Source organism: Chenopodium quinoa, unplaced genomic scaffold, assembly GCF_001683475.1.
Source record: "Chenopodium quinoa cultivar QQ74 unplaced genomic scaffold, ASM168347v1, whole genome shotgun sequence".
NCBI classification, from domain to species: domain Eukaryota; kingdom Viridiplantae; phylum Streptophyta; class Magnoliopsida; order Caryophyllales; family Amaranthaceae; genus Chenopodium; species Chenopodium quinoa.
This window is the reverse complement of record NW_018744878.1, coordinates 164,891-236,979: the sequence shown is the minus strand read 5'-3', so window position 1 is coordinate 236,979 and position 72,089 is coordinate 164,891. Positions and strand designations below refer to the sequence as shown.

Below are 72,089 nucleotides of genomic sequence, written 5' to 3'. Positions count from 1 at the left end.
ATAATCACACCCTTTTATTAAAAATCACAATTATACTACTTTAAATAGAATTCCAACATTTTAAACTAATCAAAAATCCTTTAAAACTTCATCAAAATACATCTTTATACTTAAATTATCCATAGAAACATTAAATTATCTCTTACCCCTTTTAAACTCAAGGATAAAATTTAAAGCATAAAAAAAACTTCGTTAAAAATCAAAAACTGTCCGAAAATCATATTTAGAGGCTGAATTTGGCCACGAGAGGGGTGCTCGCTACCAAAGGTAGTGAATCTTTCTTAAAACGTTGTTTCCACACGAAAAACACTACTTTTTTTTTTATCAAAATCGGAGGAGTTCTGAACATGATCGGGATTAAAACGAGATTAATATTAACGAACGGAAATCTAATAATTAAAACATGAATTTACGTGTTCAAAATAATCTGGAATTAAGTTAAACTAATAAGTAGTTATAATCACCAAAATTTCAAAACATCATTACTATAAAAGCCCTAAATCAATTATTCATAAAAATCCTAAAATCATGATTTTCAATAATTAAAAACCCTAGGTTATAAAAATTTACAAAATCTGAAAATTATAAAGTTTTTGATACTAATTAAATTAATTTCAAACAATAAAATCAAAACCCATAAATCAATAATTATAATTACACAAATTTATAAAACAAAGGAGAGAGAAAATAAAACTAACCTTTTTGTGTGGGAAATTTTTGGGGATTTATGGGGTATTTATAGAGTAGAGAGTGTAGGGTTTATTTTGGGCTTATAAAAATGTGGGCTTGAGTTATGGGATAGGGCTTAAGTTATGGGTTTTGGAATGGGTTATTCCAATAAGAGTATGTAGGAATAATTTACATTGCCTAATAATTAATAAACGTTTGACCCAAAACATATTTTACTTTTATAAAACTTTATATTTAAAATACTTTAACCTTTTAAAATATTTAATTAAAATACTTGAGCCCTTGACAATACATTTTATTAATACTTAAATACTTTATAAAATACATAAAAATACGGGGTATTACAGCGGCTCCCCCAAAACAACACGTGGCGTTCTCCGATTGCGCAGCCAATCACGTCACGCAATTTTAGGGTACATACCCTAAAAAGGACACAAGCTCCACCCCTATAAATACCCCAATCATTTATGATGAGAGGGGTGGATTAAGACATTACAAGAAAAAGAGCATTAATAGCTCCAACTTCTCTCTACTTTCTCTCTCTAGCCTTTTCCATCACTGACTTGAACGTCGGAGGCGAATATTCCGACAACGGAATATTCGTTGTTTTGTAGGTGTTTCAATCTCGTTGCCAGAAGAGCGTGACAAGTATTCGAGGAAATCCAAAAAAAACACCCGAAACACTCGTGACCTGTGGAACATGCCTAACATTGTTCAACATATAGAATTTATCATCATGTGTCCGAATTCTGATGGATCATATACCAACTGTTTTGCAGACTTCGTTGTTGGCCATAGTTTCACCTCCATCAACCTGTTTGTAGTTCGTATACCACTCCATACGTGAACACATATGATAAGACGCCCCTGAATCTAGAACCCATACATCAGACTGATATGCACATTCATCAGCAATCAAGACATAATCCTCTTCTGAACGGGTGTCTCCATCTGCAATATCTGTAGACTCATAATTTTCCTGTTGTCTCATCTTCTTGGGATATACAAATTTCCAACGCCCCTTCTCCTTACAGTAATTACAGATATCACTAGGTTTAGGACCCCTAGACTACGATTTCTTATATTTTCTCTTCAAATTCCCCTGTCCACTACTTTCAGTGGCTACTAATCCAGTAGCCTGATCACCTATACCGTACCAGACGCCTTATGGTGCAACTCTCTAGTATGGAGAGCAAATCTAAACTCCTCTAGAGACATAGTCTCTTTACCAATAATGCAAGCTAGACTGCACAAAATTCTCATGACACTGGCAAAGACACTAACATAATTAAGGCAGCATCCTCATCCTCAACTTAACATCAATGTTACGCAATTCTAACAAAATTGTATTCAATTGATCTAAGTGTTCTCTAAGGGATGTACCTTCAAACATTCGCAGTCCGAATAGACATTGCTTCAATAACAATTTGTTGGTTAAAGACTACATCATGTATAGACTCTCTAGTTTCAACCACAGACCCGATGCAGTTTCCTCCTCCGCGACCTCGATGATAACATCGTCTGCCAGACACAACATGATTGTTGAGTGTGCCTTCTCCTCCAATACTTCCATCTCAGCGGTTACCAGATCCGATGACTTCTTCTTCAACGGCACCCATAGCCCTTATTGCTTCAACAAAGCCCGCATCTTGATCTGCCACAAAATAAAACTATTCCTCCCCGTGAATTTATCAATTGTCACATTCATCCCAGACATCTCTCCCACTCAAATCGAACCTTGGCTCTTGATACCACTTATTATAACGGATGTGAGAAAGAACAAATTAATGAATGAAAAAAATAAATAACACACAAATTTACGTGGTTCACCAACAGTATGTTGGCTATGTCCACATGCAGGCGAGAGTAATAATTTTATTGATCTTGGGGAATACAGATTACAGATTCAGAATAAATTTGAGACCAATCACAGAAAGAGATTGATTGTTTATCTCTCTTAGATCTCACATATGAGAAATACATAAAAGACTCTCAAATTTTTAAATAATCACCCAACTTATGATTGTCACGACTAGGAAATAACCCTAAGGGGTATATACAGAACTCTCCAAAACAGAAACTAATTTGGGCCAAAGCCCAATTAATAACCACACGACTAGGGGTGTTCAAATGCGGGTACCCGAAAATGCGGGTACCCGAATTATCGGGTAGTTTCACAGCCGACCCATGTCCCAACCCGAGAAACTCGGGTACCCGGGTGTCGGGTACCCGAATTTCTCGGGTCGGGTCATAGGGTACCTGCTTTCTTAAATTCTTGATTAAGCGAAATCAGAACAAATTACTCCATCTTTGAAGATGAAGATTAAGCTGTAAAACAATTAAAGTAATAAAAAAAAAAAAAATTGCTATAAAATTCTAATTATTATATCTATTACTCAATCATCAAACAAAAATTGAGTTTGACTACTACTTGTAAAATCAAAAATTCATAACACATTCAATCAAGTAATTAACAACAATATTCACCCCCCAAAAAAAAATCAAATAAATTCTACTACGTAAAATTTAGGAACCAAAAATCCCAAAGTTGCTTTACACATTGAACTACAAACCCACAAATCCACAATTATAATTATACACATATTAAATTAAAAAAAAAGCTAATTTAATAAACCAAAGATCTAAAAACACCGTTGAACTCGAAAGCACGTCCACCACACGCCGCACTCGGAAGCACCACATGTCGATTCTGATAACAATGTTGTTACTGGAGATTTATGTTGATGCCTTGATGGACATGGGCCTCAATCACTTTAAAAAAATGGAGTATATTTGGGAGATAAAAGGAGAAATTAGAGAGTTATAAGATAATAACTCTTCAATCTAGAAATAAGATGGAGGAAAGATTGTAAAGTTGTAAGAACTGAGAAACTGAGAATTGAAGAGCATGGAGAAGAGGAGATGGCGGCTGTAGCAGGAGAGAGAATAGAAGTGAAAATTGAAAAACATCTTACCCTAGCTCTTTAAAAGAGCTGCTAAAAAAACTCTAACCGGGTAATCGGGTACCCGCCTCCTTTACAAAGCGGCCCATGACCCGTCCCGAGGACTGCTGAATTTCCCGGGTCGGGTACCCGTCCCGTTAAATTAAAAAAAAAATACCCGGTTAAATCAAGTCGGGTCAGTGGGACAACAGGTCGGGTTTTTTTTTTAACACCCCTACACACGACCGTGTACCTTGACCCACACGGCTGTGTGACAAGTCTTGTAGTAGTGGAACTACAAGACCATGTACCATGAACCACATGAACGTGTATATTGAAGAGTACATAATAACACTGACTACACGATCGTGTACAATGGACTACATGATCATGTACCTGCTCTGTAATACCCCGTATTTTTATACGTATTTTCTAATTAATTAATTAAGAAGTATTTTATATAAAGGGTATTTTAGTAAATTTATTATTTGGAGCCAAAATAATATTTGAATTTTGGCACCAAAAGCATTTTGAAAACTAATCATTATTTTGGATAAGATTTATTATCCATTTATCCTATTTAAAAACCGGATTATTTATATATTTCGGATATTTTATTTAAGGCAAAAACTATATTTTATTAGTTAATTAATATGTTCGAAAATTCTCATCAATTAGCTAGGAATTTTGGATTTCCTATGTGTAGGATATATGATTTTTCTTAGTTATATTTGTTGGTGAATAATTGATATTTAGTTAATTAATTATTCTATATTATTTACACAATTATTTTATTCCTTAAAAACCGAGCAAAATCTTCCTAAATATATTTATAGGAGTCCGAAAATTTGAGCTATATATGGTAAGCTCAATATTTTCGGCCCTATTGAATTGTTTTGGGGGAATTTTATTGGTAAAATTATATTTTTAATCATCTCCCAAAATCTCTTCTTTTCCTTAATTCTAATTCTCCATCTTTTTAATATCTAATCATCATATTTTCTTGCCATTCATTCTTCTTAATTATCCCCCAAGTAATTCTAATTTCATTATTATTTTTCATGACATACATACTTTCCATATTCAAATATACACAATCACCTTAATATCCAAACTTTCCTTAATTCTTTTACTCACTTCTCCAAGCAATCCCATAAACTCTACTTGCCATATTTCTTCCCAAATTCTCTTGCCATAATTCTTTCATGAGCTATCCTATAAGTACCCCTCCATACCTCTCACATTCTTCACACAAATTCTCTTCTTTTCTTCTCCTCAATTTTACACAAATCATCCCGTTTATCTTTGAAGCCAATTTTCGGGCCATTCTAGTCAGTTTTTTGGGTATTGATGTGTTCACATAAGATTGTTCCTCTCAAAAAATCCTTGAGTTTAAACTCAAGAATCACCCAATTCGAAGTTATATAAAAGGAGTTATAGCCTCTGCAAGTTCTGCCTATTGTTTCCAACGCAAATCCAATTCTTCTCTTTTCCTTGGTTTCTTATCTTTTCTTATTCTCTTCTCTTATTCAATTATTATTATTATTATTATTATTATTATTATTATTATTATTATTATTATTATTATTATTATTATTATTATTATTATTATTATTATTATTATTATTATTATTATTATCATGGGGGATTTGTAAATAATTATTATCAATAGTTTTAATTATATAAAATCAGATTTTTAATGATGTTTATGAGAAATTAATTTAAAAGGTCCATGTACATATAGTTGGGGGTTTTTAATTATTTGTTAACCTTATATTGATTAAGGTTATATTTATTTGTAAGGTGTGTTCTGTTGGGGATTTTACGTTTACAAGGGTCACAAAGAAAGAAAACAAAATAAACCGGTAAAATCTTCGAGGCGTGAACGGGATCACTTTCCCAAAAGTATAATTCCGACCCTATACTACAACCGGGTATCACGGAAATTTACTCAGGAGATACAACGAAGAACAATTGCAATCACAAGTAGGATGATTACTGATAGGCCGTCGTCGAGCCTACCAAAGATAAAGTCCTATCTTGGTCTCACTAGCTAATAGCAAGGGTAAGAAAGGATCAAACCCAAGAGAGGCGTTGAATCAACCACTGAGATACTACCATTTAAACAAGCTAAATGAAGTCGAAATTGGTTTGGTTTTATGTAGCATGTACTAATTCAAAACAACTAATACTAAGGGGTGATTAACAATAATTAGAGAGTTCTAGGGCTCGGGATATACCACTCAATTTCGTCACAAATAGCATGTAGCAAACAATGATAAATTAAGGGGATAAAATAGGGGAAGTCATCTAAAGCACCCAACTACTCTCTCAAGCTAGAGGGATTACTTGAATCATGAATACAACCTACTCTCGTGGTTACAAAGCATAAAACAAGTGTTAAAGCATAATCACGATGACAAAAACATTCCCTTAATTGGAAATTCCTATTCTCATGGCATTTCAAGTCAATTAAGCATAAGGGAGCTAACTCAAGTTCATCTCTCGATCCTTCGTTGAGAAAGCTTAGATAATAGTTCTAGCAATGGCCATATACAAGAACTAAGCAATTAAACCACTTAAGCTCAACTAATTAACACCCAACAATTACCAAATTAACACATGCAACAAGTAATTAGTGACTACATTGAGGGTTTTACCCAAACCCTAGAAAATTAGACTACTCACAATCCATGGAGATTAAGGCAATTAAGGGTTTCAAGTAACTCATGAACAAGAATTAACTAAAGATTAAGCTAAATAACAATATAAGCACACAAGAATTAAGCAAGAAATTAACAATCAAAGTAATTAAAATGGAAGAGAAGAGTGAGAAAAATATTACTAGAGGCTTGAACTTGAATAACAATGGTGGAACTTGTCTTCTACAATGATTGAGAATGAAATTTCCAAGCTAATAATTATAATCTAACTAATGATTTGAGAATATTTGTGTTTCTATAGTTACAAACTAAGAGGAAGAACTAAAAACTTTGATGCCGTACAAATGAGCTCAAGGGGTTATTTATAAAGACCCACAAATAAAAAGACAGAGAAAACAAGAGTCGGGCACGGCTATAGGTCAGCACGGACGTGCAGCCATACCTGCACGAACGTGCCGAGGTAGGCACGGGCGTGCACCTCCGAAAAAAGAGAGGCAGAACCTACTGCCTTGGCCTGGGGATCCTGCACGGACGTGCCAAATGTGGCACGGACGTGCAGGCCTTGTTCTGTACAATCAGTCTTAAACTGATTTAGGCTGGGCAAACTACACGGACGTGCTGAATATCCTTCACGGACGTGCTGAACTCTGCACGGACGTGCAGGTCTTGAAAGCAGTAGGCAGTAGCTTCTGGTCGTGCTGGGACACTCCTGCTCGGACGTGACATACTTTGCACGTCCGTGCAGACTCTCTAGGACCTTTATCTTCACTTTCCTTCGGTTTTGCTCCATTGTCTCGGCTTCTAACCTTGGTTTATCGTCCATATGCCTCAAGTGGTCTTCTTTGTACCTAAAAACTCAACAAAAACACTAACAACCCGTGAAGCAAGGGATACACAAAAGTTGAACAAAAATAGAGTAAAAGTGAACCAAAATGCCAACATACCAAGTAAACAAGGTTCGAAATCACTCTAAAATCATATCAAATAACAAGTTATCAATTACAATACAATGTAAATAAGTGTATGTGATTTGTGATGATGATAAATATAGAGTTTGCAAAATATTTCAAAGAAAATAACGTGCATATTTTCTTCAAGTTCTTTTCATCATGTCTTAAAGACATATATATAGTAGTAATAATTTTCCACCCAATAGTCACAAAGTAACTGACAAAATTCTCAAACAAGTTTCTAAATAAATTGTTACTTATCCTTGAATCCCTTTCATCATATGTTTTTATAAACATATATAATAGCAACCAATGTTCACCAAAAGCCACGAAGAGAAAACTGCCAAACCGAGCAAATAACTGATGAAATCCGCCAGCTTCAAAACTGAACATCCCGCGGCCAATCGGGCCGGCCACCTCCCGAGAGGGCGGTTATGGATGTCAATTTTTTTCACCTCTCGCGCCCGGTCGGGCGAGCACCACCCTGACCGGGCAGAAGACCGGGCCATAGAGAGGTTGTTTGCTTTATTCTCTTTACCGTGCTGCACTTTCTCCCTTTAAACCAAGGTTTTCTACTTTAATTTCTTATTTAATTAAATACAACACCTTATCCTAAGTATATAATTAAATAATCATGAAATTAGTCTACATTCTCTGAATTATTCAACATGTTCGATCAAGGTTCTTGAGCGAGGTTCTTTTTGTGTGGTTTTTCTAGCAAGGATCAAGATACGTTTAGGTGGCTAGATATCTTTGAAAGTGAGTGGTTTGAATAACACGTTTTACATAGTACATGATTTGATTGGTGATTGAATTAAATTGATTTGAATTATGATTTTGAAATAAATTATGTTTGAAGGTATTGATTTTAATATATAAAAGTATTTTGAATGATTGATTTTTAAATCATGTTTTGAATGGTTTGGATTACTTATCGTGTTTAAATAAAAGAATTGAATTTAAAAGGTTTGTTGAATTAAATAAAGGTTTTTCAAGGAAGAGTTGTTGATTTTGAAAAGTTATTAATGTGAGATTTTATTCTCAAGCATTTATTTGCAAGACCAGGTTTGATTTGAAGGCATGTGGAATTAATTAAAAAGGATTTTGAATTATATTGGAACTATTGGATATTAAAAGGATTTATTGAACCATTGAATTATTATTATTACTGCTTTATAAGCATGTCAGTAATCCCAGGCCACTATGCGGATTTGGTTTATTGATAAGGCCTTGGACTTTGTATGACCGGGTATTTCCTCAAGAATAGCCTTGTAATATAAGGAGACTAGCTTGGGGGGTGTGCACACTTGGGTGAGGAATTGGATTAAAAAGAATTGGTTTTTAATAAAGGAATTGGTTTTGATTAACTATTATTTTGAATGTGAATCATTGAAATCGGTTTTGGAATAATGAGTTTTGAATTTATTGAATTAATTATTGGAATTGGTTTTAAAAGCATGTTTGCAAATAAATTGAAAGTTTACACTATCTTGCACTTATCGTACTTAGCATAATTTGTTAATTCGTACTTCTTATTTGTTTTGGTTCACCCTGTTTACCGTGATGGTAAGCAGTGTTGACTATTTTAAGGTAGAGTCATGAATGAGCATATGGGAGTCCAGGGATTTGCTTCACCTTGTTTAGGAATGTTGGTCTTGTCTTTATTTTTTAGCACTCATAACAATATTACTATTTTTATAAGTATTAATAAAATAAAGTTGAGTTTCCGCTGCAAGTTTTGTTGTTGAATTAAGTATTTTGAGTAGCCTTGCGTAATCAGTCTAATCACGGGGCGGTAATACGCCCAAGTCTATCTCTACGGTATAATTATACGTATTATACTAGAATTTCCGTAAAGGGAGATTTGGGGGTGTTACATGCTCCGTTACCGATTCAAGGCATATTTCTCAACAATACAAATATCAAAATTAAATAGTAGACTACAGAGGAACAAGCATTGGATACCCCTAGGATTATATTTATTAATTGCAGGGAGAAGAATAATTGTCTTCCTTACAACCAACACAACCAGCTGCTTATAGTTCAACGGTTACTGCAACTGAACTCTATTTCTAGTTTTTTTTCACCATGAATTACCAAATATTACTTTCATACATTTCAGCACGGTTCAAAGTTTTTAAACATTTGGGGAGATATCTAATATGTTGGGATTTATATTATATGGGAAGCCTACAACCATACAGATAAATCAGAAGGACTAGATAGTGAGAAGCTAAAATAAGGCATAATAATGAAGGCCAGAGAGCTGCACAATTAGAGGAAATAGTTTACCTGATACAATGAAGCCAGAGGGTTATAAACATCTGAATACAATGCGAGGGATGTGTTGAATGAGGGACCAATCTTCACAAGTTTGTTGGCATCTTTCCTTGAGGATTTCTGAGCAATACTCGAGTTGAAGTATCCTTAGAGAGGTGAGATTGGACATCCAATTCGACATACATACTAGTCCTTCACAGCCCCTAATACTAGTTCCACCAACTGAGGGAGAATAATCAACCAATTCCAATTAACGAAGGGATTGACAAAAGGAATAATCTCCACCTACTTCAGATAAACTCAATATAAGTCCATGACTAATTCTTAATTCCTCCAAGACGTAGAGATGCTTTAATCCACAAACCACACTCTTCAGATTGGAGAATTGATGAATTGATAAGGATTGTAGGTAAGGGTGCTTATCGAGCGGGTCGATCATGAGCTGAGGGGTGCTTGACTTAACTCGAAACCTTTTTACATGTGCTCAACTTGTGCTCGCTAAAGTTTCGAGACAGTATAACCTATTCGACTCGTGCTCGTTACAGTTTCGAGTCAAGTCGAGTTGAGTAGCTCAAGATGTGCTCGTTTAAGTTTGACCCTTCTATAATTATATGCCTTTTTTTTTGTTAACTTTGTATTGTGTTTTTTTTTTATATATATTTATTATTAATGATTTTTATTTACTCTTTCTCTTTTTTGATAATATAAAGTAATATTTATAAGCATCAAATTTGTTTTACCATAGTAACTTTGTTTGTAAATTCTATATTAATAAAATATATTATCGAGTCGAGTTAGACCTATCTCAACTCATGCTCGTTAATATTTCGAGTCGAGCTAACTCAAGTCGAGTTTTGACCGAGTCAAGTTCGAGTTGCTTGCGAGCTGCGTGCTCAACTCAATTAGTACCCAATTGCAGGGAAGACAAGTCCACACCGATCTCAGAAACTTTTCCAAACTCCCTACTTCCTCGTTCTTCTCTAACACCAGCTTCACAACACACTGTAGGGGCAGGCTAAGAAGATATTTGTTGTTGTCTATTCTAACTTCTCATAATTTGGGAGATAATGAGGCAAATTTTTTTTTTTTGTTATATTGAATCTCATACTAATTTCAATTGTTCTAAAGTTGAACACTCAAGAATAACTTTTAGGTTTGGACATTTCTCCACGTATAATGCTTTAAATCGAGCATATTCCAGAATAGCCAAAGACAACATGTTCAAACAATTCTTAAATTCTACTAGAATAACACTTCTCGTGGTATTTTCAAGCCATGATACCCCAAACCCACAACTTTTAGGTTATATAAGTGTTATAATGTTGTGATATGAATACTGTCTTTTTCAATAAACACCATTAAATATTGTTTAACTGGACTTGCAACTCGTGTATTATACCATATTCAATATGTCAAAAACGTATAGTAACTATTATTTATCCCAACCCCTATTGACAAATCTAAATTTATTTATTTATTTTTTATTTTTATTAGTGGGTTCAATCAATATGAAACAAATTATATTAAAATTATTTAGGTATCAACTATATATACATGAAAATTATATGATAATAAAAATCGATTATTTAACACTGTCGTCAGATAATTTCATTTAGAGTACTTGTATTTTCTACTAATGTTTATTTTTTTTCCCACTTTCACATAAAACTTAGCATTTAAAAAAAATCAGGTAAAATAGGCAGAAAAAAAGAAAGAGAAGATGTGACGCTGCTGCCCCTTACTATCATTTACATTGCCTGTCAGTACATCATTTGCCAAATCGTTGATTTCACTTTCTCCCTGGCTTGTTTTATTATATTAGGAAAATGTTTTAAAATGAAACCTAATTTTTTGCGAGGGATGAAATCAGTATGGTTTTAAAGAGATTTAATGATAAATTATTTTCCACAAATTTATTTTCTTTATGAAAGAGAGCATGAAAATTATAAGAATTTTGATGATAAATTATTTTCCACAAATTTATTTTCTTTATGAAAGAGAGCATGAAAATGATAAGAATTTTGATGATACATAGATTTTAATCGTGAAAATATGATTGACATTATTGATGAATGGATTCAATCTCATAAAAACAAAAATGCCCATATAACTTCCATATAGATACAATCATGATGACATATGTTTGACAATTTTGTAGATACCTTGATTCACATTAACAATAATATATTAAAAGTTTTGTATTAGTTAATTAAAAAACATTGACATCATTAGTCTTGACTCTTAACACATTAATAAACCAATTTTTTTTTTATTTAATAAAAAATAACTTTTAAAAAAGTAATTATTTGAGATCCACAAATTCTTATATGGTGTTCAAGTTGAAAAACTTAATCTTGAAAAAAAAAATTAGTTTTGAATTAATTGAAATTCTTTTTTTTTTATTTTTTTTTATTTTTTTATTTTATTGTTCCAATCCATTAGTTAAAATCATAGTAAAGTTTAGAATAGATCTTGGGCTTATTTTGCACCCAACCATGTAATATATCATACGGAATGTGATTATATTATACGAAAAGTGATTTATCATTACGAAAGTGATTATATCATCAAGAAATTGATTATGTAAATGACTCACAACAAGATGATTATATCATAAAAAAAGTGGTTAGATTATTCAGAATGTGATTATATTATTTAAGAATGTCAAATTTTGGATCTACATTAATTTATTGTAGACGGGTCTAAAATGTAAATTAGTTGTAATTTTGGGTGTACAATAATTTATTGTAGACCGGGTTTATAATATAAATGAGTTATTTCATAAAGCAATGTTAATATGGATAATTACATATTACAAAGTAATAAACATCCTATTCAAACAAACGAGTATGAAATCTATTAAAAGACACGTTCCTAACAAAGTTTATGTACCATGTACGTAGATGATAGACCCTTTCACTTACGCAATGATAAAAGGGAAATTTAACCATATAAACAAATTAAATTAGCAATCATGTTATAAATATGAAAGTAAATATATAATTGCAAATCACAATGCCTAATAAAAAAGGTAAAAAATACACCAAAAATATTAAAAACATATAATACAATGTTTAATTAAAGTGGCAACCCGGTGTAACACCCGTGTCACACACTAGTTAATCATTAATAGGAGAGACATAAATGTAAATCAAAGGAAAAAATATAATATGTGCATATCAATTGATCAAGCAAATTGGAATCAAGCAGTCAAATATGACACCCTTTCTATATGCTCAACGTACGGTTGATTTGGAAAACAAGATATTCGCCATAAAGCCATATAATAGAGCGCATTTGACATTCGACAACATGTTTCCTTATAGGCAAAACTCAATACCTTGATATACTTATGAGATATTAGAAAGAATAGAATAGAAAAGCTTGACTTCTCATTAAACATAGCCCCAAATGTATAGGAAAAATTGTTTGGAATAATCCCATCTTTGGACCGTTCGCTAAAAATAATCACACTTTTTTTTATTAGTGGATTCAATCAACATGAAATAAATTATATTAAAATTATTTATATATTAACATATTATATATATATATATATATATATATATATATATATATGAAAATTAATATGATAATAAAAATCGATTATTTAAAATTGTCGGCGGACAATAATTTCATTCATCTTCATTTATTAAAATATCTCAAACTTATATATTGAGTACTATTATTTTTACAAGATATATGGAGTACTTGTCTTTTCTATTCATGTTTATTCCTTTTATTTTTTTAAAAAATATCTTGTAAAAGAGACAGAAAAGAAAAAAGAGAAGTTTATGACGGTGCTGCCGAATTGGTCTTCATTTACTTGTTTATATTGGTGAAAATTATTTATATATTAACATGAAAATATAGCATGAAAATATAAGAAATTTAACGATGTCGTAAAATTTAATGGTGAAAATATGATTGGGATTATTGATAAATGGTTTCAATCTCATAATAATAGATCGAGATGCCTATATGACTTCCACGTAGATGTAGACATGATGATGTGTTTTACAATATTATAAATAAGTTTGTTTACATTAACAATAATATATTTAAAGTTTTTGTAATAGTTAATTAAAAACATTGACATCATTAGTCTTGACTCTTAACACATTAATAAATCAATTTTTTTTTTTATAAAAAAAACTTTTAAAGAATTACTTATTTGAGATTTTTTTCCCACAAATTCTTAAATGGAGTTCCAAGTTGAAAAAATAAATCTTGAAAAGAAAATTAACTTTGAATTAATTGAAATTGTTTTTTATTGTTCTAATCCATTAGCTAAAATCATGATGAAGTTTAGAATATTTCTGTTGCTTATTTTGCACCCAACCATCTAATATCTCATACAAAATGTGATTATATTATACTATATTTCATAAAGCAATGTTAATATGTGCATGTACCTAGACGATATACCATTTCACTTACGCAAGGATAAAGAGATTCGAACACTCAACCTCTTATAGGAAAGATTAATTTATCCATCTAAGAAAATTAACAACCATGTTATAAATATGAAATATATATAATTTATAACAGCCCCAAATTACTCTCTAATTTTAATAATAATAATCCAATTTTAGGGAGTAACTTGGGAGTATTACCGCCACGTGATTACATAAGGCTTTTCAAAACAGAGACTTGCAGCGGAGAAAATACATACCTAACCTTTATATTTTGATAATAATAGTAATAATAGCTTTCAAAATTGAACCATATGAGAACAGTTCATACATAACGTCAACCATGAAACCTAGACTACATGATTATCGCCCTTCATCCCCATTGCCACATTTAGATTACGTCGAGTCATCATCACTGTAGACACCCATTTGTGTCTCCCCAAAACCAAATTCGGTGATGAGTACCTTTCACGTCGAATCATAATCGAATAAAACAAAAGTGTGGAAAGGTCTAGTGTTGCGGAAAGTTTTCTTTTCTTTTCTTTTCTCTTCTCTCTGTTTTTGAAAACTTTATTTTAGGAAAAAAGCCAATCCAGTTTGTTTGGTCCATGATATGGGTCCAATAGTGGTGTAGTTGGATGGAGCTTGCAAAGACCTTTCCAACGATATATTATAAGCCCAATTCCGATGAATATTGAGGAATTTATGGCCAATTTACTAAACTGGGCCCGGTTTGAGTTTTAAGTACGGCCCAATGATCTAGGGGAGGGCCTAATATGATTTATCATTCCTAATGTAATTAGGAATGGTTTTGGTCTTCTAGAACATTCTAGAAGGTCTTATCATTCTTAATTCAATTAGGATTCTTTAGAGTTTTAATTGAATCAAATAGCATTTTCGACTGAAATTATATTATTTTATCTTCCAGTACGGTAAAATTATCAGATTTTCGAAAACGCATTGAAATCCAGTTTGGCGTCCAACCCCAGGCCTTGGCGCCTGGAACCAGGATTGGCGCCAGACGCCAGCCATTGGCGTCTGGCGCTAGCCACTGGTCCTGGCGCCAATGAGCCAGGGCTGGCGCCAAGGTGGTTTTGCGATCTTCAGACTCTGTTTTGATAAATTATCTTTTTTGGATGTTTTTCTCTATAAATATCGTATCAAAAACTCCGGTTTCAATCATCAACAATCACCAACATTCACCAATTCTCCTTATTCTTAAGTCTTCACCAACTCTCATCAAGATTTTCTTGATTATTCTCCTTCTTTTTCTAAACTTTACTTTTTCATACAAAATTCTGCATTCACAAGATCTTGATACACCTAGCCATATTCGAAGTTGCCTTCGCCCTAGACGTGAAAGGTTTTAATTTCTGAGGGTTTGGTCCCAAATCTCTCTTTCAATTATTTAATTTAATTGCTTTGTTTATTGTTTTCCTTGAAGTTACTAACGTGTGTATTTTGTTATTAGAAAGAGGTACGAGGCATCCAAGTAAGTACTTTAAGGGATTTTATTGATTAATTGATATTATGATGTAGAAATCATGTTTACATTGTTATTATGATATTCCTAGTATCATGTCTAGGGTGTTTTTAATATTAAGCATGATTAAAAATATGATGCTTCCTATGTTCTTTCTAACATTTATGATTATGATTGATGATGATTATTTATTATGTTGCTTGATATGCATATTATTATATATTGTTATTGTTTGATCACCTTTTATTGCAGGTTAAAGGGAATTGGTATTTGCAATCACGCTTAATAAGATTATTAATAATCTTGTTTAGGGTTAATTGTGATTATAATTCAAGTGATCGCCAATAATAAATTTGTATGTGCATTAATATTCAACCAACATAAATTAAACAGGTTTAGGGTTAATCCTATTGATTGCATGTTAATCAGAAAGCGCACATGAATACGAGCAGAATAAAGTAGAGGCCTATTATTAGGGCAGGTTCAATCTCTTTTAGGTTGGATTTGTACCTTCATCCCCGAACCCTTATTTGGTTCATGACCTTATGGAGTTGACGATCTCTTGGATCGTTAAGGGGTGTAACCTTCACCTCGTGAACGGTTTACAAGTTCCTTAAAAACTTGTTGGCGACTCTTTTGCTCTATCTTCTTCCCTTTTGGACGCCACCGTACTTTAGTGTATGATCGCAGTGGGGTTCAAGCTAGTGGGATTTTTAAAGGCTTGAAACTATTCCCTACAGTTTTTGGCGACTCCACTGGGGAGGATTTCTATTTTAATTCCTGAATTTGTTTCGGCAATGATTTAGAATGAGTGGATGAGACTCGAAAAGTTCTAAGTGTTTCATGTGCGTAATTTTGATTAACATTATTGTCATATGCATAAAAAGGTTCTCATTGGAAAGACCATCCGTAATGAGTTAAAAACATAGGATTTTACACGTAGGAAATTTGAGAAATGTCTTTCACAACTAGGACTGAAATAACACCGCGCAAAATTGGATGATTTTATTGAGCACAGAAAGCTGCTGAGGCATGTGGGAAGTAGCGTCAGGGGCCAGAGCTTGGCGCCAAACATTTAGCCGTAGCGCCAGACGCCAATATTGGCGCCAGACGCTACAGTTAAAAGTTGGCGCCAGTCTCTGTTTGCTGGCGCCAATTTCCCCCAATACCGAGCCAGAAATATGCGTTCTAATTTTGACCGGTTTTTCGTATTGTTTGCTCGATCCTACTTCCTGATTGAATTTTTTTCTCATTTTTGTGAAACCCATATGTGTTCTACATATGGACATAACCCTCTGGGAATTCATGCTCTATCTACCTGATTGAACGCTCCTGGCAACAAAGGGTACATCTGAGATGTTGAATTCACCAAATCATGGAAGTGAGTTTTTTCTAAAAAAAACTCGCGGTGTTCTATCCACACGCGTTAACCCTTCACGATTAGTCTTCTACGCGGTGCACCTGAACAATTAACCATGGACCCTATTTGACTAAACCATATCCCGAACTTTAGAGAACTAGCGCCATGGTTAGGTTGCGAACTCATTGCATCATATTGTGCCTACTTGACTAATTGTGCATTATTTGTTGTGCATATATATTCTATGTTCCTCTTAACCGTTTGTTGATTTGTGTTGAGATTATAATTAATGACTTAAAGAACTTTTCCTAATTAATTAATTAATTAATTAATTTGAGTCAATAAAGTTTTTTCTTCTTTTAATCGGAATCGACCTAGTACGACTTTAGGCATACCCCAGTTGACTAATAATATCGAAAACAGTCCCAGACCGAGGCTCCAATATTGGTGCCAAAATCTGAGCTGTAGCGCCACTGTATGGTGTGTAGCGCCAGACATTTACTAAAAAGTCTGGCGCCAATCACCATATTGTGACGCCAGTCCAGTCGCTTGGCCGACAGTTTGGATTATTTGTCGAGTCATCACCTAATGTCTAATTAACCAGTTTGCTAATTAATTCGGTTAATTTTCGCTGTCAATAACACTTTGTCGAGTCATTAATCGAGTCTTGGTCACATAGTCTAGCCATATGGTCATGACACGAGTCTTAACATGTCACCTACACTCACTAGTCTTAGCACACACTTTGAGTACACACCACCTTGGCCATGTCTTAGGTTCATGCATAAGTCGGTCTTTTCCGCCATTTGAGTTGGGGTACATTCTACTCCTAATTCTTCATATCCCTCCATCTAAATCTTTCTTCACATTCTTTTATCTTTCTTCACCTCCTCCATCCATTGCATGTTGAATAAAGTTTGAGTCAGATAATTAACAATAAGTATCCCCAAATTCCTTTCCCACAGTACTTGGTCGAGGAGAGAAGGGCGATTAATCAAGGATAACCTCTTTGTTCAAGTCTCGCTTTTTGATAAACCGATTTGTCAAAAGAGAAAGGCTAAGAAGATAATGGCAACTCAAGAAGAAGTCAATGAGCTTAGGAACCAATTGGTTACCATGACTGGAACACTGAAGCTACTCACCCTCAAGGTTGATGATCCCGTGAAGCTACAACAGATGGACCTCATGCAAGAGAGCCTAAGCAAGTTGTCTAGCGATTACAAGTTTCAAGAGCTTACATCACAAGGGGTCTCGGTGGACAAGGAACTTCTTCCGCATAAGTTCAACGCCAATGACATCCCAAAATTCAAGGCAACAGATAACCCTTACTTCCATCTAAGAGCTTTTGAAACTATAATGACCATTAAGAGTATCGATAAGAAGGTTTTTCCCTCTCTGTTCCCACTATCTCTTGAAACCGTTTGCCAACAATGGTTCTTCTCCCTTGACAAGGAGAAAACCTCTACCTGGGAATCGATAGCAAACGCTTTCGTTGATAACAAGTGCAATATCCAAGTTGAAACCGATCATAGACAACTTGAGATGCTAAGACAAAAAGAAAATGAAGGCTTTACTTCTTTCTTTAATAAGTGGAAGGAAACTTCCACTAAGATGATTGAAGTCTCCACCGAAAAGGAATCTGTGAGGATGTTTATCAAGAATCTCCAAGAAAAGTATTCGAAGCACCTAAAATATCAACACAACTTGAATACTTTCAAGGCCGTTTATGACATCGGAATTGAAATCGAAGATGACCTTGAAAAGCAAAAAGCTACTAACAATAGTAACCACGGTGGCTGGAAAGGAAAGAAGAACAACAATCCTTCTTCTTCCGAAAACGCCCACTCTAGTAACAATGTTAGTACCTTTGATCTTAGTGAAGTTTTAGCCATGGATAACCAAGGATCTAAGAAGCAACTAAGGAAAGAATTCACCCCCATTGGGATGATTTACGATACTGCCTTCGATCGACTCCATGCCAAAGGACTCATTACTCCCATTGGACCTATTCAAGATCCCGCACCTGAAAAGAGATTGCCTAGTTGGAATCCAGACGAACACTGCAAGTATCATCAAGGTAGGGGTCATACTACTGAGAGCTGTTGGAAACTAAAGGAGGCTATCCAACATTTGATTGATAATAACAAGCTTCCCATGCCTCCAGTTAACAGGAAGACTGGGTGACGATGAAGCAAATGACACAAGACAAGAGGCGAGCTTCAACGACAAGATTTCTTGGCCTCTTTTTCTATTTCTTTTTCATCTTTTCTTTCCCCAATAAGTCTAGCATAGGTACCTTTTCCTTTCCCTTAGATTAATTTTGTAGATTTTTCCTTTTTCCCTTTTTAATAAAATGAGCATTTATTTTCTTGCATATGATCATTGCATTAATATTGCATTTCAAAAAAAAAAAAAAAATCCATGTCGAGCTAAGCACAAGGTATACCAATGATTTGAGGCACCCCTTGTAGCCACATCATATCTCCTTTCACCTTTCGAATATGCAATCCTTTCTTCATAAACCACTTTGAGCCTCGTCTAACGATAGACCCTTCTTTTTTCAACCTACATCTATCTAACCTTGGGATGGGATGGCGTGCAACTTATGCAATTCTAAAGAGAGCTTGAGCAAATTCAAAAGAAAGCAATAGCAAAAAATAAGCAATAATAAAAAACGAAAACAAGTGTACAAAAGGGCAAGTGTTCCAATGTCTTTGATATGAAAATATCTTCGATAAGAACACGTCTCAGATTGCGTCTCTTATCGAGTGCTCGGTACCGTGCCTGAGAAACATGAATGCCAAGTGAGTGATAGACCGCATGATCGGGATTGCCCACACTTATAAAAATAAAATAAATGCTAAAGCAAAAAGAGCTAAAAAAGAGTAAAAACTCAAGCATAAAATACAAATATTCAAAAGTAAGCAAGGTTGCACACATTTGGGGCTTATCTAGGGTCTTGAGCCTTTATCCCCTTCTTCTTTAAACCTTTAGCCTAACCACGTTACAACCCTTAAAAAGACCTTTTTGAGGTATACACACTTGTGCGAGGTTCGGCTAGAGCTACGTTTGGCCTGATTCCTAACGGATACGTAGGCAACCTCACATCGAGGTGCGGCCGCAATAAACATGCATTCATATTCACATTCACACACTTACACCATGATCATATCAAGGGATCCCCTGTGCTCATCCCTATTCATTTAGAGCTAGACTTGGGGGCTTGATCCCTACATCATTGGCTTACCTAGCCTAAGAGTCACCATTATTTGGCTCTTCTAACAATAATATCTTTTCACACACTTAGCTCTTGCGGCCTAGCTTTAGTGTCACTTTCACACACTGCACACATACATGACCAAATATATTTCCCTTAGGAACCCTTTGTCATGAAATCTTAACGCTGAAGCATGCTTCGTCAAAATCACTCATAATTGGCATTGCATCACGAAGTATGAAGTGCTTAGCCTCCGTGCCTAAGTTACCCAAATACTTTCATCATGGAGTCAACCATTGAGATAGCCTAAGATGGACTAATCCTTGAACCTTGAGAGATAGTATCGAACAACATTTGACTAAGCTCATTCAACATGCATCTTCAAACTTTTGATTTTCTTTTTCACGTCTTTCTTTTTCGGGAGAAAGTCGGTACCCTCCACAATTGACGAATTTTTTTTGAATTTTTGCTTTTTTGCATTTTCAAGTCATACGATCACATTACAATGCACACATGAGTCATGAGTCGCACGTGTCTTAACACTTTGAGTCGAGTCAACCTCGAGTCAGTCAAACATATCGAGTCAGGCTAATACCTTGAGTCGTGTCAAGTTAATGAGTTAAGCAATGCTAAACCTTAGGTCAACCCTGAGATGATTAAAGAGATTGGCAAAGTTCTATAGTCAAAATAAATACAGGTGCAGCAGAACAGGGAAGACCCTATCGCAGCGTTCGCGACGAACAGAGCAAGAAATAAAACGGAAAATTGAATTTAAAGGAGAATCTGTGCTGGCGCCAGTCCCTAGGCATTGGCGTCACTTTCTATGCTTGGCGCCAGACGCCAATTCCAGCGCCTGGCGCTAATTCCATATGTTTGGCGCTGATTGATTTTCAGCGACGACAAAGCAGCCAGCCACCTGTTGGGGTTGTGCTAGCCTTCTGCAATATATTTTTGGGTTCCTTGGTACGCCAGTTATCCCCTATAAGCAATATTGATATGATTGAGTAGTCGATTTGATTACAACAGCAAATAAGTGATCGACCTGATGAAAGATCGTCTCTCTTAGCTTAAGGCGCCTAAGAATTGGCTCATTAACAAAAAGCACCGACATACTGGTTCATTCGCAAAAGGACACCGACGTATAGGTTCAAAGCAACGAGAGCGCCGACGTACAGGCATAGCGGAAGCAAAGTTCGAGCGAGCTTTAAAGATCGACAAGCGTTGGTCTTCGGTAATTCTCTTTGGAATATTATCGCAACAACTGAGGATGACTTCAAGTAAAGTTATCTTCGACAGCATTCGCTAAGATTGTGGAGGTTGTCACCAAAGATTTGAGAAGATAGCACGAGATGGGCGGTCTTCGACAGCATTCGCTAAGATTGTGGAGGTTGTCACCAAAGATTTGAGAAGATAGCACGAGATGGGCGGTCTTCGACGGCATTCGCTAAGATTGTGGAGGTTGTCACCAAGATTTGAGAAGATAGCACAAGATGGGAGGTCTTCGACGGCATTCGCTAAGATTGTGGAAGTTGTCACCCAAGATTTGAGAAGATAGCACGAGATGGGCAGTCTTCGACGACTTTTGCTATGATTGGAAAAGTTGTCACTATGATTCAAGAAAAGGCTCAAGATGTAGCAACATTGATCGACGGCGTTCCCTAGATTGCGGAAGATCGTCAAAACAAACAGCAAGATGGCGTTCCCTAGATTGTGGAGGGTTGTCACAAAAAAAACTAAGGATTGTTTCAAGGGAAGCAATTTTCGATAGTATTCCCTTGGACGTGGAATATTATCAATGCGGATGAGGATTGTTTCGAGAGAAATAATCTTCGATGGTATTCCCTTGGATGTGGAATATTATCATTGCGGAGGAGGATAGTTTCAGGTAAAGCAATCTTCTATATTGGAAGCAGTTACGGGCGTAGCAGTTTTCAAGCGGGATGACATTCTCTAGCTTGTAGGAGGTCGTCAAAGCAGCAACAATTGGTTACTTTCAGAGACGTGTGCTCGACGGTGCAAGATACGCGTTTCTTAACTCTTTTGTCTGTTTAACTAATGCTAGTTTTGCAGGTATCGGCGTTATAAGATTGATTTAGGATCGCAGAATGTTCTGAATCATTCTCCGTCCCTATCGATACTTTGACTTTCGTTTTTCGAAACTTGCGTTTCTCCAAACTCAGTCAAAGTGGGGGCTTCTGTAGACACCCATTTGTGTCTCCCCAAAACCAAACCCGGTGATGAGTACCTTTCACGTCGAATCATAATCGAATGAAACGAAAGTGTGGAAAGGTCTAGTGTTGCGGAAAGTTTTCTTTTCTTTTCTTTTCTCTTCTCTCTGTTTTTGAAGACTTTATTTTAGGAAAACATCCAATCCAGTTTGTTTGGTCCATGATATGGGTCCAATAGTGGTGTAGTTGGATGGGGCTTGCAAAGACCTTTCCAACGATATATTATAAGCCCAATTCCGATGAATATTGAAGAATTTATGGCCAATTTACCAAACTGGGCCCGGTTTGAGTTTTAAGTACGGCCCAATGATCTAGGGGAGGGCCTAATATGATTTATCATTCCTAATGTAATTAGGAATGATTTTGGTCTTCTAGAACATTCTAGAAGGTCTTATCATTCTTAATTTAATTAGGATTCTTTAAAGTTTTAATTAGATCAAATAACATTTTCGACTGAAATTATATTATTTTATCTTCCAGTACGGTAAAATTATCAGATTTTCGAAAACGCGTTGAAATCCAGTTTGGCGTCCAACCCCAGGCCTTGGCGCCTGGAACCAGGATTGGCGCCAGACGCCAGCCATTGGCGTCTGGCGCTAGCCACTGGTCCTGGCGCCAATGAGCCAGGGCTGGCGCCAAGGTGGTTTTGCGAACTTCAGACTCTGTTTTGATAAATTATCTTTTTTGGATGTTTTTCTCTATAAATATCGTATCAAAAACTCCGGTTTCAATCATCAACAATCACCAACATTCACCAATTCTCCTTATTCTTAAGTCTTCACCAACTCTCATCAAGATTTTCTTGATTATTCTCCTTATTTTTCTAAACTTTACTTTTTCATACAAAATTCTGCATTCACAAGATCTTGATACACCTAGCCATATTCGAAGTTGCCTTCGCCCTAGACGTGAAAGGTTTTAATTTCTGAGGGTTTGGTCCCAAATCTCTCTTTCAATTATTTAATTTAATTGCTTTGTTTATTGTTTTCCTTGAAGTTACTGACGTGTGTATTTTGTTATTAGAAAGAGGTACGAGGCATCCAAGTAAGTACTTTAAGGGATTTTATTGATTAATTGATATTATGATGTAGAAATAATGTTTACATTGTTATTATGATATTCCTAGTATCGTGTCTAGGGTGTTTTTAATATTAAGCATGATTAAAAATATGATGCTTCCTATGTTCTTTCTAACATTTATGATTATGATTGATAATGATTATTTATTATGTTGCTTGATATGCATATTATTATATATTGTTATTGCTTGATCACCTTTTATTGCAGGTTAAAGGGAATTGGTATTTGCAATCACGCTTAATAAGATTATTAATAATCTTGTTTAGGGTTAATTGTGATTATAATTCAAGTGATCGCCAATAATAAATTTGTATGTGCATTAATATTCAACCAACATAGATTAAACAGGTTTAGGGTTAATCCTATTGATTGCATGTTAATCTATGTTGGTTGAATATAAATGCACAAACAAAACTATTATTGGCGATCACTTGAAATTATAATCACATTAACCCTAAACAAGATTATTAATTATCTTATTAAGCGTGATTACAAGTACAAATTCCCTTTAAACATGCATAAAAGGCGTGATCAAGCAATAACAATAAATATCAAGCAACATAATAAGTAAATATCATAAATAAAATAATCAAAATAATAATTATCATAATTATAATAATAATCATGTAATTATAATAACAATTATAGCAATAATAAAATTATAATCACAATCAAAACAATCATAAATCATATTAAAGCATAATAAAAATAGCAAGATCCTAGACATGATACTAACAAGATTAATAACAAACCCTATCATGTCACTAAGCAATACCAATCAAATCTTTAACCATAACATGATACTAACAATCCTAAATATTAGGAAGAGAATAAAAGACATCGCAGGAATCATAATAAGCATATTTGATATTATAACCTTTTCCCTAAACATGATACTAGGAATATCATAATAACAATTTAAACATGATTTCTACATCATAATATCAATTAAAACCATTAAAGCACTTACTTTGATGCCTCGTACCTCTTTCTAATAACAAAATACACATGTTAGTAACTTCAAGGAAAATAATAAACAAATAATTGAATTAAATAATCGAAAGAGAGATTTGGGACCAAACCCTCAGAAATTAAACCTTTCACGTCTAGGGCTAAGGCAACTTCGAATATGGCTAGGTGTTTCTAGATCTAATGAATGCGGAATTTTGTATGTAAAAGACTAGTTAGAAAAGAGAAAGAGAAGGATGAATGATTAAAGAGAAGAGAATGAGAGAGTTGATGAATGAAAACTGGTTGTAGAAAAGCTGGTTATTGATGAATGAAAACGGAGTTTTTACGACGTTATTTATAGAGAAAATCAGCCAAAAAGATAAATATCAAAACAGAGCATCTGGCGCACCAAAAACAGAGTTGTCGCCAACATTAGGCTATTGGCGCCAGGCGCCAATACTGTTTTTGACGCGTTTTCTAAAATCAGATAAATTTTGCCTTACAGGAGAATAAAATCGTATCTTTTCCTCAAAAATGTTCTTTGATTTTAATTAAAACTCTGAAAAGTCAACAAAAGTCAATTTATCAATGCTAATTGAATTAGGAATGAAAAGAACCTTCTAGAAGAATCTAGAAGACTAAAACCATTCCTAATTGCATTAGGTTTGATAAATCATATTAGGCCCTCTCCAAGATCATTGGGCCGCATATAAGGCTCAAACCGGGCCCAGTTTAGTAAATTGGCCATAACTTCCTCATTATTCATCGGAATTGGGTTTATAATATATCGTTGGAAAGCTCTCGTCAAGCCCCATCCAACTACACTACTATTGGACCCATATCATGGATAAACCAAACTGGATTGACTGTTTTCTTAAAATAAGTTTTCAAAAACAGAGAGAAGAGAAAAGAAATTAAAACTATCCGCAACACTAAACTTTCCACACTTTCACTTCATTTGATTATGATTCGACGTGAAAGATACTCATCACTGGGCTTGGTTTTGGAGAGACACAAATGGGTGTCTACAGGAGTATTTTAAATAAGAATCAAATATGAAACCTTACAAAAATCATAAATTGAAAATAGATATTAGTTTTGAAAGACTAACCGCAAAACAATATAAAGTAGCAAAGCTTACGAGGAGGTTCACGTTGAAAAGAAGGAGCCAGATCTTGCAGAAGCCATATCTCATAGTATATAACTCCAAATTGGGTGATTCTTGAGCCTAAACTCAAGAATCACCTGAGAGGAACAACTTTGTCTCAAACAACAAAAGGCTAAAAATGATCAGAAGTGGTTGAAAAATGGCCTGGAACATATACGGGGTGAAGTAGTCCGAAAATGGGAGGAAGAAAGAAGAAAAGAAGGATGAAGCTTTAAGAGCAAGAGACTTTTGGGTTAAATTGGCTGAACTTTGGTTCTATTTATAGAATTTGAGAACTTGGGGATCAAGTATTCAAGCTTGTAGAGGATGTTTATGAGGTCATGCTATTGACATCATGTATGATGTCAACAACTTGGAGGTCAAGTATTCAAGCTTGTAAAGGAAGTTTGTGACTTTGGTCATGCTTTAGGAGTAAGAAATGGACTTAGGTCCTTTGACTTGGAGCAAAGAAATACTCAAAGTAGAAAAATCTTATTTTCGGCTACTAAATTCCCGGCTTGCATATCAAAATCTTTTATAAAACATAATTTTAACAAAGTGATTTTCGTAAATTAAACTAAATAAAATTCTTTTGTATCACTTTAAAATATAAAAATATGTATTATTAATAAAGTATGACGTATTCAAGTCAAAACATAATTAATATTTCATAAAACGGGTTTAAAAATACGGGGTATTACATAATTGCAAATAACAATGACTAATAAAAAAAAGGTAAAAATAGACCAAAAATATTAGGAAATTTTGTGTAGAACTACCCTAAAGATAGGATCATTTGTAAACAACTACCCATTTTTTTATTTGTTTAAAACTATTCACAAGTTACAAAACGTTTGGGTAGTACTATCAATTAACGTTTTCCATCCAATTAAGACGTTATTGGTCTCACTTTTTTCACTTAATTAACTCCCCTAATTACCTTCTCTCTCCTCCCTAATTAACTTCCTCTCCATTCTCACTCAAAAATCCAAAAGATTATACTCAATGAATGGAACACAAATTCTCAATTATTCAAGTAATGTTTCACACTTTTCTTTTAATTCATTGTTTATTGTATTTGTATACAAGTTTAAATTGAATGCAATTAACATAATTAGGGTGTAAATTAGGGATTTGGATTAGGGTATATGGGTTCAAATAAATTTGGGGTATTTGATTTCTAGGGTTTAGAGGTTCAATTGAGTTCTAGATTTCATTTATTTTGACTTTGAGATTGAATTAAATTGCATTATAATTACTAATTGGCCATTGTAGTTGGTAGGATGTCTAATTGGCCATTGTAATTTATAGGATGCCTAAATTTGAGGGTTTTAATTTCTAGGGTTTAGGGAAAGTTAATTAGGGAAGGGAGAAGGTAATTAAGGGGGTTAATTAAGTGGGAAAAGTGAAAAAGTGGACCCCATTAACGTTTTTTTGGACGGAAAATGTTAATGGTAGTGTTACCAAAACTTTTCTTAACTTATAGGTAGTTCTTAACAAATAAAAAAAAAAAAACGGGTAGTTATTCACAAATGACCCTATTTTTAGGGTAGTTCTAGACAAAACTTCCAAAATATTAAAAACATATACTCAAAAGGTTAAATTAAAATGGCAACTTGATGCAATTTTCGGGCCACACACTAGTTAATCATTAACAAGAGGGATATGAAAGTACATCAAAGAAAAAAAAAAAACAATATATGCACATCAAATTGGAATCAATTCAAGCAGTCAAATATATGAAGGTACAATGAAGAAAAAAAAAACTCAATGTACCGTTAATTAGCGTATTTGACCTTCGACATCATGTTTCCTCACTCGATAACTTGTATTTACCAGAAAACACAACCTAGATCAACACATCTACTTAACCAAATATGCTTTCTGAAATGCATCTAGCAACTCGATCGATCTCATTGCATCATCATTCCCCTCAAGACACATTGTAATCGTTTTGACTTTTGCGCCTTCTCTTATTGATCGGTTAGGTACACAATCAACAACAAAACCAAAGGAAAGTTGGCACTTATTGGTCCCTATAATAAAAAGTGACGGAAGGAGTAGACAGTCAAACCTTACGTGTTTGCTCGAATTTTGGACTGGCTTTTGAAAAACCAGAAGTAGCTACAAAAATGTCAATCAACCATGGCCAACTGACATTATGGTTTCCGATTTTGAAAAGATTACTTGATAATGTAATAAACCTACCCGAAAACACAACCTCACACGTCGATGAGCTCCTTGGAAGCTTAAACAAGGAACTACAGAACATACGTTCTACTTGTTCAGACGATCTATCACTCCAGCAAACATTTAAGTTTTGCAGTACTTTTGCACTACCTAGAATGTACCTTACAAACTCGACCCAACCGTCACTCCCACCACGTCCCTTTATCTTCATTGTCTTGAGCTTAGTTATTAAACAACTTGGTACAATGTCCGGTGTGTGCCAAATTCTCTGATCCTCTAGGCGCAAATACACCGTAACGAGGATCACCCAAAGATGCTCTAAGTTGGGGAAGCATTGTATCGAAACCAACAATTCATTGCAACCCCTTAATACCAAACCCATTAAAGGTCACTTTCAGACGGACTATATTAGAATACATGGGCGGATTTAAATTCAACTAAGTGAATATATTCATTTGCCACTTCTTCACCACTAGCTCAAGTTTCCTAATACTAGACATTCCTTTGAAAAATTCGGAGAACCGGTGAAGCTCCAACTCATCACTATTGCCTTCAAATCCCGTATACTTCCTCATCAATAAGTCGATTCTCGCTTTGACTAATTTTGTTGGATTAGTACAAAATCTATAAGGTAAAACGCAACCATATGTTACAAGGTTAGTTAATTGGGGTGCATCGATAGAGAAATCCGGATAGACACCCGGCGTCGAATTTACATGGTAAGGGAACAATCCCAATACCAGTGACTTTAAATTGGGGAAAAATATATTCATCGATGGCATTGCATTTAGAGGCTGTTTAGTAGCCCTTAGAGTTAAATCCTCTAATAATGGAGAAGATTTATGTAACGAATGTAACCAAGGTGGCAGATAATTGAGAAATCGTAGCGAAAGCTTCTTCAAGTTCGGAAGTTGAATATCGACAGCTTCATATACATCCTCCCTTTTAAACGGACCACACAAATCTAAAACCACAATAGATCGACAATTAAGCAAACAATCAGGTATCGGAAATAATACATCGCTAATGACCTGTTGCACGTTTCGACGGCAATTATCACGAATACATGATTGTAATTCCTTACTGTAATCATGCTTATGGTGTAGGACCTCAAGTTTGAATACGTCGAGTTTCGGGGAAGTCAGATGTCGTAGGATGTTACTGAGTCTGTGTGTAGAAGGAGTCGTGCGGAATTGAATGCGAGTGACGCCAGTCCAGAGGTGGCGCCAACGGTGGGATAAGACGGAGGTTGAAATGGCGGATGTGATTGAAAGGCGAGATATGATTTCGGTGAGGATATCGTCTGGAAGTGAGCTCAATCGATCTTGGCCTCGGCCTTCGTGGTTGATATTGCGGTATGTAGACTCCATCTATATGCAATTTTGATCACTCTCTCTAAATATTGAGGGTTTATATTTTATATGGATAAAAAAAAAAATTCTTCTATTAAGAATAAATTTTTTTTTTTGGAAATTTTGTGAAAAACTACCTATTACATTTAAGAATTTGCGAGAAACTACCTATTATAAAAAATGTTGTAATTTACTACCTAAAATTTGAAAAATGTTGTAATTTACTACCTGTTGCCGGATTTTGTAGTTTGACCCGTTTACTCCGGCGTTGACTTTGTCACGTGCTACTCACGTGATACTTAATGAAGCTTTCTTTCCCAAATTTTCCCCAAATTGCTTCCCACTAATCCCTAATTCCACGATTTTTTCCCAGAAATCCCCAATTTGACTTTGAAGGCGATTTTTTTGAGCCAATCTCCTCCTCTATTGTGCGCGATTGAGGTAATTGTTGTTTAATTAAGTTTTTTTTTAATGAATTTCGATTGAAACCCTCTATTAATTGCTGGTTTTGTTCTCAAAGATCCGTTCCCATGAATTTAGGGTTTATTTAAAACGAAAATTGTGAATTACAGGTGCACGAATGTCTTCTTCTTCCAAAGTCAAGTGCAAGTGTGGAATTCCCATTGCTAGGGTGATGTCGTGGACTCATGAAAACCCAGGGAGGAAGTTTGAAGCTTGTAAGTTTTATAATCCTGAAACTAATCAGAGGGGTTGCAAATTCTTTCGTTGGGTAATTGAAGACGATGAACAGTGCCAATTTCGTACTTGAAAATGAAATTACAGTGAGAAAAATTACCAAATTAAGTTACTTGAGGGAACTAATTGAATGCGCTGGTGAATTCGCCATTAATTTTCATCAGAGCTCTGCACATCAATCAAATCAGGTTGGTTGAGGGAGTCGTATTGAAGGAGATGGAGTAATTAGGGCACAGTGATTTTTCAAAAATTTCGTGGGAAGCAATTTGGGGAAAATTTGGGAAAGAAAGCTTAATTAAGTATCACGTGAGTAGCACATGACAAAGTCAACGCCGGAGTAAACGGGTCAAACTACAAAATCCGGCAACAGGTAGTAAATTACAACATTTTTCAAATTTTAGGTAGTAAATTACAACATTTTTTTTAATAGGTAGTTTCTCGCAAATTCTTGACTATAATAGGTGTTTTTTCACAAAATTTCCTTTTTTTTTCGTGATAAACTTTCAATGTTTTCTATATACTACTTGATAAACTTCGTAGTATATACGGATGAAGCCCGTGCGATGCACGCTTGTTTGAATTTTTTAAAATATTTTTTTATATACATATTTATGTGTTAAAATTTGTTATATATTTAGATATAATTCCTGATATCAAAAGATAATATTTTATATGTAATTAATTTAAATCGGGAAATTTCATTCGCCAATTTTGCCTACGTGTCATTTAAATTATTTAATTCTAAAAGAAATTAATAATCTCGTATTTAATTGGTTACCACTTAAATGTATTACTATCCTACCTGGCACGCCGAAGAAATTAAATCCTACGCGACTCTCTAAAAACTCGGGAAAAAAATCCCCTATATATAACTCAAGTAAAATTTGTTTTTATAAGTACATCAAAATAATTCTTTTCCTTTAAAAAAAAATAAAAATTAATAGAAGTATTCTTTTTGTTTTATTATTTTTTTTTATCTAATATCTATATAAAAAAAAAGTGACCCTTTTTTTTTTTACAAAGCGACCCATATTTTCACAAAAGTGACCCTTTTTTCTTACAAAAGTGCTCCATTTTTTTTTAACAAAAGTGACCTATATTTTACCAAAAGTTACTTTTTTTTTTTTTTTTTTTACAAAAGTGACCCCTTTTTTTTTTTCACAAAAACAGAGTATCAAAATAAAACACAAAATGCAAAAGTTTTTGTTCTATAAATATGCTTGATCACTAATCGCCAAAAATACCCACCGCCAAACCACCAACCGGAATCCCACCCACCCACCCACCCACCCAGCCAACCCAAAACCCCATTAACCCAAGCCAACCTCAAGACTATTCGAAAACCCACCAAACCCGACATTGGGTTCGACGCGAAATTGGAGCAGGGATCGGAGTTCGACACGAATCAGGGGATGGAGGAGGTCAGCGATGCCAGAATTGGGGGATGGGGGGAGGTCAACGACGCTGGAATTGGGGGATGGGGGTGGTCAACAAGGTCGAAATCGGGGGAGGGGGGGGGGACGCCGGATCCTTGGGAGAAGCTAAGGGAGTTCGACGGTCGGCAGTTGGGAGTGGCGACAGGGTTGGTGGTTTGGCGGTGGGTGTTTTTCTCGGCGGAGGTGCGACTGATTTCGGCGTTGACTCCATTGCTTAGAGTTGATGAAGTTGCCCAGCCATGTTGGCCATTGGCATTTTCATGGGTAACATTAGTAAGTAGGCTAAGGCATGAAGATCAAAACTTCCTACAACCAATATATATACTTAACACTAAAAATTTTCTCGCCTAAATGCAAGGATGATGTCATCTTTATTTATTATTTTTTTTAATTTTTTTTGTAGAGTTATCATATTTAACAATTTTGAAATTTGAAACATAGAAGCTTTTTAAATTACAACTAAAAACTATGAATTCATCCTACAAAAAATAAAATAATTGTAAATAGCACACTAATAAATGGGCTCCTATATTAAAATATGTATTAGACCATGTTGAGCATGTATTATATCATGATTTTGATGAAAATTTAAAATTTTAAAATTACAAATATATTTGTACAAGATAATTCATATTAATATTATTTATCCATTTATTTAAATGTACAAATTATAAAAATAGATTTTACATATAAACCGTGCATCGCAAACCTAGTTAATACATAAATTAAGAAAGATACGAATGAAAAATCAAAGCATAAAATTTGATATATACTACTTAAAAGTATTTCTCTTGTCTAAGTGACTAAATGTAGCAATTCAATTGGAGTCATTGATTTGCTCGTTCTATTAGTATGTAGTGATAAGGCATTTGGTCTTTAACTAATCATTCTATTGATGAAATCAATTAATCAAAGCAATAAGGGATATGCACACATACATACCAAAGGAATAAAACTATATGTGTTCATCATATTGGAATGGAGACAAATCGGAATCGAATAGTACATAGTCGGCCGTATCTTCTATGTTTGCTTGAGTACTGAATTGTCGTTTGGTTAACCACAAGTAGCACCAAAAAATGTCAATCAACCATGGCCTATAATTGACATTATGGTTTCCGATTTTGAATACATTACTTGATAATCCTTTAACAAACCTACCCGAAAACACAACCTCACAATTCAATGAGCTCCTTGGAAGCTTAAACAAGGATTTACAGAACTTATGTTCGACTCGTTCAGGCAAATTATGAACCAAGCAAACATTTAAGTTTTGCAAAACTGTTGCTTTACCTAGAATGTACCTTAGAAACTCGATCCAACAATTATTCCTACCAAATCCCCTTATCGATATCGATATTATCTTGAGCTTACTTATTAGACAACTTGGTACAACATTTGGTGCACACCAAGTATTCTGCTCTCTTTCGCGACGATTTACTATCACCCAAAGATGCTCTAAGTTGGGGAAGCGTTGCAACGAAACCACAAAACTAGTGCAATCATTAAGACTAAACCCACACAAGGTCACTTCAAGCCGGACTAAATTAAAAAACATGATGGGCGGATTCAGATTCAAGTAAGTGAACATATTCCTTTGCCCCTCCATCATCACCACTAGCTCAAGGTTGCTAACACTAGACATTCCTTTGAAAAATTCGGGAAACCGATGAAGCTCCACCTCAAGGTCTTCATGTCTCAATACATACTTCCTCAAGTTGATACACGCTTTGACTAATGCTGGCGGATTAGTACGAAATCCATAAGGTAAAACGCAACCATATGTTACAAGGTTTGTCAATTTGGGTGCATCGATAGAAAAAATCGAATTGATACCCGGCGTTTGCTCTACATTATAAGGGAACAACCCTAACTCCAATGACTTTAAATTCGGGAAAATTATGTTAATTAAGGGTATTGTACTTATAGACTGCATAAAGTGTACAGAAGATGCGAGAGTTAAATCTTCTAATAATGGAGAAGATTTATGTAAAGACCCTAACCAATGAGGTATAAAAGTAAGAAATCGTAACGAAAGCTTTTTCAAGTTCGGAAGTTGAATATCAGCAGCTTTGTATTCGTACTTCATTTCATACGGACCATACAAATCCAAAATCACAAGAGATCGACAATTAAGCAAGCAATCAGGCATCGGAAAGAATATATTGCTGATAACTTGTTGCACCTTTCGACGGCATATATCATGAATACATGATTCAAATCCATCATCTTCTTCTTTATCATGCCAGTAGATTCTTCGTGAGACCTTAACTTTGAATACGTCGAGTTTCGTTGAAGTCAGATGTCGTAAGATACAACTGAAGTTGGGTATTATTGTAGGTATTTTAGTAGTGTGGAATTCAAAGCGAGTGATGCCAGTCCAGAGGTGGCGCCATCGATGGGATAAGACGGAGGTGGTGACTGCGGAATTGATTGGAAGGCGGGAGAGGATTTCGGTGAGGATATCGTCTGGAAGTGAGCTCAATCGATCTTCGCCTCCGCCCTCGTGGTTGGGGTTGCAGTTTGCCGACTCCATATTTGTGCTATGTGTAATTGCAATTGCAATTGCAATTGTACTTTCATATATATAGAATAAAATCAATCGAGTTTGTATGCAATCTATTTATGTTAAGATATGATTTTTGATTTGATATTATCCAGATATATTAGTTGCCATATAGAGATGTGTTAAGATTTGGATATTTGATCATATATAGCTAGGATTCTCTACTTATTTATTTCTATTATTGTACTCTATATATTTGGCCAAGAGCCTCAATACAAAGCGAGTGTTTTCAGCATAATTATTTTACAATTTAGATGATCAAACGTTTGTTGAATGAGGGCATTATAATCCGTAACAAACAAGATATATTATTGTGTAAGGTTAAAATTTTAAAAGATTAAAAAAAAAAGAGTTTTAATCTATCTAATATATATAAAGGGGACCCGAGTTTTAGGATTTAATTTTCTTATTACGCCATGTAAGATTATAAATTTAAGTTATAACCCATTAAATAAGAAATTATTAATTTCTTTTACAATTAAATAATTCAAATGTCATGTAAGCAAAATTGACGTATGAGATACTAAAGTTTAAATTAATTAAATACAAAATATTATCTTTTGAGATTAAGAATTTTATCTAATATTTTAAATCTAATATAATAACAAAAATCACATAAATATGAAAAATATTTTTTTTTAAAAATACTAACAAACCGTGCATCACACGGACTTCATCCAATTTAATTTATTTTAATAAACTTACAATTTTTACTAAATAAGAAAAATCTGGGACATTGTTGCACACAAATTCAATTGTGCCAAATTTTGTATTTATAAAGGTAAAATCATCAAGAGAATGTTTATGTGTATAAAAAAAAAAGAAGAGTATGTTTATGTGAGAGTTAATAACTAGTGAGTACTAAATAAGTAGCTTAATTACTCGAAAATCAAATACTAGAAACTAAGGGTGTTAAAAGAAGTGATAACTATGATACCTTATACTTCTATGAAAGATACCAGACAGAAGATGCTCCATCCTAACCTTCAGAAATGCTCAAGATTGTACAATTGAAAAATTTTCAAGTCGCTTACTAACTGAGAAGACAACTCGGAAGAAGAAGGAATCCTAAGATCTACCTTCACCTATAAACAAACTGTGTTAACAATAAACACCACATCAGATCAGATCACCAATATATAGTATTCATCAAGTAGCAAGGAACTAAATGAGTTGACAATCTATATTTAAGAAAAGATATGATGTAAGGCAAGGCCTCGTGCAATCCAATTCAGATGCTAATACTCAAAGACAAGATATATTTACAGTGCAGGCTGCATTATTGTGCGGAGTAAATGGGAATTAATCAACATAAACATGTACACACTACCAAACCTTAATATTATGAATCAACTATCCAAGAGTTCAGTGATCATGTTGCCTGCACTACCGAACTTTCTACTTTCAAACATATATAAAGGCAATGAGTAAGCTGAAACATGAAAGAGGCCAAGTTAATAAGTTCAATCTCATTTCATTGAAAGTATAGTTGATCCCCATAATATGAAACATGGATAATGGAAACAAGAGCATAGTTGAATAGATAAAGTAAGTTCAGATTCACAGTATTTATTTGAAATAAAAAAGGATTAATCAGTTAGAATGATTGTATTAATTGGTTAGAATGATTGAACGAAGGATATCTGTGTAAGAGATAATAGGTAAACATTAAGAATATACAAGAAGCAGAGTGTGTTAAAGAAGGGATCACCATGAGTCCATGACAAGCCATCCTCAGATCAAGTACCTCCTTTTCTTCTATAATAGGCTTATAATAAAGGTAAACTCTAGGTTAGAACATTTGGATATGAGTGCCTAGATAACACTTTATAGCAGACTGCATCAAATTTGGCAGAAGTACAGAAGTCTCCAGACCCTTCATAGCAGACTGCATCAGCAAAAAAAAAAAGTCATCAAATTACCAGTATATGAGCTTATCTCAACAATTCCTTAATCTCCCTTGTAGTTGGATATATTAGCAAATACTTTTCATCTCAAAGTCTCAAACTAGGGTTGTGTAAGAATATCTCAACTATGATCTCTTCTGGAAGCATCTTCAACTGTTCTTGATCAAAAATTTTTTGCAGACATTGTATAAAAGGCTTGAATTTGATCTTGGTTCAACTATCATTTTATTAGTTGACGTTTGTTTTAAGTTTTTTTGACAACAATGTATCTATATAAGATTATTTTATTTGGTAGTATATACAAAATCAAATAAAATATGTCCTTTTTTTTAACAATTGAAATGATTTTATTTCTTTTTTTTTTTCTATTGGTTTTTCGGCTGTTATTGATAAGCAACGATTACTTACCTTTGCAAGACTTGATGAGTCAAAAAAAAAATTTCATGAGTTCATGACCTTCAGTCAGGTTAGCCCTACCCCTCAAAGTATTATACTAGAGTAATGACATCAACTAAGAGATAACAGTGACATAATCTCAATCGAACGAAGAAAGCATGCAAGAAAATTTGAATAGTAGTGTCATACAAATTATGCAACTCTGTCTTCAAGAAACTCAGCAACCAGAAAAATCCACAATAATGTAGAAAGGATGCTACTTGAGTAAGAATTACATACTGCTTCACAGAGGAAAGAAGTCATTGTAGAGGTGGTGGGCATTGTACAAGTGGATAAAATAAAGGTAGTAAGAATCACAGGAAACAAAGAATGAGAGTTTCTTCTTCATTTACACAGAGCAATGTATGCAATCCTAAAGACTACAGATACACTAATTATTACGATTTGTTAATCTAATTTCACGACATAGATTAAAAAATTCAATAGGTTACCTAATCACAATGAAACTAGACAAAGAAACTATTATTGAACCCAAATACAATCTTAGGGATGTGTTGAATATGGGGCCAATCTTCTCCAGTGGATTTTTGGCATCTTTCTTTTAGGCGTGCTGAGTAATAATGAAATTGAAGTTCCCATTGATTCCAGTTCTGTGCAATCCCAAATATTAAGGGATTCAAGGGCAGTCAAGTAGCTTATCCAAATGGGCAGTTCTACCATCTCAGAGACACCACTCAATGTCAAGGAGCGGAGGGAGTGACAAAAGGGAAGCTCTCTTGATGGCACTACAGCTAGTACAGATAGACTTGAATTAGAGCATTGTATAATTTTTAACACCTCCAAGGCAGAGAGACAAGCAAAATTCTTGATGGCTTTATTCGCGCCACTCTGAAAATGCAGCGAATCAAGCCATGCCAAGTTGTCTATTTTAACCTTCTTGAAATTGGAACTGATGTCGATTATTTCCAATCTGTCATTGAAATTGGTTAATCCTAGGTGTCCCAATGCAGGACACTCCAGTATACCAGTTAAGTTTGGGCAATTCTCCACATATAACATTTTCAAATGAGGAAACCTTATTTGTCCCAAATTTTGTAGATTCCAACAATCGTAAAACTTTATCTGAACAAGATTGGGGAGAAAAGTTGCTAGGCGATCTTCCCTTGGCCAGCGTGGCATTCTCACGCCATGATATCCATACACATATAACTCCCTGAGATTAGAAGGTGGCTGCAACATTTTCATCACCGCTTCATCATACTCCTCCCTTCCCTCTGACTCCTCATCACTGTCATCGACATCAAAGATTAAATTTACTTTTTTGAGATGTTCCTTGTTAATCAGGCACCCTTCCTCCCTTCTTTCATTTATGTTATAAGTGCTTGCACTTGCTTTCATAAATCGGATACTGATACGAAGAGAACCTCTCAGGTTTCTTAGAGCTTTTAGATCTTCTAGCCCATCAAACACCTCCTTCTTACTTGTTCCCCCTACCACAAACTCATTAAGAGTGTGAAGGCAAGTCAACATACCTATGCCTCTTGGCATATACCTTAGCTTATTACAATCTTGTAAAGCCAAGACCCTCAACTTAACCATCTTCCCCAAACCTTTTGGCAACTCCTTCAAATTAATACAAGATCTAAAGTCTAAAGTCTGGAGATTATATAGTTTTGTAATTGACCCCAGAATAAATTCTAGACCACTATTGCAGTAGAGGTCTAGATACCTCAAATGTATCAAGTCACCTATTGAGCCCGGCAAACTCTTGATCCTTGATCTACTCAAGTCCAAAGCCCTTAAACATTTCCAATTAGCTACTAATAAATCCACACAAAGATGATCCATCGAGAAAAATCCATTCAAAAATTTTGTTTGAATAAATGAGCGTATATGGGTCTTATTAGAAAGATAATTTAAAGATTTACCTTGTACAATAAGATGTCGTACTTTTTTGTCCATGTTCCCATTCATGGCTTTCACCGTGCATATCTCCTTTCCCACGACTTCTTGAGCAACATCATGCATTAAATCATGTACCTTACATGACATAATATTACCATCTTCATCTTTGCTCACGTCTTGGAAAAAACATCTCCGCAACAAAATTGAGAAGTATTCTTCGGCAAGATCTTCCGGACTCTGAGGATCATTAAATGGGATGTAGCCTTGTGCCATCCAAAGCCTAATCAATGTATCCTTCTCCATCACATAATCTTTTGGGAAAATTGCACAGTAGCTAAAACAACTCTTTAATGTAGATTCAAGCTTATAGTAGCTAAGTTTCAATATAGGCATAATACTAACTTGGCTTTCTTTGACTTCTGCTAATCCCAGCTTCTGAATTGAAAGCCACTTGTTTTTTTCTTGCCCGTAGAGAAGACTTCCTACCACTCTAATTGCAAGAGGGACGTTAGCACATTCCTCTACAATACCTTCACCAATATTGACCAAGTCTTCGGGAGGATTGGAGTGTTGTGATCCAAATGCTACTCTTTTAAATAAACATAATGAATCTTCTTTTGACAAGCCTTTTAGCTCGTGCCTTAGACCATCTCCTAAAATTTGTGCAGTTACATGTGAACGTGTTGTAACCACAACCCAACTTCCTTTCCGACCTTCCATCAAATATTGCTTTAATGTATGCCATCGCTCAAAATTTTCAGTCCATACATCATCCAAAACAAGCAAGTACTTTTTCCCAGCAAGTTGTTCTCGGAGTTTCCTTTGCAACCAATCCATGGTACAACCCTCATTCATCTTATTACCCGTAGCTGAAGCTAGAATATTATCAAGAACCCCTTGCACACCAAGCAACTCCTGATTTTCATCAGCAACACAAGTCCACAACTTTAATGAGAATGCATTTGTGACTCTTGCATCATCATACACAAGTTGTGGGCAAGCGCTGTTTTTCCCAATCCACCAATCCCCACAATAGAAAGGAAAGAAACATCTTGTTGAACATTGGAATCAAGCAACACACCAACAATCTTCTCCAAATCAGGTTCTCTTCCAATGATATCAGCTTCATACACATAAGAACAGGTTTCAAGCCTTCGATTCTTAATAGGCTTGGGATCAATGGTCAAGCTGAACCGCTTATCATAAGCAATAGCATCCAGCTTATTCTTGATCCTCTTAACCCCTTGAGCCATATTGTAAGCAGTACCAAACTTGGTGAAAAGAGAAAGCACACGAACCTTGATACCCTTGGTGAGCTGCTTACGCTGAGCAAGAGTGACAAACTCATCGAAGAGATCATCGGCTTCATAAACAGCATCCTTGAGTTCTTCAATATAGAGCTGTTCTTGTTCGGACAGCACTTGCTTGGCCTCAGCATCCTTGAGCACAGCTTTGATTCTTACGACGGTGGCACGCAGTTCATCAAGTTTGGATTTGTAGCCAGCAATGGAACAAATCTCATTGAGCTGCGAACACTGCAATGCTGCAAACAAAGTTTGAGCTACAGACATGGCCGTTCCAATGTCCATTTCTAGTTCCAGAAATTTTCAGCGAGATACAGAGAGAAAATGAGAGTTTGTGAGAGAAGATGAGAGTTAGAAAGAGAGTTTGTGAGAGAAAGAGTGTGTTTTATTCTTAGTAATGGTGTTCATGACCACTGATAACAAGCTACTAATAGACCAAATTAAAAATGAGAGCAAATTACCCACCCAACATGACATCCGCATTTCATGGCAAAGTTCCACTAAATAATCTTGATTTAAGGTAATATAATGGAAGAACAACTCTGCTTTCAAGAAACTTGTGAATAATGACATGTAACTCCAAATAAAGTACTCTGTAGTTTCCCCTCCAAAAAAAAAAAAAAAGTACTCTGTATTTTATTTTTTTTGGGTTTTTCTAAACTATGCCCCTAAGGCAGTCGAGATTCTAAGGTGTACCCATGCTTTTTCAAATTTCTTAGTTGTGCCCCTCAACTCACTACCATTAATGAATGGTACCCTCTTTGGGACTTCCACGTCACCTAAAGTTAACTATAAATTTAATAAAAAGATGATAAAAGGTAAGGAAATGATACGGAAAAGAAATATTAACCACAACAACCCTAATAATGAAAACTAAAGCCACGAAATCACACTCTCAATTAAATTTTAAACAACTAATAAGGGTATATTTTAGTATTGATAAGAAGTTGAAGGGCACGACTTAGAAATTTGAAAAAGCATGGTACACCTTAGAAACTCAACTACCTTAGGGGTTTAACTTAGAAAAACTTTTTTTTTTTTAAACTAAATTATCTTTATTTTAACTTTGGCGAGTGATGGGTAAGGCCGTATGGGTTATCTTCTCTTGGTTGGCCATATGTTCTAGTGACGAATCACGTGTGGACATGGTGGAATACATGCCTTGTTTAATTGCAACTCTTACTAGGAAGTTGCAATTTAAAGAGTTAAAAATACAGAGTAAAACAAAGCAAATGTCTTTTCCCCTAAAATAAAATACGGGAGAAATTAAAATAACATGTGAATAAGAAAGAGAAATCATAACAATAAGTGCCAAAATCAGAAATCATACCGTAATTTCAGTCCAAACATTGTGAAACAAATCAGGAGCATAACAAGCATTCGGCAATTCCTTAATTGCCCTCTTTGTTGGGTTTAAAAACGGTGATCATCAATCTGAGTTTGGTAGCAAATGCTGTTATTTTGTCAAACAGGTGGTGTGCATTACTATTATATAACTCGGTGAAATACAAGAATGAATATAATTGGGAAAATGAGAGTGGCCTTTTGCTGGGTATTATAAGGTAGGATTGAGATGGGTTTTGATGAATTGGAGTTGAGTAAGAAGGGGTTTCCTTTCATGTCCGATTGGATTTTGAAGTTAGGCAAGACGAAGTACTTAAAAATCTGTACAATCAATAGTATTTCTTAAAAATAAATCAACAATTATGAGTTCATATCTAATGAAAAGTTATTGATTTACTTTAACGTATTTCAACTTGATTTACTTATCACCGTGATTAATTTGTATTCCCTTTTCTCATAACGAATTAACGATAAGGGGTGGAGTTACAATGGTACTTAGTGGTGCACGTGCAATACCAGCCCCAAAATTAACATTTGAAGTTCATTTAATTTTTTTTTTTTAAAAAATCAATCAAAGAGACCACCGTTTATTATAAATAATTGGTCTCTTAGATGCTATCAGTGTTACTCCTGTAGCTTTCTCTTAAATCTCACTGTTTTCTTTTTAAATTAAAAGAGACCGGTTATTATATCTTACAGTAAATAATAGCAATATCACTCCTTTTTTTTCTCGCTGTTCCAACTCTTTTTTTAATTAAAAGAGATCTATTATATCTAACAACTGGTTTCTAAGGTCATTTTACCTTTTTTTGGGCTACTATTAACAGTAATGGGTGTTTATTTGTTTGCTACATGTTATTAGTAGTACTTTCACTCTCTAAGACGGATTTTGTTAGTACTATTTAGTTATAATATGAATTTTTGCAATCAATTTGATTGTAATATAACTATTTATTGAAACTAATTATGAGCTAGACCAAGATTTATTTTCACAGTCGTGGTCAATAATTTGAAGGTGACTCACCATGCCGAAAATCCTGAAATATCCATTAATAAATGATAATCTTTTAAAACAAAACCCAACCTTGAAGTCAAATAAAAATAAAAAATTAAAAAAAAAAACAGCCTTGAATATGCTATGTAACATATGTTGCTTATGATGTGTACATTATTCTTGCTGTACATCATTGGAAGTTAAATGAAACGTAACAAATAAATTGGAACATTTAAATTAAGTTTGAATAAATAAATTTAAATAGAGATAATGATATTTAAACGGAAAAAAAATACATGTGAAACATTTTGTTTAATTCTATAAAACAATTCATTAAAATAAGGCAATAAAAGTACAAATTTTTTCAAATGTGTTCAGATGTTAGTACTCGAAGTCAATGTAAGCAAATAAATGCAGACTACTTGAATGTAGAAGGATCATAAAATCATGAAAATTTTGCGAACAACTATTGCAAAAGTTTCAACTTTTATGAACAACTACCTTTATTTTTTTTTTTTTCAAACAACTACCACAAATTTTGTATTTGTTTTGTTACCACTACCAGTTAACGAGGGACGTTTGCTTGCCGTATATGGGGCCCACCTTTTGTCCTTTTCCCTTCAACTATCGATCTCTCCTTTATATTAACGATCTTCCCCCTAATTAGATACTCTCTGTTTCTTTGAATGTTTGTCTTTGGAAAATTTCAGGGCATAGGTGAAATTGCTCACCTAAAAATCGAATTCAAGCTATTAGGATTGAAAAAACAAGTAATATTCGTTCATTTTCTTAATCTTTCTTATGATTTCTGGTTAATTGTTAATTTATTTGTGTATTGAATGAATTAGGGTGGCCTCACATGCGGCAAGGAAACGTCCATCGTTAACTGGTAGTAGGGGTGGCAATATCATCCAAACCCGATGGATAACCATCCACCCGATCCAAATATATGGATGAACCCGAACTTAACCCTACAAGAAAATAACCTTTTCGTAACTATTTTATTAACCTTTAGTATCGATTGTAATTGCAACAAAAAGCTTTCCCAACGAATGGTCATTCGATACAATATCCCCCGTTGTCTTAGCCTTTAGTAGTGGTTTTCAATATCGCTGGGGTTGGCCTCAATAATCGATACAAAAAACTACATCCAATTGTGGTGATTATTGTAGCGATTACAATCGCTATAAATGTTTAACTCATTTTCTTCAAAAAAAAAAAAAAAAGATTTCCCAACGAATGGTCATTCGATACAATATCCCCCGTTGCCTTAGCCTTTAGTAGTGGTTTTCAATATCGCTGGGGTTGGCTTCAATAATCGATACGAAAACCTACATCCAATTGTGGTGATTATTGTAGCGATTGCAATCGCTATAAATGTTTAACTCATTTTCTTCATAAAAAAAAAAACCCCGTTGCAACAAAAAAAAAAACATGCGCATGATCTTTACAAGATTCGAACATGCAACCTCAAACTCTTATATTATATGTTTCACCAATAAGCTATGACATATTTTATGTATTCTTTGTCAAACAATATTTATATATCTAGTGTTGAAAAGGCTTTTCGTATCGATTTTTAGGATTTAGTGGCGATTGTAAATGATACGATTTCTCAAAATTATATAAATATGTAAAAATAGTGTGGATATGTATTATTATGTTTTCCGTATCGATTTTATATGGGAAAACCATGGCGATTGTAAAAATGATACGACATCCTTAATTATTTCACAAACATACTTGCATATTGTAGTGAATGTACAATCGCTATGAAATAATCGCTACGAAAAGAGATTTTTCTTGTAGTGTAAGCGGATGACGGATGGATGATGGATGCATGGATCGGGTGACGGATCGGGTCGGATACGGATGATGATACATCCAACCCATCACCCGATCCATCGCCCGACGACCCATCCATCCACCCGTTAAATTTATATATAAAAAAAAAATAAAAAAAATATCCTTTTTAATAATTTAATGTCTATTGTAGTGTTAGGAATTGACATTTGTTTTAATTTACTTAAAAGGAACAAGTATTAGAAAGATGTATCAAAGTTTTAATAAAATTGATCACTTTTTTTAATCATGAAAAAGAAAAGTTATATTTATATATTTATTTCACCCGAATTATCACTCGATCCACCCGATTCATCCATGGATGACGGATGGATCGAATGTGGATGAAAAAAAAATTAGGTGATGGATGGGTCGGGTGATGGATGGATCGTTGGTACGGTGGATGGAGGCGAATGAAGCATCACCCGACCCACCTCCGATCCATTGCCATCTCTAACTGGTAGTGTTATAAAAATAAATACAAAATTTGTGGTAGTTGTTCGCAAAAAAAAAAAAAAACAAAAAATAAAAAAATAATGGTAGTTGTTTAGTTGTTCTCAAAATTTCCTAAAATCATTCAAAATTATTCAATAGTACTGAAGTTTTTATTCCCAAACATAGAGATCAGACAAGTTGAATGCTTAGTAGCATAATAATCAAGAGTATATTGTAAGTGGCATGAGTTAATTTGGTTGTTTAATCATACATTTGAGACTATATATATAGTTGGTCCACATATCTTGGAACATGGACAATGGAAATTAGAGCATCCTATTGAGATAGAACCAGTACCAGATAAATCATGATTTCATGATTAAAAGCAAAGACTTCATATATATGCAAGGGAACTCAGCAACTAAGCTACATCGGATGCAAGTTGTCATAATGATTTGATTAGTAAGTCCATAATTCTTAGACATTAAGTCCTTGATAATAAAGGATTTTTGCTAGCTGCTTAGCGAATCCCCCCATCTAGGACGATAAAAGGACTTAGAATTGAACCTCGGAACATCTAATGGAAAAGCAGTATGAACAAATGGAGTAATATCATTAACAGAATAGATTTAAAAAAAAAAAAGAGCAAAAAAGAAAGAAAGATAAAATCAAGCCATCACAAGAATTCATTTCATCATATAGAAGCAAGTAATATGTATTCTATATATAAAAAGCGAGTTTTGTAGCAAAAGGAGTTATTCTATCGAATTACAAACGTATGGCAAATTTCTTGGCATTCAAGTCGTAAGGAATTAACAAGCAGCAATTATACAGTTGAGTTAGCATACCAAAGCAAATGCATAAGATATTCTTATCTAACATAAAAATCTATAAGCAAGGAAATTTAAATTGTAATGTGACACTATGTTGGTTCTTGTACCCAGACAAGTTGTAGGCAGTCGTACCTTTTATGTAGTATGTAGTCAGTCGTACGTTATATGTTTGCTTGAATATTGAATTGTTTTTTGGTAAAACAGAAGTAGCGCCAAAAAATGTCACTCGACGATGGCCTACAATTGACATGCTTTTCAATTTTGATGTTGGTTCTTCAAATTCGGAAGTTGAATATCGACATCTTTGTATGCATCATCCTCCCTTGCAAACGGACCAACCAAATCCAAAATCACAAGAGATTGACAGTTAAGCAAACAAACAGGTATCGGAAATAGTATACTGCTAATGACTTGTAGCACTTTTTGACGGAAAGTATCTTCGTGATTATGCGAGTAGTTTAGGACCTCAAGTTTCGGGGAAGTCAGATGTCTTAGGATGTAACTGAGTTTGAATGTACTAATAGTGCAGAATTCAAGGCGAGTGACGCCAGTCCAGAGGTGGCACCAACGGTGGGATAAGACGGAGGTTGAAATGGCGGATTTGATTGGGAGGCGAGAGAGGATTTCAGTGAGGATATCGTCTGGAAGTGAGCTCAATCGATCTTGGCCTCGGCCCAACTCCATTTATATGCAATTTTGATCACTCTCTCTAAAGATTTGGCTTTCTTGTTAATTTCAAAGGCCAGGTTGTTTTTGTTCGACAGTTCGAGCATATACATCTATATATATACGATTTAGATGAACAAACGAATATTGAGGCTTTATATGGAGTAATCCTAATCCTAAGTAAATACAGAGTACTAAGTACGAGTACCTTCTATTTTCAAATAATCGAATTTGTGAAAATAATATTTAAGAATTTTATTACTGATAAACTTTCTATATTTTCAATATAGTTGAGAGAAGTGATAACTTCATAACTATGATAAACTTTCTATATTTTCAAATTTCAATATATACCTTATATCGTATAAAAGATACAAGACAGTAGCTGCTCCGTCCCAACCTGCGAGAAATGCTCAAGATTGTACAATTGGAACATTTTCAAGTCGATGACTAGCTGAGAAGACAAGCTTAAAAGAAGAAAGAAATATCCGGATCTACCTTCATCCATAACAAACTGTGTTAACAATAAACACCGTATCATCAAATCACGAATATAAAGTATTCATCAAGTTTGCAAGGAACTAATTAAATGACTTGACAATCTTTTGTTCAAAATTTACCATAGTTTCTCTCTCGTAATATGGAATGTAAATAATGAATCAAGTAATAATAATAACAAATCAATCTTTTAAACAACAAGTACCACTACATGTATCGAGAGGAGAATCATTTTGATTTTTTATAACTCATGTATTTTGACCGGGTGTATGATGAAATTTTCACACAACAAGTACCACTACATGGAAAAGGAAGAAGTTAAGATTGAATTTTCACCTGATCACAAGATATTACTAGTAGCATTGAATGTGGGATTATTTACAAGTCTCTCTATGAATTGAAGCTCCCTGCAACTCAACAAGGCTGACGATACCAATTTTATTTGGAATGCCATGAGCTACGAAGCCATGAGATATCATTAAATGGTCCTTGTTCTAAGTTGTATATCACCATGTTCTCATTTATACTACTTTTCATTCATCACCAGCATCAAATATTATCCTCCTGTAAACAAATTGGCCAAAAACGCAAATCAAAGTCCTTGAAAGAGATGTAATTCCTTTAAAAGTTGTTCATCATCACAAACTTAGAATTGCAACAAGCTTATTCATGTCATTTGGCTATCGTAGGAGACTACAATTACAAAAATAATTTTGATTTGTTACACTAATTTCACACCACAGATGAAAAAATTGAATATAGTTTACCTGATCACAATGTAACTAGATAGACTATATACGCCTCTTACACGAATACACTTATACTTTGAATGAAATCAATCCCAATAGCCAGGACCTTCGATATTAATGTTAGGGATGTGTTGAATGTGGGGCCAATCCTCTCCAATTGATTCTTGGCATCTTTCTTTTAGGCGTGCTGAGCAACGAAGTCGAAGTTCCCTGAGGGAGGTGAGTTTGGACATCCAACTCGGCATTGATTCTGCTTTGCAATTCCAAATTGTAAATGATTCAAGGGCAGTAAAGTAGCTTATCTGATAGGGCATCTTAGAGACATACATTAATGTCAAGGAACGGAGGGAGTGCCAAAACGGAACCTCTCCACTCTGTATTTATAGCGAACCAAGCCATGGCCCGTTGTCTATCTTAACCTCCCTAATATTGGAGTGAATGTTGATGATTTTCAATTTATCATTGAAATCGATTAATTGTAGGCTTTCCAATGCAGGACACTTCAGAATACCAGTCAGGTTTGGGCAATATTTTAGGAATAATATTTTCAAATGAGGAAGCCTTATTTGTCCCAAATTCTGCAGATTCCAACAACAATAAAATTCCATCTGAACAAGATTGGGGAGAAAGGTTGCCAGGTTATCTTCCTTTGGCCACCGCGGCAATCTCATACCTTGATATCTATTCAGATAAAACTCCCTGAGATTAGAGTTAAGTGGCTGCAACATTTCCATCATTGCTTCATCATACTCCTTCCTTCCCACTGCCTCCTTATCCCAATTAAAATATAATTCTACTCTTCTGAGATGTTCCTTGTTACCCAGGCACCCTCCTTCCCTACCTCCATTTATTTTATAAGTGTTCGCACTTGTTTTCCTAAACAGGATATGAACAGAAAGTTTACCTGTCAGGTTTCTTAGCGCTTTAAGATCTTCCAGCTCGTCAAACAAGCTGTTCATACTTGAGCCCACGATAAACCAAGTAAGAGTGTGAAGGCAAGTCAACCTACTTATACCCCTGGGCATATACACTAGATCAAAACAATGGTGTAAATCCAAGACCCTCAACTTAACCAGCTTCCTCAAATCTTTTGGAAACTCCTTCAAATAACAACAATAATGTAAGTCTAAAGTTTGGAGATTATATAGTTTTGTAATTGATCCTGGAAGAACTTCCAGCTGCCTATTGTTTGAGAGGTCTAAATACCTCAAATGTATAAGTTCACCTATTGAGCCCGGCACACTCCTGATATATGACCAACTCAAGTCCAAAACCCTTAAATACTTCCAATTTGCTGCTAATGCATCCGCACAAGGCTGCTCCATCTTGGAAGACTCAGACAATAATTCAAAATGAAGAAATGACCGTATGTGGGTCTTACTGCAAACATAATTTGAAGGTATACCTTGTACAGCGAAATGTCGTACTTTTTTGTGCATATCTCCGTTCATGTTTTTTATACAGCAAATCTCCTTTCCCACAACTTCTTGAGCAACATCATGCATTAAATCATGTACCTTACATGACATAATATTACCATCTTCATCTTTTCTCACGTCTTGGAAAAAACATCTCCGCAATAAGATCGAGAAGTATTCCTCTGCAAGATCTTCCGGGCTCATAGGACCATCAAATGGGATGTAGCCATTTGCCATCCAAAGCCTTATCAATGTATCCTTCATCATCTCATAATCTTTAGGAAAAATTGCGCAGTATTCAAAACAAGCCTTTATGGGAGATTCAAGCTTATAGTAGCTAAGCTTCAATATAGGAATAATGCTAATTTGGCTTTCTTTAACTTCTACTAATCTCAGCTTTTGAATTGAAAGCCACTTATTTTTTTCTTGCCCATAGAGAAGACTTCCCATCACTCTAATTGCAAGAGGGACGTTACCACATTTCTCTACAATATCTTCACCAATCTTGATCAAGTCTTCAGGAGGGTTTGAGGGTTGTGATCGAAATGCTACTCTTTTAAATAAACACACTGAATCTTCCTTTGACAAGCCATTTAGCTCGTGCCTTAGACCATCTTCTATGATTTCCGCAGTTCGACGTGAACGTGTTGTAACCACAATCCAACTTCCTTTCTTACCTCCCTTCAAATACTGTGTCAATGCATTCCATTGCTCACAACTTTCAGTCCACACATCATCTAAGACAAGCAAATATTTATTCTCAGCAAGTTTTTTTCGAAGTTGGTTTTGCAACATATCCATGGTGGAGCCCTCATCCTTCTTATGACCCGTAGCTAATAGGATCTTATCAAGAATCCCTCGCACATCCAGCACCTCCTGATTTTCATCAGCAACACAAGTCCACAACTTTAACGAGAATGCAGTTGTGACTCTTGCATCGTTATACACAAGTTGGGCAAGTGCTGTTTTTCCCAATCCACCAATCCCCACAATTGAAAGGAAAGAAACATTATCCTGGACATTAGAACCAAGCAACACACCTAAAATCTTCTCCAAATCAAGCTCTCTTCCAATAATATCAGCCTCATACACATAAGAGCTTGTCTCAAGCCTTCGATCCTTAATAGGATTAGGATCAATGCTCAAGCTGAACCGCTTATCATACGCAATAGCATCCAACTTATTCTTGATCTTCTTAACCTCTTGAGTCATATTGTAAGCTTTACCAAACTTGGTAAAAAGAGAAAGCACACGAACCTTGATACCCTTGGTGAGCTGCTTACGCTCAGCAAGAGTGACAAACTCATCAAAGAGATCATCGGCTTCATAAACTGCATCCTTGAGTTCTTCAATATAGACCTTTTCTTGTTCGGACAACACTTGCTTGGACTCAGCGTCCTTGAGCACAGCTTCAATTCTTACGACGGTGGCACGGAGTTGATCAAGTTTGGATTTGTAGTCAGCAGTAGAGCATAGCTCTTTGAGCTGAGAACACTGCAGCGCTGCAAACAAAGTTTGAGCAACAGACATGGCTGTTCCAACGTCCATTTTTGGCAGCAAGAACTTTCAGAGAGTGAGAATGAGGTTTGTGATGGAAAGAGAGAATGAGGAGTGAGTGACTGAGTGATAGGAAATTTTTGGAGAATGAGAAAATGAATTTTGTGATAGAAAGAGAAAGAGAGCAAATAAATGTAATCTATTCCTAGAATTTTATAAAGTTGGCTAACTTTTAAATTCGACCAACATTTAATCGTACAACTTATCGACACATACGAGATAGAAATCACAAACTCTAATAATGTGATTTTAATTATACTATGGTGTTGAGCACCAAAATTAAAGAACACTAAACATTATTAAAGTAAAGTTTAGGTCCCAATATAAAAGAAAACTTAATGGTTTGCTGAGGTGTTGTAGGAATAATGGTGTTAGTAATCCACCCCGACATGATATCCGCATATCATGGCTAGGATTTACTCAAAAGCAAGCTAAGGTTGTTTAAATAATGCAATGTTTTTGTTTTCCAGTTGTTTAAATAACTTGGTTACGATGAATCTTTTACTAAATAATCTGGGTCTACATTGAATGGCTCAACTATGATATGGGTGACGATATTTGTATTTTATAACCTTATAGGATTGAAATATGGAATGGCTGTCTCTTACTAATTGTCGTATAATACAAGTGGCTGATCACGTGCAAATATGGTTCAACCTTCAACGTGAGCCTTGTCTTTCTCTAATATGTTGTGATTTAAAAAATACAGAGTAACATAAAAAGAATGAAATACTAGCTAGCTACAACGCGTGCTATAACATGTGATTACGAATTTGAACATGCTGCATCAATTAAACAATAAAGTCCAACCAAGTTCACTTTTATTACTACGTATAAAAGATATAAAGAGTAAAGACTAAAGAAAAATCATACGCAAGTCCAAAAATGGTGGATCATCAAGAGGATAAGGCGAGCTTGGCAACTTCATAATCTCCCTTAGCTTGTTGTTTGGTTAATGACTAAAACTAATCACACAATTAAAGCCTTTTCGACGAAGAAAACAGTAATGATCAATACTGAACTCGGTAGCAAATGCTTAACCATGAAAGAAATGGAAAGCGGATGTGAATGAGTTAATCATAAACTTCGTAATGTATTGGGAGTTATTCAATAACATGAACTCATTATAATGTACCAAGATCAACTAAATTATAAGTATAAAGCATACAAAATTAAAAGAAATTTAAAAGTACCTGAAGCTTGGTTGCAAATATTGTTGTTTTGTCGAACAGTTGGTGTGCATTATATATGAAATTTTGTGAGAATTGGGAAAGTATGAGTGAATTGAGGTTGGTTTTAATGATTTGAGGCAAGAAGGAAATGCAAAGTCAGTTGGAGTGAGTACTACGATCTGGGAGAATAAACAGGACAAGAAAAGGTTTTTTTTTTTTTTTTTTTTTTTTTTTTTGGGAGGAGACAACAAAGAGATTAATGTTTGCATTTTCATAATGTTACCCTTTTAGTCTCAAACCCATTCTCGATTTATGAACGATTTCGTTCCCCCAACTTACTTAAAATAAATGATTCTCTATTTGCGTCGGTTTAAAAACTAAATTTTATCATATTGTTCACGTAGGATTGGTGGTAGTTTTTTTTGTTTAGTGAAGAACCGTTAACGGTAATAGTTATTCTATACAATAAAACCGCTATCATCGTTAGCGATACTTCAAGAAAAAAAATATAACAAAGTTACCACCAATCCTACGTGGATAATATGGTGTAAATTAGCTTTAAATCCAATGCAAATAGAAAATAATTTTTTCTTTAAGCAATTATAGGGAAAATCGTTCCTTGATTTTTTGAATACAAAATAGAAATCTGAAAGAAACATAATGAGTAAATCTTTATTTTATCTATTAAAAAGCGTTAACGATACAAAATATATGTTTTTTTTCTTGAAAAAAAACGATACAAAATATATGTGATGTCATCATGTGTCATTCTTTTTATCTTTTAAAGCATTTATAAATATTTGACCTTACTACTATTCTGCTTGTTTATCCTACAAAATCATAGTTAGCTTGGAAAAGTTGATTAGTGCTTTCTAATTAATTTAACATAAGATTGTGATATTTTTTTTTTAGTTTAACTTAAACTACTTTTAAGTTAAGTTTACATAAGAAATGACATCCCTTTAAAAAAATTAAAAAAATTGTGACGTTTATTTTAGTTAAGTTTACAATTTACACACCAATTTCATCAATCTACTAGCAAAATGAATATTGCAAGTTATATTTATGTTTTCAACAAACTAAGGGTCTGTTCTCATACGATAATTTTCAGTTCAGTTCAGTTTCTAATTTCCTTCTCTTATAAAATATTCAATCCAATTCAGTTCAATTCAGTTTTAATAAGTTTAGTTCAGTTCAGTGTAGCTCATTTCAATCAATGAGAACAGGGCCCTAAGGCTACTAAGTTGATTGCTCATACTGCAAGTTATATTTATGATTTCAACAAACTATGGCTACTAAGTTGATTGTCGAATCCTGTCAAAAAAAAATGTTTTTATTGCATCCAGGATTTAGGGAATGGGGGTATGAAATTACGTTTAATAAAAAAAACAAATTACAAAATACAAGGTAAAATGTGCGTAATAATTTTTTCCTAATTAAATTTTGAGTTAATAAATCATTTAATTATTGTATTAATATTTGCGTGTACTAAATACGTCTATACACCCTATCTTCGAACAATAAGGGTTATAATTAAGTTATAAATATGTGGGAAAAAAAGAAAACAAAAATCATCCAAGAGACCTATTATTTGTAACAGTAGATCTCTTTATAAGAAGGGCTAATGTTCGTGGAAAATATAAACAATATCACTTAAGATACCTGTTTTTGTAACAATAGCTCTCTTTGACCAAAAGTACTAGTCTGGCGCTTCTGGCGTGGAAGATATTAAAAATCACCTAAGAGACCAGATTTTTACATAGGCAAACTCTTTAATTTAACATAAAAAGGCGGACTAATTAGGTGTTGCGGCAAAGTACATAACAGGGCTGGATCAAATAAAAGTCGAGCAGACACGGTGTGCAAACAATATAAATCATTTAGGATTTGCTGATCAATCTAATATTGACACTGAATCAATTATCAAGCCATATCCAAAGTTACTAAATTCTTAGATGACAATCATTTTCAGGTTGAGCAGGACAAATAATGCACCCAAGTTTGTACACTGCACAAATTAAATGAGCAAACAAAAATAGTGAATAGGTTAGAATTTTGGAAGGCTTCTGCTAATTATTTGATTTAAAATATGTAAGCGTTGTACAATAGAGCCGAAGTTGTATACTTCTTTAGACGAAAACAGAAGAAAGATTGCTCTCCTGTTTATTTGATGAGAAATATGTACGGGTTGTACATTAGCACCCGAGATATATTTGAAACTTGAATCCTGTAACTCTGATTAGTCAAATAAAACTGAAATATGCTGAAAATGTAGCACTAATGCTGAAACAGAACCACATACAGAGTTACAGTTGACACTAAAATAGTGTAGTTGCTTTGTTCTCTTTTATTGTTGAGAATATAAATTGTGAATCATGACCAAGGAAGCACATTCGCGCATATAATAGTATGGAAGGTCATTGAAGTAACACCTAATTTTTGGGTAAGAAACATTGCGGATGACCAATTTACCTTCTAATTGTTGAGCTGATCTGATAACTGAATTTGGTGCGCGAGCTAAGTAAAGCAGCAAAATTTTGATGCTAGTTGACTCTTTATAGTACAGCAAGCCCCTTTTAGATATTTGTAAGAGTGACAAAAGTAGAATCAACAAATTCTTAATGAGAAGCCAAAGTCCAGGAAAGTAAGGGAAAATCAGAGTGCTTATGTGAGAGTTCAAAACGAGTACGAAAGTCAGGAAACATAGCGTGATTAAACTGGAATCTAGCAGATTCTTCTTTGGATTTTAAGAGAAATGAATAATGATAAACAGATAATTTAAACAGATTACTTTGTGGAAAGAAAATTTTGTAAGAGAAATTATTTTGATATTTAAATTGCATTATTACAGCTCTATATATAGTACAACATTCAGGAATAAAATTTACAAGCTTAACAGATTTTTCTGAGCTGGACTATACAACTGCCTTAATCAATGCAGAAGCAAATGAGTTATTCTTTCATGTGATGCTGATGACTAGTGACGATCACCGAAAGCAGCAGAATTAACGATAGCAGGAGCAGCAGCATGACCAACAACAGCAGCAGCAGCAGCAGTAAGAAGGTATCACCATGGCAAGCCATCCTCAAAGTCCTACTTTCTCTTCTATTAAAAGCCATATAATGACGGTCATATCTACAGTACAGAAGATGCTCCAAACCTTCAGAAATGCTCTAGTTTGGGGAATTTAGAAATTAGTGCCTCTATTAAAAGAGAAACAGTATCTATTAAAAGTGAGATATGCAACAACAAAAAGAAGTCATTTCATTAAATAGGTGACGGGCATTATTCAGCTGTGTTGTACAGAGGAAATGAGAATACAGAAAACAAGGATTGATTGATTGAGTTCTCTTCATTTACAATTAACAGAGAAACTAATAAAATGTGATTGCAATGTGATCTGAGGATGTGTTGGATGAGCCGATGATCTGAGGGGCCAGTCCTCTCCAGTTGATTGTTGGCATCTTTCTTTCAGATGGTTGGGGAGTCGAAGTTCCTTAGAGATCGAGGTGAGACTTGATATCCATTTATATCAAGGGCTTGGAGGGCAGTCAAGTACTGCATCCAATTTGGGCCTTTGTGCATTTCTCTCTCCCAACTATTATTATGTATTGTCAAGGAGCGGAGGGATTGACAAAAGGAATACTTTCCCTCTACTTCTGATTTACTCAGACTTTTACAGTTATAAATTCGCAAATCCTCCAGTGTAGAGAGATGCTCTAATCCTTCAGTAACTATACTCTTCAAATTGTAGCAATTCTCAATTTTCAAGTATTTAAGCGAAGATGAACAGCAACGGAACACCTCCCTAGCTTCTCCCAAACTCTCCACTTTCTTGTCCCCATTTATGACAAGCTTCGAACCATCACGAAAAGTGTTCATGGGCAGTAAATTCAGCCATGCGACGTTGTCTACTGTAATCTCCCTTAATTTGGGACCAATGTCATCAGATGAGTCCACTGATACTGGTAAAATTTTCAATCTTTCATTGAATACAAATAAATGTAGGTATTCCAAGGCAGGACACTCTGGAATAACTGTTAGGTTTGGGCAACAACGCACTCCTAATTTTTTCAATTGAGGAAGCTTTGATTGTCCCAAATATGGCAATTTTGGACAATTTACCAATAACAAATGAATAAGATTAGGGAGAAAGGTTGTCAAGTTATCTTCCCTGGTCCATTGTCGCATTCTCGCACCTTTATATCCCCACACATCCAAACTCATGAGATTAGAATGTGGCTGCAACACTTCCATCAGTGCTTCATCATTCTTCTCCCTTTCATCTTCCTTGTATCGAAATCATAGTACATATTACCAAAATTAAACCTCACACTTTTGAGATGTTCCTTATTCCGCAGGCAGCCTCCTTCTTTTCCACCATTTATCTTATAACCACTTGCACTTGTCTTTATATATTGCATATTTACATTAAGATAACCTTTTAGGCTTCTAAGAGCTTTTAGATTTTCCAGCCCATCAAACACCTCTTTCTTACTTGAACTTGTATCTCCCACCGCAAACCAATTAAGAGTGTGAAGACAAGTCAGGTTACCCATGTCTCTTGGCATATACCTAAGCTTATGACAAAAGTTTAAATCTAAGACCCTCAGCTTAACCAGCTTCGTCAAATCTTTTGGTAACTTTCAAATCTCTACAGCAAAATAAGATTAAAGTTTGAAGATTACCTAGCTTTGTAATTGAACCCGGCAGAACTTCTAGACTTTCACTATGTGTGAGGTCTAGATACCTCAAATGTATCAAATCACCTATTGAGTCCGACAAACTCTTGCTCTTCGAGAAACTCAAGTCCAATGCTCTTAAGTATTTCCAATTAGCTACTAATGCATCCAAGTTCACAATATTGTAAATTACATACTCACTGAATTGAAGAAATGAACGCACCTGGGTTTAATTAAATGAGTAGTTTGTATTTGTACTTTTTGTGACAGCGAGATGACAAACTTTTTTTTTCACATCCCCGTTCATGGTTTTCACCTAACAAATCTCATTTCTCATAACTTCTTGAGCAACATTATGCATTAAATCATGTATCTTACATGATCTAATATATCCATATTCATCTTTCTTTACGTCTTGGAAGAAACATTTATGCAACAAAACCGAAAAATACTCCTCGGCAAGATCTTCAGGGCTTTGATGGTCATCTAACGGAATGTAGCCTTGTGCCATCCAAAGCCTAATCAATGTAACCTTCTCCATCACATAATCTCTAGGAAAAATTGCACAATAGCCAAAACAGCTTTTTAATGGGGATTCAAGTTGATAGTAACTAAGCATCAATGTAGGCATGATGCTATTTTGGCTTCCTTTAATTTTTCCTAACCCCATTTTCTGAATTGAAAGCCACTTTTGTTTGTCTTGGCCATAAAGAAGACTTCCTATCACTCTAATTGCAAGAGGGACGTTCACACATTCCTCAACAATATATTGGCCAATTTTAACCAAGTCATTGGGAAGGCTTGAATGATTAGATCCAAATGCTACTCTTTTAAATAAACACCATGAATTTTCTTTCGACAAGCCTTGCAAATCGTGCCTTGCACCATCTCCTATGATTTCCGCAGTTCGATGTGAACGTGTTGTAACCACAATCCAACTTCCTTTTTGACCTCCCATCAAATATTGCTTCAATGTATGCCAGCGGTCATAATTTTCAGTCCATACATCATCCAAAACAAGCAAGTATTTTTTCCCAGCAAGTTGTTCTCGAAGTTGTCTTTGCAATGCATCCATGGTAGAGCCCTCATTCATCTTATGATTCATAGCTGAAGCTACAATCTTATCAAGAACACCCCGCACATCCAGCAGTTCCTCATTCTCATCAGAGACACAAGTCCACAACCTCAAAGAAAATGCAGTTGTGATTCTAGTATCGTTATACACGAGTTGGGCAAGGACAGTTTTCCCCAACCCTCCAATCCCCACAATTGAAAGGAAAGAGACGTTTTTTTGAACATTAGAATCGAGCAACACACCAATAACCTTCTCCAAATCAAGCTCTCTTCCAATGATATCATCTTCATACACATAAGCACAAGTTTCAAGCCTTCGATTCTTAATAGGATTAGGATCAATGCTCAAGCTGAACCGCTTATCATAAACAATAGCATCCAACTTATTCTTGATCTTCTTAACCCCTTGAGCCATATTGTAAGCTGTACCAAACTTGGTGAAAAGTGAAAGCACACAAACCTTGATACCCTTGGAGAGCTGCTTCCGCTCAGCAAGAGTGACAAACTCATCAAAGAGATCATCGGCTTCATAAACAGCATCCTTGAGTTCTTCAATATAGAGCTGTTCTTGTTCGGACAGCTCTTGCTTGGCCTCAGCATCCTTAAGCACAGCCTTGATTCTTAAGACAGTGCGACGGAGTTCATCGAGTTTGGATTTGTAACCAGCAATGGAGCAGATCTCATTAAGCTGAGAACACTGCAGTGCTGCAAACAAAGTTTGAGCTACAGACATGGCTGTTCCAATATCCATTCTTGGTTGCTGAAGTAGACAGAGAAAATGAGAGTTTGTGAGAGGAAGAGAAAAGGATAAGAAAGTGATAATCAATACACAATACCGAATTTGATTGATGGCTTAATTCCGCATAATAATTAAGGTTGTTAGTAGTACTAACTAACCTGGGTCAATGTTGAAGGTATAAAAAATGATCTGGATTACGTGTGTGCATGTGGGCTAGTTAGTAGAATTTAATACAATGTCAAATTTTTAATATGAATGAGAATGTTGTTAGTGAGCACTGACAAATAAGCTAATAATTGACCAAATTAAAAATAAGTGGGAATGGTGTTAGTGACTACAACATGATATCCGCATTTCATGGAACATCAACTCTATTTTCAAGAGATTTGTGAATAATGAAATGCAACTTTAAAGCAACTAGCCTACAAAGGTATGGGTTAACTTATCTTGGTTAGCCAGGCCATATATTTATAGTTGTTCCGGACTTCCGGTATAGTAGCGAGTTATCTTCGGATAGGATCACGTGTAGGCATGGCGGAGCACATGATAAAGGAAACTTATCTTCTCAAAAATTAACTAATAACATGTGATTTGTGAATCAGAAATCTTATTTTATAACAGTTAAAAAATAAGAAATCATACCCAATTCAAGTCCAAACATTGTGTATCGGCAACACCTTAATTAAAACCAACCCATCAATCGCATGAAGCAATTTCAACTCAGCAAATATTCTCATTTTGTGAACAGGTGGTGTGCAATATATAACTCAGTGATATATATAGGATAATCAAGATAATTGGGAAAATAAAATGAATATGTGTTTTTCTTTTGTTGTGGCCTTACAGTATTTTGTTAGGAACTTGGGATTGGGTAAGAAGGAATTCTCATTGGATTTTTTTGGTGAACTGATTATTTTTTTAAGAAAATTTGAATATAACTATGGTTTGGCCAACTGATCAAACTCAATCTCCCCAATTTCAGTTTCAGAAAATTCAGAAGCATCCATCACAGACATGAAGCCATTTTAACACGAAACGAGGGAAAATTGTACTCCGTAGTAAATATCAACAAAATTTATAAAGAAATTGGTAGTGTGCATTATTATTTTTAGAACAAATAGAGGGAATAAAGAAATGGAAAGCGAGAATGATCGCATGATAATGTACTCCGTAGTAAATATCAACAAAATTAATAATCTTAAGTATAAAGCAATCAAAAGAAATTCAATAGCACCTAAAACTTGGTAGCAGATGTTATTTTGCCATATGACAATAGCAATTAAATTACCAGCTTGATTGCATTTCTACAAATATCAACTAGATCATCGGTATGAACCACAGGAAATTAAAACACCTCACAATTCACACAATCACATAACAGTGCGTGGGAAAAACATAACTGACACACTTGGGAAGGTTCTTCTCAAAAGAAAGCTAAGAAAAAACGATCATAGCGTCCTACAAAAATATAAACGTTACAAGTCTCTTTTGGGAGAACAACTCTGTCTTAAAAAAACATGGCAACATGTACTTTCACAATCACGTACAGAGTAAGAAAGCATGAAAATTTAGAAAGAAATATATACTTAGCTGTCATGCGCTCCCTAATAACTGACATCAAACAATCTTTTGTAGTCACGCAACAAGGAGAGACAAAGCCAGCTCCTCATGAAGCTGCCTCCAACCCCAAAAACATCTGGAATGCCATAAACAATGAAATCCTTGATCTCAAATTGAACATATTAATTCCTTAGCAGTGGTCTCCTCGTGTATCACCAGCACCATTTGTTCCCTAACAGAATACAAGACTAATCATTGGATTATAGCGAAATATCAAAACTTTAGTCCAAGACTCCTTAAAACCATAATATTCATCATCTAGGCAGCATTACACACCCATTGGTTATAACCATGAACTTTGAAGGAAACCCACAAAAGTACCCTCCAAGCAATACAAGACAATCAAACACAAGCATCTTCCAAACAAAATCAAGCACAAACTTCTCTCCATCAACCAAACAAAGGTTTGGCACTTTGAGAGACTTATCTTCCGTATAGACTCACAACATCAATGAGCTAGCTGTATTTCAAATGATGCAGCAACTGCATATCACCAGACTCTTCAATCTTTTCCTCAGTATAAGGAACAAAGCAAGGATCCTTCAACCATATACGTTTATTTTGTTTCTTTCATTGTGAAAGTTCAAAAAAAGAGCACATTATGCAATAAATGGCCTTAGCACTTAGCAGTACAGAGTACATAGGCATACATTGGAAGATATTTGTGAGATTTAGGAAGCAAGAAATCTTAGCAACAATACACTTGAGCTATCCCCAAACCTTAAAAAAAAAATCACCAGCATTATGGATCATAGAAAGTAACTTAGAAATAAATCACATACGAGGGCCTAGAAAACCAAGTTTACAAACATGAGGGCTAGCTAACAGCCAAATAACATGCAGCCATTTGATTACCAGAAACACCAAAATTATGCAAGAGCAATACAGCATAAGCAAAAAAATACTCCGTATGTTCTATACAAACTTCTCCATGACGAAGTAGCTACTTACTAACTTAGCCTTCTTCCAAAGCTTCAATATTCTAAACAAGGCGAGACAAGGCTCTCTCCATGAAGGTCCCTCTAACACAAAATCCATCCGGGATGCCATGATCATACTGAGAACTCTCAGCCCTCTTCCAAGTATCATTTCTAACAGAGTACACATTAATAAACATCTCAGTACAATAAGGTTCATGCTCATTATCAGTGTCATAATACGAAAGCATAACAATCTTATAATTATCTGTAACTGAATCATACCCAAGTCCATACATGGTAAAACTAGCATAAGGATCAATAGCATACCGCGAACTCAGCAACTCCTTCATCTCTCTTGTTGTCGGGTTTACCAACAACATCTTGCTTTCCTCGTCACAAACAAAGACTAAACCATCACAAGAACAAACATTATTAACAAGGGTCGAACCAAAACGATGATCATCAAAACAGAGCTTGGTAGCAAAAGTGGTAATTTCGTCGAACAGGTGGTGGGCATTATTCAATTGGGTTAAATGCAGGGAATGGAGTTCCTCAGAAACTAGGATTAGTGATTGATATTGGTTAGGAAGATGTTTGGTTCGATAAAGGTGGGTTTTGATGAAGTGGGGTTGGGTTAGAACTTAGAAGAGATTTCCATGGCTTTGAAACACACCGTAATCGGCCAATGGATTTAGCAGGTAGTCGTGAAAGTATGTCAAATAAGATTTCTTCTTGATGGATCATCTTTGGGATTTGTGAAACTGGTGGTAATCTCCCAAGTTCAATACGAATTGTTCAGAATTTCAGATGACTGAACGCATCAAATCAATAAATAGTTTAATTTGAAGTGCTAGTACAATCAGTTTTGGACTTTTGGTGGATTATTGTTTTCATTTGGATGAAGAAATTAATCTTACTTCGTAGACCGTGGTTGTTTACTCTAATTGTGGGCTCCATGAGGTCTGTTCAGAATAGACCTGGCAAGTGGTCATTCGGGTCGAGCTGGGTTGGATCACTATCACGTTAGGTCAGGTAATATTCGGGTCGGGTATGGGTCGAGTCGGGTCAATTCAGATTTCGAGTATGACTCGGGTCAATTTTGGGTCGGGTCAATTTCGGGTTAAATACATTCGGGTCAAGTCAAAATTTGGTCGGATCATATTCGGGTTTGATCAAAATATGGTCGGGTAATGTTTGGGTTGTTTCATTTGTGGATCAAGCTCAAATCAATAATTTTATACGGAGTATATATTTTGTTATTGTAACTATCAATTCAATTGATGAGCTTAGCTACGGTTGTATATATACAATTGAGTTATTTTTGGCACAAGAAATTTTTAATTCAATTATAAGGTAATTTTAGTTCAAGACATTTCGGTATTGGGTCTGTTCGGGTATCTAGTCTGTTTGGGTCAAACACTTCGGGACAATTAGGGGCCGAGTCAGTTCGGGTGTCGGGTCAACGTCAGGATCGGGTCAACTCTATTTTCGGATCAAATATGGGTCGGGTCGGGTCGGGTCAATTTTGGGTTTCGAGTCAATGATTTTTAGTCAATTTTGGGTCATTGGGTCTGGGTCTGGGTCAGGATTGCCAAGCCTAGTTCAGAGTGCGGTGTAGACTCTGGACTGCACCAAACCGAAATCATTGTGCAGTTTGATATAATTGGCGGATTTAATTTTGTGGTGTGATTTGGAACTTTGACCAAATTGGTTTGCCATTTTTGTGTTATCGGCACGACATTGACGACATATAATAAAATAAGTTATTTATCAATTTTTGTGTTATCATCTTATCGCACTCGTAAATTTTTTTATTATATGAATTGTTGCTTTTTGCTAAATAATACAGAGTAATACGAAGTATAATATTACAACAACATAAACATAAATAATTAATAAAGTTATTTAAATATACTCATTAAAAAGTTATTCAAAACAAATATTTATCGATTTTTATTTAAAAAAATTAAAAATTGAAAAAACCGAGGCGGCCTGCTGCACGGCTAGCCACGCACGTGGGCCATGTCGTGCCATGGTTTTTTTATATAAACTGCTACATTCAACTAAACCATTCGTAGTCCGCCCGGTAGGGCGAGTCTCTGCTCGATATGTCGCGAGAGCAAAGGAAAATTAAATGTTATTACCGCCCGGTAAGGCCATCGTGGTTGGACACGAGAGCACCCAAAAATTTTATGGGTTGCTTGGTTTCTCTTGCCTGGCAGGGCGCGGAGGGCAATATTGATGTTTATTTTTCAGTTTTGCTTGGTTTAATTTATTGCTCTTGATATAAATATGATAGTTCATATTGTTGATATAACTTCAATAAATCAGTTTTATTCTCATTCTCTTGAAACCTTTTGCAAGTTATTGTTCATCATCCAAGTTACAATTGTTTTTCGCTGTATCTCCGAGTAAATTTCCGTGATACCCGATTATAGTTTAGGGTCGAAATTATACTTTTGGGAAAGTGATCTCGTTCACGCCTCGAATATTTTTCTGTTAATTTCATTTGCAATTTTCTTTGTCACCCTTGTAAACACAAAATCCCCAACAAATAGAGGGGTTGCATTGAATGCGGGCCTGTGGATTGTTCACATACAAGTCTTTCCATGAAGCTCCCTGCAACTCAAGTGTTAAATGAAAACAGAAAATCCCTAGATCTGCTGAATACGACTAATCAACTGTCTACTAACATCCAGCCTTAAGATTTGACTAAAATTTAAAACTGTATTTTGCCAAACAAAATTAAAATTTTATAGTCAACAGAAATGATCTTTGCTTATTAAAATGAATTAAATCTATATTTACTAATAAAATTGTTCCTGCTGAATTATGCTTCCGTTAATGTCCCAGGGCTGGTAATGGTTTACCGTCCAATTGCTCACCTACACAGCCAATACAGATTAGCTAGCCCGGGGGTTATCCGGGAATAACCACTCCGATGCTAAAGTCAGGATCTTTGTGAGAAGAAAGTGAAAGAAGAGAGAGAAAGTGTTTTAGAGAGAGAGAGAGATTCTACCTTTGAAATGAGGATTTGCTTGGGTATTTATAGAAACACAACCAAGCAGGTGCCACCTATACAGATAGGTGGCACACCGACCTTGTAAATAGCAGGTGTCTACGCGGCACCAAGCAACTCTCCACGTGTCAGAGGGACATGCCACGTTCCGAGAAGCAACTCTCCACATGGCAGAGACTGATGCCGGTAAGGACATGAATTATTCAATGATTAACGAGGGTTTTAAACTGCACGACACTCTTTTACCGGCATATTATAGATGCTATCGGTATATCCCGTACAACTAGCCCCCCAAGTGAGGACGTTAGTAAAACTGACGTGCTCACTTGCGATGGAACACGGTGCTGGTACACAATATACCATACAAGAATGATGAGAAAACGAAAAAATCTACGATTTTGGCCCCTAAGTGAGCAAATTGACGATAGTACTTTGCTCAATTTAAGACAAAAAAATCTACGATTTGCCCCCCAAGTGAGCAAATTGCCGATAGGACTTTGCTCAATTGAAGACGAAAAAATCTACGATTTGCCCCCTAAGTGAGAAAATTGCCGATAGGACTTTGCTCAATTGAAGACGAAAAAATCCACGATTAGCCCCCCAAGTGAGCAAATTGCCGATAGGACTTTGCTCAATTGAAGACGAAAAAATCTGCGATTTTTCCCCCAAGTGAGCAAATTGCCGATAGGACTTTGCTCAATTCAAACTAAAACCGAAAATAGTAGTGAATATGGTTTCACTTTATTTGAATTTTTCCCCAGGATTTGGCGGGAAAATTAATAAAATAATGGGGCACGTGTCAGCCATCAAAGTAGGGTGTTTTTGAAAAGGCGTTTTATTACAGCCGTTGGATCGCATGCAGTAAATGTCACATCAACCGCTTCATTTGGACAGTATAAATAACGAATTTCGTACTTTTGACCCTTAGCTTCATTTCCTCTGCGAAAAAATTTCGAAAAATTTCTACTTCATTTCGCTCGTAGCACGCACATATTTCTGCGATTCAGGGGTCGATTTGTCAAAGGTTTGTTCAGTTGTGTTGTGACCGGTGTTTGTAAACGGAGGACACTTAATTCCTGAGTTACGCTTTCAAGAGTTGAGTTCAAAAGAGGTAAAAAAACCCTAACTTTCTTTTTGATTTCTCTCTGGTTTGTGGTTAAGTAGATTTTGCGTTTATTTCATTATTTGTGAATGTCTGGTTCTGGAATGCATGCAAATACGGGTAAAGCCAATGAGGCTGAACTCTGTACACCCTTAACTTCTGTAGAAGAAAGAGAAGCTTATTACCCTCATAAGTTTCTGGCTGACGCCGAGAAGGCTTTGCGTCCTACCAACCCCGATATTCCGGAGGACACAGAGATTGCCGATGTTGAGCCTATTAGCGTTCGTTATCAATTGAGGTAAAATTTGGATTTATTTAATCAATACGGCACTAATATTGACAGGATGCCGAGAACAAAACACACCAGTTACCAACCTGAGGTTGGTGAGAGCAGTAGACGCTCTAGTGGGGGAGAAGATGGTGATCCTGGGCATGAAGCTTCGGATATCAGAGAAGAAGATATCTTGTCAGTAGAGGAAAGTTTGGAACGACAAGGAAGTAGGGGTGAAAGCATTGGTGATGAGGAAGATGAAGAGCAATCATAAAGGCTTGGGGAGGGAGAAGATGATGACGAAGAAGACGAGACCGACGAGGATGTTCGGGCCGACTTCAATCTTGCTGCTCAGATTGCAGAAGAGGAGCGACTCGATGAGGAATACGACTCAGATCAAGATGATCCTAAGTATCTAGAACCCCAAGAAATTCCCAGCAGCTATGAGATAACTGAGTCAGTTGTGGATCCGATATGGTTGCAGACAGCCACCGAGAAAGACTATTGCCGACATGGCAAACGCTTCTACCGTCTTCCTGACGGCTATGAACTGAGGCTACCAAGCGAAGGTCAAACGGCTTTGGATTGCCCTGCCGGCCACATTGTCGTGTATGCAAAACATTTAGAATTTGGTTTACGGTTTCCACTTCATCATTATATCGAAAAAATATTCAGGGCTTGGAACGTTTCAATTGCACAGTTAACGCCTCCAACCATCCGAAATATAGTGTCTCTTGTCTGGGTTATGATATTTATGGACTTTCCCCTTACCTTGAACTTGTTTCGGAGATTGCACTGGATCAAGAGAGATAGCCAGTCACCCGGATGGTGGTCCCTTTTTACCGCTCCCGGTAAATGCACTGTGTGGCCAAAATTGACCAGTTGCAAGAACTGGAAGAAAGAATTTTATTTTATGAGTGTTCCCGACGATTTTACCGTCCGTAGGACATTTCATCACCCACACAGCATGTTCGAGACCATACGGTCGAGAGCATTAGGAAAGATGGAGAAAAAAGCTTTTAAGTGGTTTAATTGTACATATGTTAGTGCTGGTAAGAAGAATAAAGCTGTTCCGGGGGTGTGGCTACCCCATTGTAATTATATACTGGGCAACGCCCCTCTTTCTCATGTCGGTCTCTGCCATACCGATGCTTTTGGTATGGAAACATTTATAAATTATATACATTTGCTTATATTTATCTTTACTGTACTCGTGATTTGCCTTTTGGAATTAATTTTGATAAGTGTTTTGCCTGCTTATTCTCTTACCTGCCTGCGTGTATTTTACTTACACTTGTTTTAACGCCCAAGTTTACCTTTACGATGTCGGTTTATTGACATTTATTATCGGTTTTTCTTCCGTCAGGTATTGACAAACTTGACTTCAGCCGACTAGGGTTGCATCCTGACGGGAGAGTGAAGCAACAGTGCCCGGATCGGCCAAAGAAGTCATACGACACCCTGCCCAATTTCGCCACCAGAGCGTCGAAAAGAAAAAGAAGAAGACAACAAGATATGGCTCCTACCGAACGCACTACCAAACCCCGCACCCTAGCTGTGAAAAGGGGTGGCGGGAATGCGTCTAAGAGGACTTCTGAGCCCTCCGACCGAGATCCACAAAAGAAGCAGAAAAAACACGACGGCGATACGGTCCCTCTCCATCAGGAGACTTGGCCGGAAGGAGATCCAAAAGGTCTTGGCGTCAGCAGCGAGGTCAAAACTGGCCAGATGGCCAGCATTGAAAAGCCTCCAAGCAAGGAGTCAACAATCATCTCGGGGCGCACTGGCGGCCCTGGCAAGAATGCTTTCGTCCCGGCTCTCGTCGGTGACTTTATCGAGATTCCTCATGTCAGAATCCCGGCAGAAGTCGCTGACGAGTTGGCTGCGCCCTTTGGTGCTGCCGGTGACCCATGGCACCCCAGGATCAACGTTAATCGCGGGGAGTTTGTTCTCTATGACGACCCTGAGACTGGCGGAAGCATGGGGTGGAGGGTACTCAAGGACTTGGCGACGCCAGCCGACAGGCCTGCCAATCGCGTTGCTGCTCCCTGCGGTCAGCTGATGAACAATATGCTCCGGGTAAGACAACATTCTTACCTGTAGATACGTATCATTTCTATGTTATATATCTGTGTTATTTATATTTATTATTATTATTATTATTATTATTATTATTATTATTATTATTATTATTATTATTATTATTATTATTATTATTATATATTTTTTTTTACTAACGGCAATTTCTGTTTATCGTCAACTAGACCGTCTACTCTACTGTCGAAGTGGTACACATGTACCAGCATTATCAGCGCGCCGCCGATAACGCCGAGACCAAGCTGAAGAAGGATGACGACGCTTGTAAGCTCGTCATCAAGGAGCGCGGTAAGGTTAAATCTGATATGAAGACCTTGCAAAAGCAAGTATCTGAGCTAAACAAGAAGCTGACGGACCAGGAGCAGTTACAAAAAAAGGTAGCCAGCCTCGAGCAGAGTCTCAAGGACGAGAGGGAGGCTAAGGCGAAGCTGGCCAAAAAAGTTGAGGAAATGGAGCGTGATAAGCCGGGAATCAGGCGCCGAGCCGTTAATCGGTTCCTGCAGACCGACCTTTATGCCAACTTGTTGGTTGACCGGTACACTGCCGGCTGGGTCTCTGCGCATCGCTGTGTGTGCAAAGCTGAGGGGTGGGACTCGACGAAATGGAAGGCCGTCGAGAAGGCTTTTAATGAATAAAGGAACCACTCTCCTACCAGCTATGAGAGTGAATATTTTGACGAGCTCCCACCGCATGCTATGATAACAAACTTAGACCCACGCGAATTGCCAGAAGTGGAGTTTGATGACGGCCTGATCAGTAGCCCTGTTACCACTCATGCTGGTAAAGATGGGTCTGCCGGTCCCTCAAACAATGAAATTGTGAAAGAGCCCGTTAACGCGGCTGAAACAGCAAAGGAGGTCGACAAGAATTAACAAGGAGGGCGGTCATCGTTGAACTTTTATATTTGTCTGTATCTGTATCTGTGCTTCAAACAATTTATATTTGTCTGTATTTATGCAACATTTTTCTTTTAACCGTTGAATACATTATCTGCGTACGTCTATATTTAAAACAATTATCTCTCAGTACTTAGTTTATTTGTTTCTTTACCATAATTCTTACTAGCGTGCGTATTTTTCTTATACTATGGTCGTTGCTTACCTTTTAACTAACACATGATGAATGTATGTCTTGAATCGTTTCTTAGCTATTCTCTCGGTTTTTAACACAAATTTACGTTTTTCGGCATTTTAAACTCTGTTATCGGTATTTTCAAGTTACACCCTTGTAGGGAATAGTTTCAAGCCTTTAAAATCCCACTAGCTTGAACCCCACTGTGATCATACACTAAATTACTGTGGCGTCCAAAAGGGAAAAAGATAGAGCAAAAGAGTCACCAACAAGTTTTTAAGGAACTTGTAAACCGTTCACGTGGTGAAGGTTACACCCCTTAACGATCCAAGAGATCGTCAACTCCATAAGGTCATGAACCAAATAAGGGTTTGAGGATGATGGTACAAATCCAACCTAAAAGAGATTGAACCTGCCCTAATAATAGGCCTCTACTTTATTCTGCTCGTATTCACGTGCGCTTTATGACTAACATACAATCAATAGGATTAACCCTAAACCTGTTTAATCTATGTTGGTTGAATTTAATGCACATATAAACTATTATTGGCGATCACTTGAATTTATAATCAAAGTTAACCAACAAGATTATTAATTATCTTATTAAGCGTGTTTGCAAATACCAATTCCTTTTAACATGCAATAAAGGTGTGATCAAGCAATAACAATAATAAATATCAAGCAACACAATAAATAATCAATATCATTAATAATAATCAATCATAATCATGTTAAAGCATAGCAAGATCCTAAGCATGATACTAACAAGAATTAATATTAGGAAGAACATAGGAAGCATCATAACAATCATATTTAATATTAAAAATACCCTAGACATGATACTAGGAATATCATAATAACAATGTAAACATGATTTCTACATCATAAATCAATTCATCAATAAAATCCCTTAAAGTACTTACTTGGATGCCTCGTACCTCTTTCTAATAACAAAATACACACGTTAGTAACTTCAAGGAAAATAATAAACAAAACAATTAAATTAAATAATTGAAAGAGAGATTTGGGACCAAATCCTCAGAAATTAAAACCTTTCACGTCTAGGGCGAAGGCAACTTCGAATATGGCTAGGCGTTTCTAGATCTTGTGAATGTGGAATTTTGTATGAAAGAGCAAGAAAGAAAATAAAGAATGAATTTCAAAGAAAAGGAGTATTGAAAGAGATGAAGAGTTGATGAATGATTTTGTGAATGAAAAGAGTTGATGAATGAAGAAGAGAATTGATGAATGATGAAGATAGTTGGTGAACGATAGATGTCGATGATGAATGAAGAGAATTAATGAATGGTAATTGATGATGAAAACGGAGTATTTGATACGATATTTATAGAGAAAATCATCCAAAAAAAGATAATTTATCAAAACAGAGTCTGAAGACCACAAAAACACATTGGCGCCAGCCCTGGCTCATTGGCGCCAGGACTAGTGGCTAGCGCCAGGCGCCAATGGCTGGCGTCTGGCGCCAATCCTGGTTCCAGGCGCCAAGGCCTGGGGTTGGACGCCAAATTGGATTTCAACGCGTTTTCGAAAATCTGATAAATTTCCCGTACTGGAAGATAAAATAATATAATTTCAATCGAAAATGCTATTTGATCTTGATTAAAACTCTGAAGAATCCTAATTGAATTAAGAATGATAAGACCTTCTAGAATGTTCTAGAAGACTAAAACCATTCCTAATTACATTAGGAATGATAAATCATATTAGGCCCTCCCCTAGATCATTGGGCCGTACTTAAAGCTCAAACCGGGCCCAGTTTAGTAAATTGGCCATAACTTCCTCAATATTCATCGGAATTGGGCTTATAATATATCGTTGGAAAGGTCTTTGCAAACCCCATCCAACTACACCACTATTGGACCCATATCATGGACCAACCAAACTGGATTGGCTGTTTTCTTAAAATAAAGTTTTTAAAAACAGAGAGAAAAGAAAATAAATAAAACTTTCCGCAACAATAGACCTTTCCACACTTTCGTTTCATTCGATTATGATTCGACGTGAAAGTTACTCATCACTGGGTTTGGTTTTGGGGAGACACAAATGGGTGTCTACAGAAGCCCCCACTTTGACTGAGTTTGGAGAAACGCAAGTTTCGAAAACGAAAGTCAAAGTAGCGATAGGGACGGAGAATGATTCAGAATGTTCTGCGATCCTAAATCAATCTTATAACGCCGATACCTGCAAAACTAGCATTAGTTAAACAGATAAAAGAGTTAAGAAACGCGTATCTTGCACCGTCGAGCACACGTCTCTGAAAGTAACCGATTTGTTGTATTTTGTTGTTGTTTTGATGACCTTCTACAAGCTAGAGAATGCCATCCCACCTGAAAACCGCTACGCCTTGTAACTGCTTCCAAATTAGAAGATTGCTTCGCCTGAAACTATCCTCTCCACTGTGATAATATTCCACGTCCAAGGGAACATCATCGAAGATTATTTCTCTTGAAACAATCCTCATCCGCATTGATAATATTCCGCGTCCAAGGGAATTGCTTCCCTTGAAACAATCCTTAGTTTTTTGTGACAACCCTCCACAATCTAGGGAACATCATCTTGCTGTTTGTTTTGACGATCTTCCGTAATCTAGGGAACGCCATCGATCAATGTTGCTATATCTTGAGCCTTTTCTTGAATCATAGTGACAACTTTTCCAATCATAGCAAAAGTCGTCGAAAACTGCCCATCTCGTGCTATCTTCTCAAATCTTGGGTGACAACCTCCACAATCTTAGCGAATGCCGTCGAAGACAGCCCATCTCGTGCTATCTTCTCAAATCTTGGTTGACAACCTCCACAATCTTAGCGAATGCCGTCGAAGACCGCCCATCTCGTGCTATCTTCTCAAATCTTGGGTGACAACCTCCACAATCTTAGCGAATGCCGTCGAAGACCGCCCATCTCGTGCTATATTCTCAAATCTTTGGTGACAACTTCCACAATCTTAGCGAATGTTGTCGAAAATAACTTTACTTGAAGTCATCCTCAGTTGTTGCGATAATATTCCAAAGAAAATTACTGAAGACCAACACTTGTCGATCTTTAAAGCTTGCTCGAACTTTGCTTCCACTATGTTTGTACGTCGGCGCTTTCGTTGCTTTGAACCTATACGTCGGTGCCTTTTCTGCTTTTGAGCCAATGCCTAGGCGCTTTAAGCTAAGTGAGACGATCTTTCATCAGGTCGATCACTTATTGCAATTGTAATCAAACTGACTACTTAATCATGTCAAATTGCTTATAAAGGCTAACTGGCGTACCAAGGAACCTGAAATTGTTGTATGAAGTTGAAATCACCTTTCTGGGAGGCTTCGAGCTCTGTCGTTGCTGAGATATTTCTGGCGCCAAGAATTGGGGTAGGGTCCTCCCTGTTCTGCTGCACCTGTATTTATTTTGACTATAGAACTTTGCCAATTTCTTTAATTATCTTAGGGTTGACCTAAGGCTTAACGTTGCTTGACTCATTGACTAGACACGACTCAAGGTATAAACTTGACTCGATATGTTTGACTGACTCGAGGTTGACTCGACTCGAAGTGTAATGACACATGTGACTCGAATCAAAGTGATATGACACGACATGACTCAATGTGTACATGACTCGTGTGTGCATTGTAATGTGATTGTGCGACTCGAAAATGCCAAAAAAGCAAAAATTTTCCGTCAATTTGTGGAGGGTACCGACTTTCTCCCGAAAAAGAAAGACGCGAAAAAGAATCAAAATTTTGAAGATGCATGTTGAATGAGCTTAGTCAAATGTCATTTGATACTATCTCTCAAGGTGCAGGGATTAATCCATCCTAGGCTATCTCAACTATTGACTCAATGAAAGTATTAGGGTAACTTAGGCACGGAGGTTAAGTACTTCATACTTCGATGCAATGATGATTATGATTGATGAATGATTTTGACGAAGCATGCTTCAGTGTTAAGATTTCATGACAAAGGATTCCTAAGGGAAAGTATATTTGGTCATGTATGTGTGCAGTGTGTGAAAGTGACACTAAAGCTAGGCCACAAGAGCTAAGTGTGTGGAAAAATATATTGAAAAGAGTCAAATGGTGGTGACTCTTAGGCTAGGTAAGCTAATGATGTAGGGATCAAGCCCCCAAGTCTAGCTCTAAGTGAAAAAGGATGAGCATAGGAAATCCCTTGATATGATCATGGTGTAAGTGTGTGAATGTGAATATGAATGCATGTTTATTACGGCCGCACCTCGATGTGAGGTTGCCTACGTATCCGTTAGGAATCAGGCCGAACGTAGCTCTAGCCGAACCTCGCACAAGTGTGTGTATACCTCAAAAAGGTCTATTAAGGGTTGTAACGTGGTTAGGCTAAAGGCTGAGGAAGAAGGGGATAAAGGCTCAAGACCCTAGATAAGCCCCCAAGGTGTGCAACCTTGCTTTTGAATATTTGTATTTTTATGCTTGAGGTTTTCTACTCTTGTTCATTAGCATTTATTTTATTTTTGTAAGTGTGGGCAATCCCGATCATGCGGTCTATCACTCACTTGGCATTCATGTTTCTCAGGCACGGTACCGAGCACTCAATAAGAGACGCAATCTAAGACATGCTCTTATCGAAGATATTTTCATATCAAAGACATTGGAACACTTGCCCTTTTGTACACTTTTATTTATTTTTTGCTATTTTGATTTTCTGAAATCACTCAAGCTCTTTTTTTTTAGAATTGCATAAGTTACACACCATCCCATCCCAAGGTTAGGTAGATGTAGGTTGAAAAAGAAAGGTTTATCGTTAGACGAGGCTCAAAGTGGTTTATGAAGAAAGGATTGTATAATTGAAGGGC

At 35.7% G+C, this 72,089-nt stretch overlaps 4 protein-coding genes and 1 long non-coding RNA gene across 6 annotated transcripts; all 5 read right to left on the bottom strand.

The window, feature by feature from the left end:
* Positions 1 to 28,033: 28,033 nt before the first annotated feature.
* Positions 28,034 to 28,966, bottom strand: LOC110705805 (FBD-associated F-box protein At4g10400-like). The gene has a single exon (XM_021883739.1). It carries the CDS (start codon positions 28,964 to 28,966, stop codon positions 28,034 to 28,036), a length of 933 nt encoding a protein of 310 aa, XP_021739431.1.
* Positions 28,967 to 32,035: 3,069 nt separating this feature from the next.
* On the bottom strand, positions 32,036 to 33,616 carry LOC110705804 (FBD-associated F-box protein At5g18780-like). Its single transcript, XM_021883738.1, has one exon. The coding sequence runs from the start codon at positions 33,614 to 33,616 to the stop codon at positions 32,036 to 32,038; it is 1,581 nt and encodes a 526-aa protein (XP_021739430.1).
* Positions 33,617 to 35,438: 1,822 nt separating this feature from the next.
* On the bottom strand, positions 35,439 to 39,443 carry LOC110705803 (putative disease resistance protein RGA1). The gene is made up of 3 exons (XM_021883737.1): positions 38,904 to 39,443; positions 36,667 to 38,769; positions 35,439 to 35,534 (listed from the first exon to the last, which is right to left on the bottom strand). The coding sequence occupies exons 1-3, from the start codon at positions 39,441 to 39,443 to the stop codon at positions 35,439 to 35,441; spliced, it is 2,739 nt and encodes a 912-aa protein (XP_021739429.1).
* A 6,546-nt stretch (positions 39,444 to 45,989) lies between these two features.
* On the bottom strand, positions 45,990 to 50,804 carry LOC110705356. Its single transcript, XR_002508068.1, has 2 exons — positions 50,688 to 50,804; positions 45,990 to 46,334 (listed from the first exon to the last, which is right to left on the bottom strand). It is a non-coding gene; the product is annotated as an uncharacterized LOC110705356 (long non-coding RNA).
* A 4,835-nt stretch (positions 50,805 to 55,639) lies between these two features.
* Positions 55,640 to 60,620, bottom strand: LOC110705355 (disease resistance protein RGA2-like). 2 transcript variants are annotated; one of them, XM_021883200.1, is made up of 3 exons: positions 59,985 to 60,620; positions 59,734 to 59,873; positions 55,640 to 58,954 (listed from the first exon to the last, which is right to left on the bottom strand). In XM_021883200.1, exon 3 carries the CDS (start codon positions 57,172 to 57,174, stop codon positions 55,666 to 55,668), a length of 1,509 nt encoding a protein of 502 aa, XP_021738892.1. In that variant the 5' UTR covers positions 57,175 to 58,954; positions 59,734 to 59,873; positions 59,985 to 60,620; the 3' UTR covers positions 55,640 to 55,665. The 2 variants fall into 2 exon arrangements, with proteins under 2 accessions (XP_021738892.1, XP_021738893.1); XM_021883201.1 differs by having other exon boundaries at positions 60,030 to 60,620.
* Positions 60,621 to 72,089: the final 11,469 nt, after the last annotated feature.

Bases quoted from the DNA above. Each gene is read 5' to 3' on its own strand.
- LOC110705803 (XM_021883737.1), bottom strand. From the start codon at position 39,443: ATGGACATTGGAACGGCCATGTCTGTAGCTCAAACTTTGTTTGCAGCA. The intron at 38,770-38,903 runs GTTTCTTTCCTT...GATGAAAATCAG, and splicing joins ATTCCAATGTTCAACAAGAT to GAGTTGCTTGGTGTGCAAGG. The intron at 35,535-36,666 runs GTAGAACTGCCC...TTGCTGATGCAG, and splicing joins TGAGTGGTGTCTCTGAGATG to TCTGCTATGAAGGGTCTGGA.
- LOC110705805 (XM_021883739.1), bottom strand. From the start codon at position 28,966: ATGGAGTCTACATACCGCAATATCAACCACGAAGGCCGAGGCCAAGAT.
- LOC110705804 (XM_021883738.1), bottom strand. From the start codon at position 33,616: ATGGAGTCGGCAAACTGCAACCCCAACCACGAGGGCGGAGGCGAAGAT.
- LOC110705355 (XM_021883200.1), bottom strand. From the start codon at position 57,174: ATGGATATTGGAACAGCCATGTCTGTAGCTCAAACTTTGTTTGCAGCA.